This window comes from Electrona antarctica, assembly GCF_951216825.1.
Source record: "Electrona antarctica genome assembly, chromosome: 13".
NCBI classification, from domain to species: Eukaryota; Metazoa; Chordata; class Actinopteri; order Myctophiformes; family Myctophidae; genus Electrona; species Electrona antarctica.
Genome location: NC_136794.1, coordinates 20,669,272 through 20,740,119, shown reverse-complemented (window position 1 = coordinate 20,740,119; position 70,848 = coordinate 20,669,272). Strand labels below are relative to the sequence as shown.

The following is a 70,848-nucleotide window of genomic DNA, read 5'->3' as shown; positions in this document are numbered from 1 at the left end:
CATCATCATACATCATCTCATTTCAGCCAATCACAATTTGCGTCCTCACTTTTGTCTTTAATGTTTGTGTTTACGCAATGTTTGTGTTTATACAAACACTCAAAACTCAGCATACTGCATTTGTTTTATTCATGTGACGCAGTGTCATAGACCGTGGTGAGATTGGAGACAGGGCTGATTTCAGACAATTCCGGTGAATTCCTTTGCATGCGTGCGTCAGTTTCAGTTATTGTTAACTAATATTACTAACCTGCCTGTTAGTCCTTTTAACATTTACTTCAGTATAAACAGGTTCCTCTCTTTTGGTTGAATCTAACAATTGAAACTTGGAAAATATACTGTATATAATTGTAATTGAATATTACAATTAGCCTGATGGCTAATAAGTATGTCATTATTTTCTTGTTACTATTTTTAAAAGGTGTCACAATTTTAGGAAAACCCCACACACACACACACACACACACACACACACACACACACACACACACACACACACACACACACACACACACACACACACACACACACACACACACACACACACACACACACACACACACACACACACACACACACACACACACACACACACACACACACACACACACTTCCCAGAACATCATTTTACTGTATGTACATACAGTAAAATGATAAATTGCACCCTCATCACTGAGGCAACCTTATCTATGTCTCTGTTTGGCTTTCGGGGAAGCCAAGCTCTGCTCTGTGTAAACAGTGTGCTCTCTGCAGTGAGCCGAAGTGTGTGAAACGTTAAAAGACATCACTGGCTAATGACTGTTTCAAGTTAATTATTATTACAAATGACAAACTATAGAAAAACAGAGTACTAAAAACAAAACAAAGTCAGAAAGCCCCATCTGGAAAGACTGGGGATTTCCATCAGTTAAGTTAAAGAGTTAAGGGACATGTTTTATGGGATGGGGGCGACCCCAGTGTATACAATGCCTTATTAATCGTGTCCCTGCCGGTTGGATTCCCGTCTGCCATTCCCCTGCTCTCTGTCTGTCTTCATGTCTCTCTATAACTGTCGCTATCAAAATATTACCGTAAAAAAGGGAAGCTTTTTGACACATATGATACAGTACCTGACAGTGACACCACAGGATGTTCAATGTGTACAGCTGCCTGTAAAACACCTACTCCCTAATACTATGATCTTAATGAAACTGTCGGTACTTCTTCGCAGTGGTTGCTTAACTAAAACCAAGCTGTTCAAGCTACTGAATGGATTTCATATATAGTTTCTAATCTGCAGTGCAATGAAGATATACATAATAACTGAAATAAAACAGATCATAAACTAGCTCCCTACTGTAGGCTACTTTCCAAGATGACACATTAATAAGCAAGTACGTATACAGTCGTTATCAGTGCTCAGCTTGTCTAACTATCTTTTACAATGAATTTAAACAGAAGGAACTTCATCTACTTGGCCATAATATTCCTTATATCATTTCACAGTGCTGTATCTTTAGGACTTTGCGCCAAACGGGCGGCGGTTTGAAGGCGGTTTGACAGGAGATACTAAAAAACTTGTTTTACTACTAAAGTAAGTAAAAACAAATAAACAGCACACGGAAATCAAAGTTATGCCACCGAAAAAGACACGTCAGGACAACTCACCCCGAACGTCCGGACAACTCACCAGGGGTGAGATGTCTTCACTTTCGGGGGTGAGATGTCTTCACTTTCGGCCACTTTCGGGGTGAGTTGTCTTCACTTTCGGGGTGAGTTGTCTGACTGAATATGTAGCCTTGAGCTCTTTTATATACTTTACTGAACTAATGGTGACATAGTTCCTATTGGTCTATTTTCAGAACTTTACAACAACAACAACAATTTCTACAATAATATATAAGTATAATTAAGTCAAGGCATGATAGCACAATCACAATATAGGCTACAGATGTACATATATTTATGACACAGTAAAATGTCGAAAATGAGTGCTATTCCCCTTTAAGTATGTCAAGGTCAAATTCATACATTTAATAAACCTTACAAATACAAACATTATTGTTTGTATGTAGGCTACCCAGTAGCCTACCCATATGATTAGATTTATTTACATTATCCACAAACGACCCCCCCCCCCCCCCCTCAATGCTGCATAGAGAGTGAGAGAGAGAGACGCTCTACTCCTTACTTACAAGTGTTTCACCGGATTTTACTGTTAAATAAATAAATAATTAGCCGTGACTGCGCACGTCTGTAGGAACCGATAGTTAGATCCGAAATTGCATTAGGCCTACTGTATTGGGTGCCACGGAAAGTATAGACAACTCACCCCACAATGTCAGAAAGTGAAGACAACTCACCGGGGTGAGTTGTCTGGACTTTCGGGGTGAGCTGTCCGTACTTTCTCGCCCAACTCGCCCCAGCGGAAAGTACAGACAACTCACCCCGACATGTCAGAAAGTGAAGACAACTCACCGGGGTGAGTTGTCCAGTATTCAGGTAGACATCACACTTCTCAAGATCTGAAGATAACTCCTGCACTTCACGGAAACTGCAGGTTTCAGCTGAACTTTAAATGCATTTAGATGAGTGACAAAACATCCTGTGGTTTAGACAGTTTTCAGTTAGTTCACCCAAAAAAAAGGACTTATTTTACATCAATTAAAAATTAGCATTTTAAATAGCTGACCCTAACCTAACCTCCGTAAAAACTATACAACTAACCTTAACCTTATCCCTAACCTCAGTAAAAGTATGTTTAACCTAACCTTAACCCATGTTTTATTTATTTTCATCCGTGGCTTCCACGTGCGGTAAGGGTTTGGACCAAAGTTATGCACCCTGCTGATAGGTTTTTTGGGACTTATTTGTAGATTTGTTGTTTTGCGGATGTCGTATTACATGTGCCCACATTGTGCCCTGCTTAATTATAAATCTTATGCCCCATGCCCTGCAATAATTATGAATCGGTACATGTGCCCTATGCCTTTGTATCTTCATGCCCTGTGTCCTACTGATTCCCCCAGTCAGCGAGTAAGATATAGAATTGTTGTTTCCCGTTTATCTGCTCCTCTCTGTGGAAAACATGTTATTTTGGCCTTGGTGCTTTGCCAACGCAGACAGCCGTCTCCAACTAACTAGCCTTAACTAGTCCCTGTGTTCAGTTATGGACTACAAAGTCACCCTTAAACTACATATCCCATGCATTATGCTTCCTGGTTTTGGATGTGATTGTATACTTCCCTGGTTATTTGACACGTTGCTCTGTGTGCCTTCTCAAATCTTGATTAAAATGATATACCGTCTCCATTTTGCGAGACATTTTGTAATTGGCTGTATGTGGATCTGTTCTGTGCTCTCCGAACTAAAATTAATTGGCGAAAATCATATATGCTCATGACTGGACCTCACTTCTTTTTTGTGGACTCATCTATTCTATTGGGTATTTAAAAGGTATTTTTCTAAGTATTTCCTACTTAAGGTAACATTTGGATATTGATCAGTCTCCTTAAAAGTATTCTTGTTAAAGCTAATTATTAACTTTATAATCTAAAATGTTTAAAACCATTTTTGTAAATTGTTAGAGGCTCTCTGCCTATGTTTTTGGTGCCGAGTATTTATTTGTACTCTGATTACTTTCCAAAGTATTTTTTACAGTTCCAGCTCTGCTATCGAAGTAGTAATACAGTAATACAGTCCTTATTATCATTATTAAATATGTAATCCTTAAATGTATCCATTACCTGCTGCCAGAGCCTACTATCCGTCTCTCAATAGAGGGTATGCGCATGCTTAAAGTGAATGGCACATCGAGTGGCAAATCGAGTGGCAAAGCAACATGCAAAATGAGTTTAACATTGTTTAACGTTGTTTAATGCAATCAGATAGGACATTTCTGTTTGGATGTATGAGCTGTCAAGGCCAGAAAGTAGTTTTTTGCCACTCAGTAGGCATTCCTGCATAACTTCCGGGTTTGATGATGATGTCACGCGCATACCCTCAATATAAAGACGAGTACAGCACAGCACACTACCAATTCCTCTTGAAGAAGACATTCTGAACGATGCATGGAGATTTGATTTAACCCGTTAAAACCTGAGGCCGACACACAAATCTTCAAAAAGCAGATGTACTGTAAGCTCACAACTAGTGGTGTGACGCATTGTGAACTTGTAGTTCGGTTATTTTCGTCACATCAGTAGGCTATAGGTTATTTTCACGAATATCCGCCAATGTTACCTTCTATCCAGTGTTTTTAATATATTCCTTTCACCATGTGGTAAAGAAAATAATAATCAGGGGGGGAGAGTCTACTACGATTTAGGTAGAGCCTGTTTAATTAGCACATGGTTTTCCAAAATTGCAATATCTGTAAACAGATGTGATTTTGTCAGTAGCCTATCATTTAAGAATGTAGCCTACTAAGCGGTCCATGGCCATGACCAGAAAAAAGGTTCCATCTAAATAAAAACTATACTAAAACGGAGCATTATTACAAAATACAAACTGAACTAGCAAACATACAATAACTAATTAAAGCAACATGAAGTGAAAATGAAATGAAAATAACACCTGTGTGAAGTGAGTGGTGCAACTCCGTGTGGGGGTCTCTGGGGGGTCCCCCACACCCCCGTGTGCATTCCAGACCCACATGAACGCGCCCAGGGGGCCGGTCCGGTTCCGGCAAGCCGCCACGCATCCGAAATGGTTGAGAAATGACAGAGTTAATGTGTGGGGTCCCCAGGGGTCCCCAGGGGTCCCTCTACTGTACTGTACTGTCACACCCGAAATCATCATATTATATACATGCAGTTAATTGTGTGTGTGTGTGTGTGTGTGTGTGTGTGTGTGTGTGTGTGTGTGTGTGTGTGTGTGTGTGTGTGTGTGTGTGTGTGTGTGTGTGTGTGTGTGTGTGTGTGTGAATGTGAATGCATGTGTGTTAGGCTGCGCAACAGTGACACTTGGTGGTGACAAGCAACCAAACGCTATTTTCGTGCTCGGACACAGGGACCCAGGCAGAGACACACATAGCTGTCTATAGGAGTGGTTGCACCACTCAAAAAATCAAAACTATATAACCTTGCGGTGGACATGATGTTTGTGGTCGATATAACAAATCATTTCTGAGAATAAAATGCAATGCCTGGCCGTTAACATTCAAAACACAGATTTAGATGTTTATTTTAGTAGTTTATTTTAGCCAATGACCGCTCGTTTTGCTGGGTGAAAATCCACCCTCTCAATTTTCATGATTGGTTGTTGGTACAAAGGAAGTGACCATATTTGGATCAAACCACAGTCAGCTCGAGGTCCAGACCTTTCCAATGATATATGGCATTATATGTTGTTGCCAAGATTTGGATGAGATATTTTGTCTCAAAATAGTGGCTTCAAATAAAACGTTTTGGAATACAATTCTTTAAAGGCCGTTTACTCAAAATGAGTTTTCCTCATACCTGGGACAAAGAATCTCCACTTCAGTTGCACTCACATACACCAAACTGTCCAGTCTTATTCATAACTATATTCTGCAGATATTTACAGATGGGTTTGTTGATATATCATTCACAGCCTGATTTACATCACATTTTATACCTAAAAACATGCCGAAAATTGGTTTTTTTATGCCTGTTGACACTATTTTCTGATTTGTGGAGTGATACTTAGAGATATCTAAAATCCCTTCTCTAATATGTCAACAAAATGAAACAATCATTTTGAACCTGGCTTTATCCGATCTTCAGATTTATCGTCCCGAAATGTATGCAAATTAGCGCATATAATGCCTAATTTGCATATTTAAACATATAATTTCAGAAAACTTGTAATACAAAAAATCTTAGTTTTAATATAAGTAATCAATTGGAGAAGTTTCATTGTGATAGCTATTAGTTACGTTTTTTTTATCATCTTGAAAACAGTACATCCCTACTTCTGTATTCACTACGTTGTCACTGCCAGTAATAGAGAACATAGCCTGAGCTATGACCAACGTTTTTTCAAAAACAGAGGATCTATCAGTTTGAAGTAGTATGCTTTTATGTACAGGTATAGGCTCAATTTGAAATGTGTGTTTTGCCATGGTGTTATGAATGTATTTATAACACATAGGAAGCTACCATCACTCCAATATTATCAAATTTTCGAGGACTAGGGGTGTAAACTATTCCCAAAAATCACTGAATTATTCCATCTAGATGGTAAATTTGTGAGTTTATAGTTTACGGAGTAAATTAACTGGGGGTGGAACCTGCATGATGCTTGATTTGTCCCACTTACTCTAGGTATATATATATATATATATATATATATATATATATATATATATATACATATATATATACACACACACACACACACACACACACACACACACACACACACACTACTAAAACAATGAATGAATTAGCAATTCTGCAAGACATAGAGGTGCTTTGCTTTTAAACGGTTGCAGAGGTGATAATTATTGATGTATGTACTGTAATGGTAAAGTAAAAGTTATCCTATGCATTACACACACTAAATGTTGTTTATTGAATTCCATAGTACATTTATTTAGAATCTTGTGTATCTATAGGCTATTCAGTGGAAACATATTGTGGCAGCGGTGGCCGAACGGATAGCGGCGCGGTCTAGATACCGGAAGGTTCCCAGTTCGAATCAGCCGTCCGACACGTTAAAATTACCACCGCTGAAATGCCCTTGAACAAGGCATCAACCACTACGATGAAATGTGTTCTATGAGCAGGGCCTGGCTGGAAACAAGTTCTTGAGCTTAGCCCAGATACCCTGGGTAAATATAGATTTCATTTCATTTCATTTCATTTCATTTCATTTCATTTCAAGGCCATGCAGTCCACCTCAATGTTTCGCAACACCAACTGGTTGCAACTGCAATGCTTAAAAAAATCCATTTCCTTAAACAAAGGTCTGCAACTAGTCAGTCAGTCAGTCACTTTAGAAATCTTCAAAAAGCAGATGTACAAGCTCACAACTAGCATTGTGAACTTGTAGTTCGGTTATTTTCGTCACATCAGTATAGGTTTACTTATTTTCACAAATATTTGTCAATGTTACCTTCTTCTATCCAGTGTTTAACACATTATTCTTTCACCATGTGGTAAGAACATGTAATCAGGGGAGGAGAAGCTACTGACTGTATATTACTAGAATCAATAATCAAGGAGGATTTAAGAATACAGTTAAGGATTTAAGACTGTACGGTCCACGGCCATGACCAGAATAAAGGTTTAATCTAAATTAAAAACTATACTAAAACAAAGCATTATTACAAAATACAAACTAAACTAGCACAAAAACTAATTAAAGCTATAACATGAAGTGAAAATGAAATTCAAAATTCAAAACGATAACCTTGCGGTGGACATGATGTTTGTGGTCCATATAACAAATAGTTTGATGCCTGCCCGTCTGTAAGTTGTGCTTATTTTCAGTTATTGGTGTGTTTACAAAACAGAATATTCTTACAACATACACTAAGCAGCACATTTAGGCTCTGCCATTTGAACCACCATAACTGTACAGGTATAAGTGACCGTATACAGGCTAGAATAGATGACGCAGATTGCAGTGTCGTATCTGATGGAACCACATTTCATTAATATCGCTTAATAATGTTAAACTAGACATAGACTAAATTCACATCTACATTTGTAGGCCTGATTAATACTAGCTATAGAACTGACCAACAGGGCAGACATTTAGGCACCAGGTCACAGCTTGTACTCTATGCTAAATAGCTATAGGCCTACTTTGATCTAGCAGCATCTAGAGAGGTCTCCTGTTGTTCTTAGCTGTGACCACACCTAGTGACCTGGGACCATTTGGTGACTGTCTGTTTCAAACGTGTATTGGGCTTGTATAAGACCCTACTGAAATATCTCTGTGTAGTAGGAGTGTGTCCTGCCGTCAGGCTGGGATGCATGGCTCCGGCCATGAAGCTATTTTGTACTTTGCAATAAATCTGGACTCGGGAAACCCTCATTCATTTGCCTGTCTGCCTCCGACTTTATTCTGAGTACTTTTGCCTAAGTATTTAAGTCAAGTTTGTTCATGGGCTTTATAGAGAGGAAAAGCAGTCTCTCTTTGTAGTACATATTCTTCAGCAGTAAATGCAGTTGTTACTACATACTGTGGGTTCTGTATGGAGTCAGAACAGTATCAAAAGTGTCACGGTAAATCTTACATATGTGTAACTCACAAGTTCAGATTTGCAACTCACGTGAGTGAACTCACAGGTTCACATTTGTGTTTTGTATCCACAAGTTCAGATTTGTGTTTTGTATCTGTATTTCGCATCTGTGTTTTGTATCCGTGTTTCGCATCTGTGTTTTGTATTTGTGTTTTGTATTTGTGTTTTGTATCTGTAATTTGCATCTGTGTTTTGTATCCGTGTTTCGCATCTGTGTTTTGTATTTGTGTTTTGTATCTGTAATTTGCATCTGTGTTTTGTATCCGTGTTTCGCATCTGTGTTTGAAACACAAATACAAAACACAGTTGTGAAACACAGATACAAAACACAGATGCAAATTACAGATACAAAACACAAATACAAAACACAGATGCGAAACACGGATACAAAACACAAATCTGAACTTGTGGATACAAAACACAAATGTGAACCTGTGAGTTGCAAATCTGAACTTGTGAGTTACAAATCTGTGAGACCTTTGAGACTGTGCTAAAACTCTGCTGCTCTACTTTTGAGACTCTTCTGACATTGGGCGTTAACAAATGTCATCATTGGCTGAGGGAATCTGTCAATCATTCTGATTGACAGATTCCTCGGCCAATCAGATCGGTCCGCCTTCAGCCAATCCTATGGCTCTAACGCCCTGGGGGCACGCTGGCCCATAACTCTAATGCCCTATGGTGGGGGGCACGCTGGTCCATAGCTCTAACGCCCGGGGGGCACGCTGGTCCATAGCTCTAATGCCCTATGGCGGGGGGCACGCTGGTCCATAGCTCTAATGCCCTATGGTGGGGGGCACGCTGGTCCATAGCCCTAACGCCTGGGGGGCACGCTGTTCCTTAGCTCTAATCCCCTATGGCGGGGGCACGCCGGTCCATAGCTCTAATGCCCTATGGCGGGGGGCACGCTGGTCCATAGCTCTAACGCCTGGGGGGCACGCTGGTCCATAGCTCTAACGCCCTATGGCGGGGGCATGCTGGTCCATAGCTCTAACGCCCTATGGCGGGGGGCACGCTGGTCCATAGCTCTAATGCCCTATGGCGGGGGGCACGCTGGTCCATAGCTCTAATGCCCTATGGTGGGGGGCACGCTGGTCCATAGCTCTAATGCCCTATGGTGGGGGGCACGCTGGTCCATAGCCCTAACGCCCTATGGCGGGGGGCACGCTGGTCCATAGCTCTAATGCCCAATGGCGGGGGCACGCTGTTCCTTAGCTCTAATGCCCTATGGCGGGGGCACGCTGGTCCATAGCTCTAATGCCCTATGGCGGGGGGCACGCTGGTCCATAGCTCTAACGCCCTATGGCGGGGGCACGCTGTTCCTTAGCTCTAATGCCCTATGGCGGGGGCACGCTGGTCCATAGCTCTAATGCCCTATGGCGGGGGGCACGCTGGTCCATAGCTCTAATGCCCTATGGCGGGGGCACGCTGGTCCATAGCTCTAATGCCCTATATGGCGGGGGGCACGCTGGTCCATAGCTCTAACGCCTGGGGGGCACGCTGGTCCATAGCTCTAACGCCCTATGGCGGGGGCACGCTGGTCCATAGCTCTAACGCCCTATGGCGGGTGGCACACTGGTCCATAGCTCTAACGCCCGGGGGGCACGCTGGTCCATAGCTCTAATGGACCAGCGTGCCCCCCGCCATAGGGCGTTAGGGCTATGGACCAGCATGCCCCCCACCATAGGGCATTAGAGCTATGGACCAGCGTGCCCCCCAGGCGTTAGAGCTATGGACCAGCGTGCCCCCCGCCATAGGGCATTAGAGCTATGGACCAGTGTGCCCCCCACCATAGGGCATTAGAGCTATGGACCAGCATGCCCCCCACCACAGGGCATTAGAGCTATGGACCAGCGTGCCCCCGCCATTAGTCCATGAGCCAGACAAGTTTTCATTACGAAATGAGTGGGCAAAACCATACATATATTAAATTGTTTAGAAGGTCAATATAAGTAAATGAATATATGATAACACTTCCACAGGAGCAGCTTTTTCATATTTATCACACATTTTGTTATTTTCACCTATATACATGATGGGTGAATAGGATGAAAAAACTTAAGAACTAGTGATCACCATGAAACTTCCCTAGTAGGCCACATTGAAATGCTCTGATGTATGATTACATCTATCTAGAACACTCTAATATACACATTCATATTGATACAGATAGGAGTATTAAATAATTAATGCACAAAATCTCTGTACGTGCATACACACGTCCATCTAGTAGACCATGGGTTTTCAACAGGTGGTCCGTGGACCACTGGTGGTCCGTGGAGGTATTGCATGTGGTCCCTGACCATGCATTTAGTAATGTAGGATTTGTTGATTTGTTTTAAATGTTCTTTCCACTAGTTGAGAAACCGTGAACTGAATGACCTGGTGACCTATGATGAGTCCATCCATGTAGTCATTTACTGACAAGTTGGAGTTCAAGAAATTCAACAGGAAAAGGGAGTTAGAATCTCAAGAAAGGGGAAGTGCACCGGATTGTCTGGTTGAGTCATTATTATTAGGACATTTTACCAGTAGTAGTCAACGGTTGAGAAACAGTGGGATGTTGTATACACATGGGATGCATAGCAAGTGTTAAGTTACAAAAGCACTAATCTTAGCCCATATCCCCACCCAACACAATAGTGGTCCCCAGGTTGATTTGAAAAAATGCATTGAATGAGTAGTGCCCATGACGCGGGAACGAAATTCATTTTCTAGGCACTTTTTCTGGGGTCCCAACACGGCCTATAGTTGATTAATTACATGAAAACAATGATTTATTGTATTAAGTTTTCTGAAATTGTATATTTAAATATGCAAATTAGGCATTATATAGGAAAATATGCCTGATTTTGCATGACTGTCAATTGAATATTGTATTGACAGAGTCAACATTCTTATTTCATTTTGTTAACATGTCAAAATCAAAGGTTTTAAATGAGGGAATATAGTAGCCAATGTATCATCTAACTATAAATGCAAAGTCTCTGTGTCTGTACAGCTGTACGTCTGTAATACCAAAACCGTTCGCCCCACCTACTTCAAATTCGACACACACGTTCTACACCCCCACAGGGAGTGCAGTGCCCGGTGTCGAGTTGGTCGGACCCATGGTTGTCCAGAACCGCCACAAAAGGCCTCTGCCCGGGCCACAGCTGACATCACAAGGCCTCTGTCTCTGCAACTCCATATTTGGGCATGCCTAAATAGTTTCACAACTGTGTTTTGTATTTGTGTTTCAAACACAGATGCGAAACACGGATGCAAAACAGATGCAAATTACAGATACAAAACACAAATACAAAACACAAATACAAAACACAGATGCGAAACACAGATGCGAAACACGGATACAAAACACAGATGCAAATTACAGATACAAAACACAAATACAAAACACAAATACAAAACACAAATCTGAACTTGTGGATACAAAACACAAATGTGAACCTGTGAGTTCACTCACGTGAGTTGCAAATCTGAACTTGTGAGTTACAAATGTGTAAGATTTACCATGACACTTTTGATACTGTTCTGACCCCATAGTTCTGTGTTCAACTTCCGAGAAGTTGAAACAACCTCACCCCATCCCATCTAGACACCACCCCATTTGTAGACAGTTATAAAAGCTGTACGGTTGCCCAGTTTTTCAGTTGGAGCTGTTGGACGGACAACAAGATGCATCTAGTCATAGTGATCCTTGGGGTTCTGCTTTTCCCAAAAGGTAAGTCTTTTTAAATGATATGTTGGGGTTTAATGCAATGATTGGATTTCTCCATAATAAATAATCGATCATTTCAGTAGCAAGAGATTCAAAATGTCTTCTAAATGTAGTCAACGAGGCCTGCAGGCCATGCACTGCAGGAAACAATGTGCATGACATTATTTAAATATGCGAGGAATGCGAGGAAATGTTACAGATACACAAAACAGTATCGAACTTATAACTTTAACGACAGTGCGTCTGCTCCTATAGCTGCACTGCATCTATGAGGTGTCAAAAGCTCGCCATCAGTTACAGTTGCTAAACTATTTGTATTGGCATTGGACAATCTTTTTTGGGGTGGGTTTTAGTGAAGATTATGATTGATTGTTCAAGGTTCAAGGTTATTTATTAGTGTCCCCGAAGGGCAATTGGTTTTACAGCAGGTCATAAGGCTTGAAACACATATACAATACATCAATCAAACCAAACGTATTGCTGCTGGTCGCTGCATGAGCTGCGCCCGGCCTACTTGCATCTTCAGAAGAAAAAAGAAAGAGGTGGGGGGATAGGGGGGGTGGGGGGTAGGAAGTAGGAAGACATCACATCACATTACAATTATCATTGTATAGTGCAGGCACAAAATGTACTTGGGTGGGGGGATGGGGGGGGGGGGGGGGGGGGGGGGGTGGTTTGGCTCGCGGGGGCTTGGGCCAGGCACCAAAAAGCTCTCCTCCTACGCATACCATCGAAAGGGATGAGCTGCGTGGGGGGAGGAAAAAAAGATAACCTAGCTGGAGCGCGCGGGGGGGGGGGGGGGGGGGGGGGTAGAAGGCGGCTGTATTCAGAAAGTCATGCTTCCAAATCCAATAGATATGCAAGGTGGACTGTGTGTAAAGTTTACATTAGTGTTCAGTTGTAACCTCTGTATCGCCCCCCTCTTGTCTTAGATCTCTCTGCCTTGAAATGTTACAAGTGCACTGAGGTTGGAGCCACAGGAACAGGAACCTGCAATAACTCAGTGTACTGTTCTGATGCTGAACCTGCTTCCTGTGGTGCATTAAGAACCAGGGCATATATGGGTATGTGATAAGCTGTGGTGGGAAAAGTACTCACATTTTTACTCACAAGTATTGAATACTGCAATGTAAAAATACTCTGTTAAGTAAATGGCCGGGATTCAACATTTTGCTCGAGTATAAAAGTACAAAAGTATTGGCATCAAAATGTACTTAAAATACCAAAATTAAAAGTACTCTTTATGCAGAATGTCCCATTTCAAATTCTCAAATGTATAATAATCTTTTGAAAATAGCAGATCTACAAGCTCACAAGCTTTTAGATCTGCTATTTTCAAACTTTCCACCACAGGTGATAAGAAGTATAATATACTGCAACCTCTGTATTTCATTATTGTAACACTTTCTAGTATGATTATTTAAGACATTGTTTGACAGTGGGAAATATCTTTGTTTTTAGGTGAGATTACCATGGATTTGAATATCAAGACTTGCCTGCTATCTGCTGGGTGCGGCAATAGTGGCTCAATAAACTTTGGAATCAGCAGGTCAGTTGTTAGCAGCAAGTGCTGCTCCACTGACCTCTGCAATGTCCAATATCCCACATGTAAGTACCTATAGCATGTGTAATAATAATAATAATAATGAATTGTATTTGTATTGCACTTTTCATTCACAGGGAATCTCAGAGTGCTTGTGTGTGTGTGTGTGTGTGTGTGTGCACTGCACACGCTCGTGCGCACATGCGCGCGTGTGTAGTGTCAAATGCTTATGAGGAGCATTGAGAGTTGCATTTGTGCCAGAGGCCAACTGTAATAAATGTGTGGTTTAACTTGTTTATGCAAATATTAGCCACAATTTGCAACACTAGATTTTTTTATTGAATCTAGAGTTGCCACAACCTCCATTGACAGCCCATTGATCAAAATAGAAATTTCCGATCTGCTTGTATTAAACAACGTTAAACTCACCAACATTGCAGCTGTAAGGTAAGCTTGAATTATCCTCTTTCAATCTGCAAAGCGTTTGTTTCATAAAAATCCACCGTAGACATGTTATGAGCTACTTTCTGTCAAGCAATTTTTGTTTGGAAGCGCTCGTCGGAAGTCACTCAACGGCCTGCGTACTACCCGTTTCGAATTTGCATATACTGCAGTAAGCAGCAGCACGATGCGTTAATGAAAACGAGTGCTTCCGAACTCCAACACTCAACAAAATAATCACCTGCACGGAATATCTTGACAGAAAGTAGCTCAGGTCTATGATGGATTTTTATGAAACAAACACTTTGCAGATTGAAAGAGGATAATTCAAGCTTGCCTTACAGCTGCTTGTTATTGAGTTTAACGTTGTTTAATACAAGCAGATCAGACTTTTCTATTTGGATCATATTGCTGTCAACGGAGGGTGTTGCAACTCTAGATTCAACCCATTATAAAAAATCTAGTATTGCAAATTGAGGCTATGCAAATATGTGAATGTTATTTTGTTGTACATGAGGTTCAGGGTTGAATAAATCAACAATATAATATGACCATTTAAAAATGTAAAACCTACAGCTCCTGCCAGACCTTCAGATTTTCCCAACGGTAATAAGTGCTACACCTGCAACGGCAACGACTGTTCAGACATCCTGTCATGTGCTGGTGATGAGGATCGATGCATCACACAGCGAGGTAACAAGTCTATGGCTTCAGACCACAGCCTCTCCTTTACCCAAATATGTCACATTCTTCAGCTCAGAAGAACGGTCAATTAAAGGGATATTTATACAGACAATAACATGTTTTATGTCTGTTCACAGTGGAAGTCAAAGGCAATGCGATGACCTACAAGGGCTGCGTCTCAAAGAGCCTGTGCGTTTCATTGGACACTCACACTCACGCTCACCCTTCCTCCATTTTAGGTCTGACAGTAACAGCAATTGGCTGCTGTGAGGGTGACTTGTGCAACAGCGCTACCAGCACCGCTGTTAGCCTCTTATTGCTCCTGGCAGCACCAGTGGTCTCTGTTGTTCTGTTCAACTGAAGGTTTTGCTGCTTCTGTACGCCTTAGTGGGTTGGTACTCTTTAACGTCTCGCAGGTTGCTACATTGGTATATTCTTACTTATAAAGCCATTCTTGGTAAACTCCCACTTTACATTTGTTCTAAATTTGAACTTGTCCAAAACTCTCTCAAACTCAGATCAAATGCTTGGCTGCGTCGTGCCCCCAACAAAATCGGAGTCTGGGAAAAACAGCCTTGCTTTTTTTGGACCCTGGTCTAGGAATGGCCTATAGGCTACAGACCAGACTCAAACTTAGCCTGGCTAATAAGCCAGACTAATATCACACTGTCGTGGTAGGCATTTTTTTTTGCCAACGGCTGATTCGGTCTGGCTTATTAGCCAGGCTAACTCAAACCATGGCTTCTGTGATGCCCCTAGTGAGTTTTAAAAGGATTGCCATGGGCACACTTCCCAAACATTGCTCCTGCTTTGACGTATAGCAAATGTTGGTTCTCTTTTCTTTTTAGTTTATTAGCAAATACGTTTTTATATATTAGCCTTTATTGTTGCGTTATAGAGCGTCGCAGTCCCGCCCCCTACCATGGACCAAGAAATTAATCCCAATGCATTTTTCCCATAGACATTTCTATTAGTATTTATTTAAAGATACTAATAGTATCTAGTATCTAGATACTATTAGTTACGCCGCGGACAAAGCCAACTCGAGTCGTGACAACTCATGACAACACAACCAATATTTTGGACCAAACAAATGATTACAAAGAAGAAAAACAACAAAAAAGTGTTGTAACCTGCCGTTTTTTTCTTCTTTCTAATTATTTGTTCGGCCCAAAAATTGTGTTTGTTGTCATGATTTGTCACGACTCGAGTTGGCTTTGTCTGCGGCGTAAACGTCTTTAAATAAATACTTTCTGAAATGTCTATGAGGAAAATGAACGGAGAATCATTTCCTGGTCCAGGGTAGGGGGCGGGACTGCGACGCTCTATAGACATTCCTGTTCTCCCTTTGAGCTTCTTCGGTAGTGGGTAGGCCTACTGTGTTTATGAACGTTGCATGTCTGTCCTGTTATTGTCTTGTATTTATTGTTACTGGCAGAGCTGTGTTACTTATTTCGCCTCTTCTCTTGGCCAGTTCACACTAAAAGATACTTTAGTCTCAATGTGGTTTTAACTTCCTATTGTAGGCCTACTCCTGAAAAGATTGTATAGGCCAATAATGTAAGGAGGAACCCAGCAACATTATGAGAAACTATGGAGTTCCTTTATGTCTTTGTTATCATCATTGCGTCCTGTTAACTAAACGGGATATTGTATCATGTTTTCATTCATGCAAATGTAAAGATGCAACTACCTGGGGTGTGTGTGTGGGGGTGTGTGTGTGTGGGTGGGTGGGTGGAATGTTTTTTTGTTGTGGTTGCTTTTGTTGTTGTCCTTTTTGTATCATTATGGAAAAGAAAGAAAAGACTCGTATGGCATGTTTGTCTAAATAAAAATATCTTTAAAAAAAAAATGTTTGGAATCACCACCAGAAGGCGCATCACACCGAGATGGCGGCACATGCACATCATTCTATTCTGAATCTGAATTAATGTTAATGTAACACCACAAACACGCACATAAACATGCACTGGTGCGCACACATGCACCCTGACATTCAGAAATCAGATCAGTTAACCCTAACCCATAACACATTAAAATAATCTCATCTGCTAATTCAACACAGTCAGTGATGAATATTCCACCAGTCGATGCGATGGCTAATCAGCTTCATTACTAGAAAAAGTGCCCTTCTGGGCACAGGTCTCCACCAGGAGGATGTTGTGTGTGTGTGTGTGTGTGTGTGTGTGTGTGTGTGTGTGTGTGTGTGTGTGTGTGTGTGTGTGTGTGTGTGTGTGCGCGCAATCGGACGCTGCGTTGAGTAATTGTGGCAATTTGTACAAAACGGGTACAAAGCAGGCTACTCCTGAAAGGTTTAGAAGCCAATCGTAGGCAATGAAGGTGGATTATGAGAAATCAAACAAACGCGTCTTGATCACATGACCATGGAGAGCATGTGTACCGATTTGCGTGAAATTTGGATAAAATCTGAAGGAGTAATATTAGAAAATGTGTTTTACATGTCGGCCTCCTGGTGGCGCTATAAAGAGCAGATGTGAAAAATTCCAGGCAAAGGTTTTTCCTTGGCCTCTAGGGAGTTGGCATACAAAGTTATCCACAGATCCGTGCAGTTAGAGGTAAAAACACTTTTCGGCGAGTTATAGCGCCACCATGAGGCTGAGTTGAAAATGTTCATGTGGGATTTCTTCCTCGGCCTAGTGGGAATGTGCGTGCACAATTTCACGGAAATCACACGATGTGTCCATGATTTGCAGCATTTTGTTTGAAACTGAGCACTCCTGCAAACTTTGGAAGCCAATCTTAGCCAATCAGGATAGAGTCTGAGAAATCTGAAAAACCCGTTTCGTTCAATGGCTCTAGAGAGACTGTGTACCAATTTGTGTGATGTTTGGACAAAATCTGTAGGTGTACTGTCCAAAAACTTGTTTTGCACAAAGTGGCCTCCTGGTGGCGCTATAACAGGCCGTTCTGGAATTTGACATCGACCAGGTTAACGGTGCCGGAGATTAGCTGTTCACAGACGGACGGACACACACACACGGACGGACGGACGGACGGAGTGCAAAACATACTCTCTCCCCATGCCTTCGGCCTGGTGGAGACAATAATAAAGCAAGTTTGGACAGTTGTCGAGGTTTATGTGGCTGCTGTTGAAGGTACGGGAATGGCCCTTTAAGTAAAGCTGTGTCCAGTCAGTGGCATGCTTTCTGGTGAGAATGAATAGATTATAGAAGCAACAGTTGGAAAGAAGCTGGAGAGACGCATACATCATCCATGCTACAGCCTTGAAATATACACAAAGCTGGAGTAGACACACAGCTCACTCCATGTAAGGGAATGAAGCCGTCTGGAGGCTGATCTGTAGACACAATCTTAGGACTGACAGACCGCTGAGGAATGCAAATTAGGCCTACGTAATTTTTAGAATATTAACAAAGTGGTGCACACTGCGCTCACATAGGCGAATAGTAGTAGGCATTTTAGAGGAACATCCTACATTAGGCTAGGGGTATAGGACTATAGGCTAGCTAGATACTACTCTGAAACATTACATTACCTATACGAAATAGCTTAATTGTTTACTCCTCTTGGCAAATCAGCTAGATGTGCTCTTACTTTAATAAACGTCCGAGAAGTTGGGAGTCAAACAGCGCCGCGGAATATTCTATTCTATATTCTATTGAACAAACGGCCGGGCAGACTTTGGAGTGGACTACAGCCAGCCCGTGATTACAGCAAGTGATTTCAAACGATGCCGAGTAGCCATTTGAAACAGGGGTGAGCAGCGCTAACTCACTGTGCTCAGTGTGCTGTTTCGGAGTTGGACAGATACGCGCCTCATGAAGCGCGGCGCGCCTGTGCGTGCACGCAGATGAAGAAGGCGCTACTCGACCAAGAGCTGACCCCGAATGCTCGATCCACTTAACTGATATGGGTACTTTCCGATGAAGATGGCAATCTGATGTTTATAGTCCATGGAATTTGCTTCAATTAGACCGACTTTTCGCAAACGGCTCTCTTTGTTGTGTTTTGGTTTTTCATCCTTAATTAGTAGGCCTACTAACAACACGGCTATATAGCAGGCTAGACTAAACTTCATTTTTCCAACAATGCAGTGTGGAGTGGAGTCGGCACATGAAGTTGGCAAAGGTAGTGTAAGCTCTTATAGGCTTCTTAAGTTAATTGTTTCACATAATGATTAAGAACTTATTTGGGTCACTTGATTCTATAGAAACCCATATATGCATATCTTTTTGAAGATAATATGGCTGAATAGCCAGTTATCCTGGAACGTTGTAGTAATTGATTGATGATTGATCGATTTAATACTTAATTAACAGTTTGTAGGACAGAGGTACGGTTTTCAAAGATTGTTAAAAGGATAACACAAAAACCCATAGGTTTCCATTGTGGTCCCATGCATTCAATTCATTAAAGCAGCGGTTCCCAAACTTGTCCCTTTTTTGTCCCTTTAATGATTAAAGGGACACTTCACCCCCTTTGCAACCAGATCTTATTTTAATGATGTTTGAGAGACAAGACTTTCCTGGCGATTGTATGTGGGTAATATGTGTTTTTACATATTTTAGTATTTCAAAGTGTCCATGATGTCATAGTCATGGACACTGCATGGGCTCACTTCCTTCCTGGACTACAATTCCCATAATCCTTTGGTGCACTGCTCCTCCTGTCTTACTGACTGAGACAACATGTAGTCCAGGAAGTAAGTGAGCCCAGTGTCCAAGACATCATGGACACTTTGAAATACTAAAATATCTAAAAAGTAAAAACACATATTACCCACATAAAAACGCCAGGAAAGTGTTTCTCTCCCAAACATCATTAAAACTAGAAAAAGTGCTCTTCCGGGCACAGGTCTCCACCAGGAGGATAGGAGTGTGTGTGATGTTTGGCAAAATGTTTAGGAGGATGTTTTTTTTTATTTGTTTTTGCAACAATGTTCTTCATTTTGTTGAGGAAATTCAGAGCCAGATCACTCATAGCATCTCTGAGGATAGAATTCTGGATGAGCAGGACATGTGCAGCATTTTGTACAAAACGGGCCACTCCTGAAAACTTTGGAAGGCAATCTTAGCCAATCAGTGTACAATCTGAGAAATCCAACAGACTCGTCTTGATCACAAGACGAGTACCGATTGGCATTTCTTCATACGCCTTTGATGGCAATTGGATGATTTGAGGCATTTTGTTCCAAAAATGTGTTTTGCAAAAATCAACCTGTTGGTGGCGCTATAACAGGCCAATGTGAAAAGGGTGGGATATATTCCTTAGCCTAGTAAGAAAATGTGTGAAAGATTTCATGTAAATTGCATGCTGCGTTCATGATTTGAGGCTTTTGTTCAAAACGGGGCAATCTTGCAAACTGTGAAAGCCAATTATAGCCAATTAGGATGGAATATGAAATATCGGACAGATCCAACTTGAGCACATGACCATAGAGATACTGTGTAACGATGTGAGATTTTTGGACAGAATCTGGAGGAGTAATATAAAAAATTGTGTTTTACAAAAGTCGGCCTCCTGGTGGCGCTATAAAAGGCAGATGCGGAAAATGCAGGTCAAAGGTTTGTCCTTGGCCTCTAGGGAGTGTGCATGCAACGTTTCACGCAGATCGGTGCAGTTTTAGGTAAAACAATTGAAAAGCTGCCTCATGGTGGCGCTATAACAGGCCGTTCTGGAAAATGTGGGGCAGAGGTTCATCGTTGGCATCCAGGGAGTGCGTGTGCAAAGTTTGGCATCGACCGGGTTAACGGTGCCGGAGATTAGCGGTACACAGACGGACGGAAGGACGGACACACACACACACACACGGACGGAGTGCAAAACATACACTCTCCCCATGCCTTCGGCCTGGTGGAGACAATAAGATCTGGTTGCAAAAGGGGTGAAGTGTGCCTTATACAATAATAAACAATCAACACTAGTTGCAATGAATGTAAAACACTGTACAAGTAGGATACAGTAAGAATAAGTAAGTAAATTGGTTGGAATACACACTACATTAAATGTAGATGTAGGTAGCCCATCTGAATTTAAAGTAGCCTATAGCCAGTATGTGATGTGGCAGCCAAGTGTTCCATTTCACCATTTTATGTAATACTGTGTGGTTAAGGCTACTTGTCTCCAAGTGTGGCTATTCCTTGACATTGTTTAAAACAACTCTAAACATTCCAAAGCCCTCTGGAGATGCCTTCTGGGACGACTCACTTGTTTGACAGCCATTTCCTGCTGTAAAGGGAGCTTCAAAAAGCCGCTTCAAACACTATCCTATCCACCACCTATCCTTTCTCTTCAGGGTTGAGCACCAGGTACACCATGATGTTGGTCTTCCTTTTTCTGTGCATTCTCCAAGCGGCAACCCCCCAAAGGGATTTCAGCCCTCGTGGACCAAGGCCAATACCAGGAAGAAGTGACCAACCCAGACCGACCCAACCCCCCATCAAACCGCCATCACCTACACCTACAGGTTGTGAGAGTGAGTTAAGTAGCCTACACAAAGTCTGGATTCAGGGTTTCAGGTCATTTTAGTGGGACTTAAAGGGCCATTTCACCGCTGAGCCTTTTTTGCTGATCCTAGGAGTCGATGGGCGCTGATGGGGCGCTTCTTTATATAGACCGCAATGGAGGCCCGCCGTCTCAAGCGAACTTGAGCGAACTAAAGCGAGCGAGTTGTGTTGAATGTTGCAAAGTTTGCTTAGCCGACTCAGGGCCATTCGAGTTGCGACCCGATAGGCAGAGAATAGTAAATAATGTTCTGGCGAGAGCAAATAAAGTGAGTCCCAGTCGACAGCATGTATATAGTCCAGGAAGGAAGTGAGACCACATTTTCATGACACATTTTAGTCATGAAGATGGTGTCATGACTAAAATCTGAAAACTCATTACACACAAAACAAAAAACAGGAAAGTGTTTGTGTCCTAAACATCATTAAAATAAGATCTGGTTGCAAAAGGGGTGAAGTGGCCCTTTAAGTGAAATTGCAAAAATGTAATCAAATATAACTTAAGGGTCCATTTGGCTACATTTGTACACTCAGAAATGTTTAGGTCACTTTAGTGAGAATTTAGTGAAGAATGGATAAATGATTAGGCCTATGATTGTTTTACTGTGCACCAAGTTGCATCAACTTCTACATGTGTTTACTTTAATATATTGTGCTCTCTCAGAGGTTATTGATTGTCCGGTCCGGCTATATTTCACCATCGATACGTCTGAGACCATCGCCCTACAAGAGTCTCCCCCTGGTATACTAGTGGACAATGTCAAGGAGTTCACCAAGATCTTTGCCCAGAAGCTCGCTGATGAAGAGTACAGGGGCCAAGTCAGGATCACCTGGTCCATAGGAGGACTCCACTTTTCCCAGAAGCAAGTGGTCTTCAGCCAGTTCAACACCAGAGAGAGCTTCATCAGGAGCTTGAGTGGGATTAAATACCTGGGCAAAGGCACCTACACTGACTGTGCCTTAACCAACATGACTCATGAGATGACCCACCACAACCCTGCAACAAAGACTGTCCTGTTCTCCGTGGTGATCACTGATGGTCATGTAACAGGAAGCCCATGTGGAGGGATCAAGGTGTCAGCTGAGAGGGCCAGGGAGAAAGGGATCCACATCTTTTCAGTGGCAGCCTCCAGGAACATTGATGAAATAGGAATGAGGGAGATCGCCAACTCCCCCTCTGAAGTGTATAGAGAGGACTATATAGCTGTGGACATCATTGACGGGCGACCAAAAATAATGACAGATTCCATTGACCGTATCATAAAAGCCATGGTGATTCCAGCCTAAAATAAGTGTATACTGTGTGTGTGTGTGTGTGTGTGTGTGCACGCGCTCGTGCGTGTGCATGCGTGCATATACAGTACAGTATAAGATGAAATGGTGTGTGTGTGTGTGTGTGTGTGTGTGTGTGTGTATTTATATGCAGTAATATATGCAAGTGTGTGTATACAATGTACATGCTTATATAATATATAACATAAGTACTTACTTTTATTTGCTTTACAGAAATATCAAGCCTATTTACAGGTAAGACTATTACAGACGACTTAAAAATCTTTAGCTTTTCTATTGCTTTAGCAATATTAGTGTTAATTAGTGTTAATTTCAGAGCTTTCCACAACTTAACTATTTTGTATGTACCATTTCACAGTGTTACCAACATACATGCCTGGAAACTCCAGGTCTCTCTGGGCCAAAAGGTTATCGAGGTGCAAAGGTGAGGATGTTGCACATGTTGGACGTGCACAGGCCCAGTCAATTGAGATCTTGACCAGTCTAGCTTCTGAAAGACGAAAAACCATCAAAGATACATTGCAGCCCCCCGCGATTCTAATTGTCCCAGTCAAATCCACGCTACGCACCTGGTGAAATCATTAAGAAATGTACGTTTTTGCACTCTTAAAACAAATATTTTTTAAATTTCATTCCAGGGTGCAAAAGGAGGTAGTGGTCTTTCAGGACTGAAAGGTGAAAAGGGTCATCAAGTAAGTATGCGAATGAAAATAAAAGCCTGGGAACCGAGGCTAAGTAAGTAAGGACTCGGACCACTGGAATTTGCAGCAGTCTACAATATTGTATTGTTCAGTCATACAAAGAATTCATACCAAAAAGCTGCACTGTGTGAAATGTCTATATCTCATGTCACAGGGTGATCCTGGTATTGAAGGCCCAATTGGACGACCTGGTCCAAAGGTTTGTTGAGCAATGATCCAGCATGTTGCAGATCCATTAACATTCTGTAGTATATCTGTCTCTTAAACATGTCTTTATGTGCTGCCATACAGGGAGAGATTGGTGGTCTGGGTGAAAAGGTAAGATCTAAAATGCCATGTTCAATCCTTTGCATTTCAATCTTATTATTATTATTTATTATAATTATAATTTTTTATTGTATTTCTTCATTTTTGTCTACCTGTGGCTTATTTTTGGACAGGGTGACATTGGAGCCAGTGGCGCAAAGGTGAATACCATTGTCTTTGATGTCTACATTTGTATGTTCACCTCTTCTCAGTTTAAGATTTTCTATGCTGACTGACTTGTTACTACTTAGGGTATTGCTGGATTGCATGGTAGGAATGGAACAGATGGACAAAAGGTGAGACTCAGCCCTTTACTACATATTATTACTGGAACAGAATTGCGGGTGACACTTACGTATGGAAACTGATATGATTGTCGGTGTCTTCAGGGTAAAATTGGGCGAATTGGAGCTCCTGGCTGCAAAGGTGATCCAGGAGACATGGTGAGTCCAACATTCATACAGTATATCTGTTCATACAGTATATACACTGTGAAAATGTGCATCTCTTGCTAAATTCTATGTATTACAGTGCATTTTATGTATTGTTCATTAATACATCTCTCCCAAATAAACATATCTAAACATGTACGGTAGAGCTTGATAACAATATTTCCCTCAGGAAGGTTCATCCCATTATTATGCATGCCAGGGGCAAAAAAACTATCACATTATAACATCACATGTTTTTCACAAAAACAAGATGTTTTTCACCTTATAACAAGATATTGCTAAGTTTGTTCATGTTTGTTACGACCCTATAAAAAACAAGGAACAAAACATAAAACACAGACAAACATGAGGGAGGTAGTAGGTCAGTTCAGAATAAATCACTAAAAGAATCAGTAACAAAGTTTAGCTGAAATGTTAAACCAAAACCAAAATATAGTGTCCTCAAAAATTTACAGTGTCCTGTAAATCAATTAGTGTCCTGGCACTGTCCAAAAACTAAACTCAAATGTCCAAAAGAAAGCAAATTGCAAAAGTGTAAAGATTAAAGAGTAGGTAAGGCTCCTCTTACCACCCCTTAAATCTTCTGCAAAGTCCGATCACAATCAAAGCCTTAATCCTGGAATTTTACTCCACAATGGAAATAAAAGTAATCTTCATCCAGTGGTATTCGTACATCCAATAAGATCCAAAAGAAACGAATTAAGCAAGACTTGGGAAAGAATCCTCCTGCTCCTCCAGTTCTGCGCTCACATTCAACCTGGACTGACAGAGCCACACTCAGGTGCCACAAACATTGTGAGTGCCAATCACTCAATCAGTGTAGCCTGATAGGTCAAACTGAAGACTCATGTGCGCTCACACGGGCAGATTAAACGATGCAGTCTACCATTCATTGTCAAAGGTAGCCAGCGACATGGCGTTTAGCTGCTCCATTTAGCTGCTCCAAATCAACTTCAGTCTTTGCATTGTTTCATCTGCCCATGTGAACGCACCATCACAGCAATAACCTGCACCACAGCCATGTCATGAACATGAAATGATAACTGAATGGCTTATTATAGAACATAGATCAGCAGATTAATAGAAAATAAGAAAGCACATACAAATTGAAACAAAAACACATAGAAACACATGTGACTCTGGGCACAGAGGTTACAAACTTATCCCATAGGCCTACAAGATAAAAGGTTATGTTATAACGTGAAACATGAATCGCTATAGTGTGATAACTTATTTTGTTACATTTCACGTTATGCATGGCTAGGTGGTCATTGTTGATGCGTGTGTGTGTGATATTTTTATAACGAACATTTGTTTTTTAATAAAAAATGCAATTCAGAGGGAAACGCCTTTTCTGTTTTGTTCCAAAAGGGACCAGATGGCTATGCTGGAGAAGCTGGTGACATTGGGCCACTTGGACTTGAGGGAGAGAAGGTTTGTACAGCACATGACCTAAATTGAATTGTCCAGATTTAAACAAAACTTCCCACAACTTTGAATGCCACAAAGATTCTGTAACTGCACCTCGCAAAAGTTTTGACAGGAAACAGTCATCTGTTTGTCATAATCATTAATGAAAATATCTATCTATAAATGCAACATGTCTCTGTACGGCTGTCTGTACATCTGTCTGTATAGTACGTGTGTACTGTGTAGTGTGTAGTGTACGGCTATAATGCACATAACTCGAGGACCGTTAGCCCCACCAACTTCAAATTCGACACACGCGTAACATTCCACACCCCCACAGGGAGTGGGGTGCCCGGTGTCGGTCGGACCCACGGTTGTCCAGAACCACCACAAAAGGCCTCTGCCTGCGCTCTGGACAGGCACATGCTCCATATATGGAGCTGGCCTGTTCTGACATCACAACACTCCATATTTGGGGATGCCTGACACAGAATTCCATTTATAAGAATAAAGGGATACAGAGAGACAGATACAGAAATCTCCATATATGGGCATAAAAGGGACACAGACAGATAGGTTGAACGGGTACTCTGACACGGGTGGATCTCCAACCTCCATCGTTACCGACTCGGTGCTCTACAGCCGGGCACCGGTCTAGTTTAATGAATTCTAAATTTGCTAAACAGCAAGCTAGATAGGCTTCGGCAAATTTAAACAATTCCAGTCTGACTTATTTATGCAACTGTAAAGGCAAGGCAGAAGTGTGTGTGTGGGTGGGGGGGATATTCATTTTCTATGTATTTTCAGTGCTTCCGATGTACAGCTTGTTAACATGGAAGCATTTTTATATTGTGTGAGTCAACAGTCTGTCTCGAGAGAATACTCTTTTGCAAATGTAAACCGTTAAAACAAGCTGTTTTATGACCATGGTTATTCTATTTTCTATGTTCGATTTTTAGGGCCATCCAGGTCACCACGGGAAACATGGGCCCCCTGGCCCCGATGGTGATCCTGGGCTAAAGGTATAAAAACATTACATACAATATTCTGTGCAAATGTAGACTCTCCTGTACCTTGACTCCAATCAACGAGCAAAATGTTCTTCTCATACAGAGTGAAATAGGGAATCCTGGCTATGCAGGCCTGCCAGGAACAAAGGGATTACAGGTTATTATTATTTTGGTTATTTGTTAGTATACAATAACTTATTAAGTTATGAAGTGTATTGTAAATTACATTTTGTTTCCTTCTTGTAGGGTATTGGAGGGACACCTGGCCCAAATGGCGAACCTGTAATCCAATACTTTATTTTCTTAAACATTTTTATTTATTTATTTATTTTGTATATATTGTATTTGTAAGTCTATTATGAATAATTGTAACATAAATGTCACCAGGGTAGGAGAGGAGATTCTGGACCTAAGGGAAAACTAGGACGTGTTGGTCCAAATGGCGAAAAGGTACTTTTAACACATACAGATGTCTATGGTACGTATGATGTGAATGATATGATGCCAAGAAGTCAGCAGCATAAAATTATACAAACAACACTGAAACAACATTTAGCATGGAAAACTTCAAACATTAAAACAATGAAAGTGGGAAGATTTAATGATTTTTTTTTGGCAGAGAAGGCAATAGTCTAGTGGGGACAAAGATAGAGATAGAGATAAAAGGGTGAAGAAACAATATTATTTCCCAGCGGAAAGAATATTGTCTTTGTTCATACTGTTGCAAGCTCACTTTCCCTGTACAACTCAGTGCTGCAGTAGAATGTCTCACAGTTTCTCCCAGACTCCCACATACAGATTATCTACATGGTTTGATAACAGCATGAAGGCTTAGAATTATGCTCTGTATATATTGTTGTTGTTATTATTATTATTATTATTATTATTATTATTATTATTATTGTTATATATACAGAGCATAATAGCCAATGATTAATGCTGCCTGGTGAAACTTGATATGTTAATTTATTTTCAGGGCGAACGAGGGCCAGAGGGACTCAGAGGTCATCCAGGGGAAGATGGACTAAAGGGCACGAAGGTGAGAGGACAGCTAGGAGTGCTTTTGACGAGATGACTCAGCAACTGTAAAACATTTTTCACATTTTCCATTTCTACTAATGTTACTCCCTCTTGAAATTCTGCCAAGACAGCCTGATCCAAGGCTTTTATATGTTAAAAAAAAAAGAAAAAAGTTCACTGGACACTTTTTTTTTTACTTTCTTTTTTATCCCACGATTTTGCAACCCATTTTTCACCCAGTGTCAATTATCTAATGTAATCCTGGGCGCTACACTTCCTCTGCCAACCTGGGGGGCATACTTTTCTAATTTTCCCTGAGAAACCTATGCAAATTGAATGATTGTATTTTGATTAGCAGCAAAAGCAATGGTCAGTAATTGTGTTTTGTCTGTGGTACTGTCCTGCTCTTTCAGGGGGACCTTGGCCTACCAGGGCCACGGGGACAACCAGGAGCCCAAGGCAGCCCTGGGGGAAATGTATGTTGTTTTCTAAGTTTACTGGGTGCTCATGTGGATCAAACAACAATAGTGTATTTATTACAGCTTTTCAAATAAAAAATAGAAGGCACTCTTCAGTAACTACAGGAATAGCAACATGAATTTAAAGCCTTTATTAACTTAGCATTTCTGGAAACAGACAGACAATAAAAATGACTGGAAGGCCTTCATCAGGGTGTGTGATAAAAGACCTTCTGGTCAAAACATGCTGGAATTTTTAATGTCTGTATTAAAAACGTTACTGCAATAATAAAGGCTTAAAGAATTATATTCCTCTATTATTCTTTGTGTTTGCTAAAACGTCTTATTGGAAAAGCTGGAATACTTACCTTTGCTAATGTTATACCAGTATTGCTAAAGATTGCTCAAACATATTTAGCTCCCGTAGTTTGACCTGTATGATGAATGTAGATGTGTACACTGTAACAGTACTGTAGAATACAAGGCTGATGATGACAGTGCATTGTAATGGGAGATCCTATTCCTTGTTACAGGGAACTAGAGGAAACCCTGGCGATGTTGGACCGAGAGGAGAGCACGGACTGCGTGGACCGAAGGTGTGCCAAAGAGGAATTCATCTTCGATACACACTACATTTGTGAAGAACGCCAAAATGTTAAACATTAAACAAATGTTTCATCTTATTTAACTTGGTAAAGAACATGGCAACTCTTTACATATCACATTGTTCCCTTACTTCCCAAAGGGAGACAATGGAAGAGATGGATTCAGCTATCCAGGATCAAGAGGACCCTCAGTAAGTTTACCTGTCTTGTGAGAGCGTTCACTTATTGTCATTTGTCAATATTGTGATTGTCATTTCAGAATTTCAATCAAGTGATGCAGCTGTGCAACAAAGTAAAAATGAGGCTTTATTCACAGGGAGACAGAGGTGATCCAGGTCGTAAAGGACCCAGGGGGGGCAGAGGTGATTGTGGCCACAAAGGAGAATCTGGAGACAAGGGACCATCAGGAGAACCTGTAAGTTAATCAGTTCAAACAAAGTACAGTGGAAAGTTATGACATTGTTTTGGAGAAGTGTTATTATCTGAAATAACGTACAGTAGGACTAAATAAATGTACGAACCAAAGAACCAAAACAACATACAAAGTGAGAAGCCTCAGTCAGTTATCTTCAAAATATTAGGCTTATGTCTGCACTCTACAAAAATGTAATATGCATCACAGTTACTGTACTGTGTGGATCAACAATTACGGAAAGTGGCTTTATGGCACACACCCATCCAAATATTTATTTTAGTCTTAGCCACGCTTTCGGCCTGGCCGAGACAATTATTAAAGGACCACTTCACCACTTTTCAACTTCATATAATAGGTATTAGGTCCTCACTAATAATCATGAAAAAATGGTGCAATGTTTTTCTACTGGTTGAAAAGTGATGAAGTGGTCCTTTAAATAACAATCAAGACAAGAATAGAATAGATTAACTCACCAAATCTGTAGAGCTGCAGGTAAATCTCCATGGACTTGTCCTTTAATGACTCCCTGGAATCTGCTTGGCTTGGATATTGTGAGTTACTGCAGCTGTCACTGCAACATAATGTTGTCACTTTTACACTTAGAACTGTATGCCACCCAAAGTTGTGTGAGGGAAGTATATACTTGCTTATGATCATGATGTGACGATGACTCCATTATTTGGACAAATAAGAAGTTACACACACACCTGGCCAATCGCTGTGGAAAGTCGGAAGTATAGACTTTTGGATTGCAGGTTTTGAAAAGTAATGTTTGGACGCACTTGCACATCACTGTCCATTTGCATAGCATGACATTGAGAATAGGGGACTGACAGTTGTACAGTTATGCGCATGCATAAAGTGAGTGTTAACTCGAGTGGCAAAGTGAGTTTAACATTGTTTAATGCAATCAGACAGGACTTTTCTGTTTTTTTGCCACTCAATAGGCGTTCCTGCATAACCTCCGGGTATGATGATGATGTGATGCGCATACCCTCTATACTATTCTATTATAGGATGGCCCCATGGGTCTGGCTCAGATGTTAATGACACTTAATGGCTGATAAGAATGATAAAGGGGAACCACATCGAATTATGAACTCATTTACCAGTGTCCAGTATCGCATTTGGTTGAATCACATCCCAAATGTAACAAAAATAGTTATTTTCCAGAGAAATGACTCATTTCTACCGAAAAATGTCTACTTCGTACTCTTCAGGGTGAGCCAGGCATACAAGGTGAAGGAGGAAAGAGAGGTCCGAAAGGAGAACCTGGAACTGATGTAAGAAATTTGAATCTGTCAAGCAGAACTGTTTATATCCAAAACCCAACCATTACTTTTCAGGAAATGGAAAAAATAACCTGTGTTCCAATATGGATCCAATGTAGTTATTGAGTCAGACTCTATTGTTAATACTTTTCATTGGTTACATTTTTAACCAAATACATAAGCTTTTTGCCATCTCTATTTTGGACATTTCATTATAGATGAAAATCTTCAAAATGGTTCAAAAATAGTGAAAATGGCAGATGGCTCAATGCACATCGCAGCACATTGTGAGCTTGTAGATCGGCTATTTTCATTACTTTTGTGTGACCCAGCTGTCATACAACAAAGTATAAGGTATTCATTTATGAAAAACCACAACAATGATAATGATAACAATACGGAGATTTGTCGGCCTAACAGTGACATAAAAATGTAATTTCTCTCAGATATATCAAAAATGTTCCTTCTGTTCTATACCCACAGGGTGATATAGGACCAGCAGGAGATCCAGGCCTCTCTGTGAGTGATTTTTTATTTAATTACGATATTATTTGCTTTTAAATGAATATTGAACTACTTTTCTATAGCTGTGACAATGCTAATCTGTGTGCGGCTTAATGCAGGAATGTGATGTCATGTCATACATCAGGGAGTCATGTGGTTGTTGTGGTAAGTAACGGTTATCACGTGTGTACAGTATGTATAGTACATTGTGTGCAAATAAAATAATGTAGTAGCGGTTACAGCATGTTGTGTTTTTGCATCAACACACTGAACCGAATGTTGTCTTTCACCAGACTGCGAGAAGCTCTGTGGAGCTCTGGACATTGTGTTTGTCATTGACAGCTCAGAGAGTGTTGGGCTGACAAACTTCACCCTGGAGAAGAACTTTGTCATAAGCACCATCAACAGGCTTGGCAATATGGCAAATGACCCCTCATCACTTACTGGTACAGTTAAGAAACAGCTAAGAAAAATAAATTCAATAAAACAGGCACCAGTATAAATCCTTTTGCAGACATGTTTTTCAAAAGGATTGAAATTGAGACTGCCACATTAGACAACTGTTTCCACAGACATAATCAGTCCATTTGCTAAGATACACGGTGAACTCCAAAAGTACTTGGATAGTACTGTAATTGCTTTGGCCGTGAAATGACAACGGCGTGGCTGCGTGAGGTCGAAATGAGGACTGCCATCAGTTTAATTAAGTGTATTCTCTGCTTTCTAAATGAACAGATCACACCTGTTTCACCATCTCATGTGCAAAATAATTACATTAAAATATTTCTATAGCTTGTTATATGCCAACTATTGAAATACACACTGAAAGTCACTTATATGAAATTATTGAAATAATGCGATGCTTAACTAATGTACTGTACAGTAATATGGGAAGGCATAGTGTTGAATATTGTCTGTCATGTCTGTCTTGCCCAATAGGTGCCAGAGTTGGAGTGGTACAGTACAGTCACAATGGGACCTTTGAGGCCATTCATCTCAGTGACCCCAACATTAACTCCATGTCTGCCTTCAAGACAGCCGTGAAGAACCTGCAGTGGATAGCCGGGGGCACATTCACCCCCTCGGCTCTCAAGTTCACCTACGACAACCTCATCAGGGACAGCCGCAGAGCCAACGCCAAGGTGTCTGTGGTGGTGATCACGGACGGGCGTTTTGACCCAAAAGACGATGACACTCTTCTCTCCTACCTCTGCAATGACAATAGTGTGGTGGTCAACGCCATCGGAGTTGGGGATATGTTCGGACAGATCGAGGACGATGAGATCCTGGGGTCCATAGCGTGCCAGCAGAAGGACCGTGTCACAGGCATGAAGCGTTTTGCTGACCTGGTGGCGGAGGACTTCATTGACCAGATGGAGACTGTGCTCTGTCCAGGTGAGGTCCCATCACCACACACAGGATTCATATATCTAGATCTATTTTTAAGCTATGATTTGGTATAAACTTGAACTTGAATTTATGGCAGACTTTTATATATCCTTTTTTTCCCAGAACCTCTGATTGTGTGCCCCGATCTTCCCTGCAAAATGGGTAAGCTTTGCATTAATGGTCAGCTAATTATCTGTATTCTGTATATCTGCAATTCTGCATGCACGTTAAGTAGGGGCTAGTGTCAGTCACACATGAACACTATGTGAATTGAACTGCAGAAGTGGATAGAGTACTATTAAGACCCTCAGCACTGTTACTTGACAGCTTCGCGTAGACGCAAGATTTATTTGTGTTGACCGCTATTAGTAAAAGCAGTAGAAATGACTTAGTTGCATATGCGGGTCAATGTGACATGATCCTAAATGTAATTCTTTCAATATAAATATTCCCTACCACTCAATTCAATGATGCCCTCCAAACTGGTTTTACAGTAACTTGTACAGTAGCATTTATTACTTTCATGCCAGACGGAATTGTATATTGATATTGTCTCAGTTTAGATTTCATCACTTGAAAGATATAATGATGTATTGTGTGCGTCACTGCAGAGTCAGATGTGGCCAGTTGTGCAGATAGGCCCGTGGACGTTGTATTTCTGCTGGATGGCTCAGAGCGCCTCGGCATTGAGGGCTTCCGCCACGTCCATGGATTTTTGCAGAGGGTGGCAGATACTTTGACCTTGGCTCGGAGTAAGACTGACCGTATGCATGCCCGTCTGGCGCTGCTCGAGTACGGCAAAGAGAGCGAGAACCACGTGGCCTTTCCTCTTACGCACGACCCGGCCGTCATCGCCGACGGCTTGAGAAACATGACTTACTTGGATTCCTCCTCTAGTGTTGGGCCTGCCATCCTCTACGCAATCAACAATCTCTTGACTACTGGTGGCAAACGCCAAACGAGACGCAACGCAGAGATAAACTTTGTTTTCATCACCGACGGTGTAACCGATAATAAGAGCCTGGAAGAGGCTGTAAGCGCTATGCGCAGGGCACAGGCCGTCTCCACAGTGATCTCTGCAGGTAGCGATATCGACCAGGAGGTTTTAATCAAGCTGGCTATGGGTGACCAGGAGGCCATCTTCAAAGGACAAGACTTCTCTGACCTGTCCCAGTCGAGTTTCTTTCATCGTTTAATCCACTGGATATGTTGAGGGACCATTGTTAGGCTGACATGAACCTTGAATGTGCACTGTACATAATAGCAGTGCTAATGCTGTACTGTATCTATTATGTTAAACATAAAGAGATGGTTTACGATTAATTATACTGCACTGTAAGGGCTGTCCATGATGTCACTTATATACAGTACATTGTTTGTGCTTCACTGGATTTGGCACGAAAATGTATTAACTTTGGATATAATGTTTTACAGCAACATAATAAATATTCTGCACTTTTCATCCACCATAAAACTTTACAGATACATTTATGGTTATATTAAAAAAGATCGCCATGTTGTAAAATAGGAACGAGTCTAAATAAAGGGGTAAAAATAACACTTTTATTTAACATTAGTCCATTGTGAAAACATTTTAAAGATGAGACAAACAAAACCTATCAATGGCACTCTATTTACTTTTAATTGGTTACAATTAACATTCAAACATTACACTAATGCAAAATACAATAAAGTCTAATGACTTTAGCATCACACTGAGACAGAACAAAGGATGGCAGAATGGGTTTGGTCCTGAGTGAATGGATGCCTTCTTATCATTCCACTATGTGCGCTCGAGAGGCTTCCCATCACCTCCCTTCTTACATCATGTCCAGCTGCACAGGAACAGAAGAAAGGCAGAAACTAAGAGGTTATATCAAATGTCTCAATGGCCAGACGCACCGGGTTTCTCACAAGAGCATTTCCTGCAAATGGCCTTAACGTATTCCCACAGTGATTTCTGTGCACAATAATGAAGTAATACTGAAAGTTATTGTGAAAGAGAAGTCAGTTGGGGTCAACACATACCAAGTCATCCACATCTCCCTCATCCTCCACTGCAGGGGCTGCTGCATCCGTCTTCTGCTGTTCTGTAACCAGGAACTGAGGGACAAATTGAACATTCATGTCAGCCATTTTGGTGATGGGGGGGTTGGGGGGGGTATAGCTTCTTCAAGTAGGAGCTTTTTCAAGTTACCTGAGCTGCATCCTCTTTGGATGTAGTGCTTGCCTCGACCTCGTCCTTGCTGATGAGAGTTATGGCATCTGTCACAACAGGTCAAATGAAAGGTTCAGGACACACCGCATGTAATGACTTGTGCCAACAATTTCATTTCAGGCCAGGAACAGGAAAACAGCTGATTTAGCTCTAAAACAGCAGCAAGCTACCAATGCACAAACTATCTAAGAAGAAAGAAATGTACTTATTGTTCCCTGTCACAAGCAACTAATTTATATCTGTTAACATCTCAAAATAAAGTGTTTTGGTGTCCTGACAAAACAAACAGGTAAAATTACAACCATGTCTACAGTCTCGGTAGGGGTTTGTGTGATGGCATTCTTTACCCTGCAAATGGGAAATCTCACTGAATGACCCAAATAATAATCTATAATTACCGGTACAATATCACTCCCTAAAATGACTGAGGATGGAAAGGGGAGGCGTTTACTGTATGTGAAGTATGTGTAATTTGTGGCAAACTATTAATTAAAATAGCACTGGAACTGACAGAGAATGTGGGAGTTTGTTGAAAAACAGGTGTTATTTCTCCAAGAAATAACCTACCCCCGTTACTCCCATGGAAATATAATAAATATTAGCCCCATAATAATCACAAATATCAGTGAATCACGTTACTTCACCTTATCCAGTAAAACTAATCTCATCTGGGCAGGACGAGATTAGTTTGCAAACATGCACTCTGTTTTATCTCCCCAAATCTGGCATAAAACACACTGGAGGGAAATGTCAAGTCATATTCGTGGGTGTGTAGAGGAAATCCTATAATCTCTAATAACCAGGGCCTTATCGTACCTTGAACAAGGAGATCCCAGAAGTCCTGCAGGCCCCTGTCTGGAATGCTCCTCTTCAGGGACTGTAGGTAGCTATTGAACAAAGCATCATTCTCCAGCTGGAATTATAAAAATATACTAAATTCAGTGACCCATTTACGATTCTGCGCACACAACATTCTAAAAATGACGCACGCACGCACGCACGCACACACACACACACACACACACACACACACACACACACACACACACACACACACACACACACACACACACACACACACACACACACACACACACACACACACACACACACACACACACACACACACACACACACACACACACACACACACACACACACACACACACACACACACACACACACACACACACACACACATTAGATTCGCAATGCTTCTCCAAACAGACAAGACAGTTTATTTATTTACCTTAATAGACTGCTCTCTAAAGGTCTGGATACAGTTGATGCATTTCATGTAGTAGTGAGTGTTCTTGTTGCTAAGCAACTGCTCTATCCTTTGAGTTAGTTGCTGACAGACTGGGAAGGACACAGTCATGGGTTATCACAGATGAAACAAAGAGAAAATAAAAGCAGTATTGATGGGGCTGAACATGACTTATAGTATTTCAAAAGGCAAACAAAATATTAAGTAAGATAAGATACTTGCTTAACACACACACACAAAACTAACCTTCTCCAAAAGGAAGTGTCTTCTGCTTAATTAAAGAACGGAAGTCTCTGACTGGATCCACGCTACCCACCTAGTGTAGCATTGAGTAATGGTTCAGACTCAAGTCATAAAAGATGAAAGCATTCTCCTTTACAACATGTAAATTATAGAGGAAATCTTTCTGTTATCTTAGAGCTAGCTCTGGTCCATAGCCTTAAGAATCTTGTCAATGGGATTTTCTATTGACAATATCTGTAGAGGGCACAGTGGTGTAACTAAGACATTTTTTCTTCCGGTGAAAAAGAAAATGTCTGGTCAAAAAGTCCATTTTTTGTGGTGAAAGTAGGGAAAGTAGGCTTTTGCCACCACAAAACCGTCTTTGTATTGGTGAGCAGCAAAATCGTTCTATTTCTGCAGAAGTCGACAGGCTGTGCAGTCTTCATGTGGTGGCAGGAAGTCGAGAGCAACATAGCCTGACAAGTCCTTAAAGCTATGGAACGGCCAAACCACACCTAAGGGTTGGGTCGGGACTTTTTTTTAAAGGTAAACCACACCAATGCAACTCATTGAGTTGCAAGGAGTTGCATTGGTGTGGTTGACCTTAAAAAACGTTTGGTCCTGACCCGACCCTTTGGTGTGGTTTGGGCTTTAGAGCGGTCCTCTTTAATCAGAAACATAATTCACACTGTTATGCAATGATGTTTTGATTGTTTTCCAATACATTTTATACTATACACTATACAGTATAGTGCATCTATTTAGGACTATTCATATATGACCATATGTATCTCACCGAAGTGGCAGTGCCTTCACTGATGTCAGCCAAATTGAATTCCCCCTCTTCCTCGTCCAACTTTGCCTTCTTGGAGTCAGGCTCTTCAGAGCTATAGAGAGAAAGGATCAGTGTACACTTCAGAAACTCCAGACCCTTTACTATATACATACAGTATAGAAGATTCTTGTTCATAAATGATTTTGTAAACCAACTCCGCTTGTACTGTAAACATAAACATAGTTGCATGTTCAAGATGTAAGGAATATGACAAAATGTCATTACTATTATTGTGATTTAAGTTATTAATTACAGGTACAGTAGACCTTTGAGATATTTTGAGATACTGTATTTTTGAATTTCATGAAAATTAAATAAAAAAGGCTTGAGATATTTCACTGTATGTGTCATGAATCTACTATAAATTAAAGTAACTTTTTTTTAAATTAGATTATGGAAAAGGATTTGAACGTTTGGGTAACAGTAGCTGATGCATTCATGAACTAAATTTACAGAGCTCTGCAAGGTAAATACATAATCAGGGGTTGACACTAAGGTCTCAGAGGCACTTGCCCATCGGGCAAGTACAGGTCATGTTCTACTTGCCCAAAGGTCATGCCCACTTGCCCGAAAAGTAAATCGTCCATTAAAAAATTATAGGTAACATTTGAATTCAATTTAACACTTTATACTTTTTGAGGCTGTGCGATTAAAAATGGTCATACCCCAATTTTAGATCACTATGGGTTCACACCATTTCTAAGAGTAGCAACAGTGAAAACAACACATTATAGGTAAACAGTCTTCTTTTACATTCACAGACAAGAAGAGTGCTCTGGCCACTTTCAGGTGTTTATATCTCATGTTGTGTTTATAGATGGTTGTGTCCCCTTTCAAATGAGCACTTGCCCGGTCGGGCAACCAGAAAGCAAACTCCACTAGCCTGGAAGTTTGATTTACCTGCCAGGGGCAGGTGTGCAACCCTTAGTGTCAACGCCTGATAATGACAATGTAATAAGTATAAAGTATCCTCATTATGCAAGTAAAAAGAATACAATTCAATATATATTGTAGGTTAATAATTAATACTTAATACATATTTAAGGTTATAAAAATCTGTGTATGGGCGAGCCTGTGCAAGTGCGCGTGACGTGATGTAGTGCCCCACTAGTTTAAAAAAATCCCCACAGCCTCTCTGTAAAACAAATAGATTACAATGAATTACTACTGTAAATACACAAAAAACAATCTAAAAAAAAAGCTACTAAAAAGGGGCCCTTTTGCCTTAAGAATTTTTCTTCAAAACAATCATTCACTTTTAAGCTTTTGTTGCTTTTGGCCACAAAATGTACATATTTCTTACATGACCTACTGATGGCCTCCCAGCCCACCCACTTCCTGTTTGGATTCAGGCCAGACTTACCCTTGGCCAAAAATCTGAGCGCTGGTCTTCAACTGCTTCTTCTTCTCTACCTCCTTCAGAGGGAACAGCTTTTTCATCTCCTCCAGTGGAGCCTTGCAGCACGCACTGATCGCCTTGGGTGGCTCCAGAATGGCCTTTAGCCATGGCTCTATGGGGGGCAAAGGCGTGCTAGGGTTCACTGCCCGATGGTGCAGACACTGAGGGACAGAGATGGAAGGGTTGGGGAGATCATTTGCAGAAATTGCAGTCATGGGCAAAGTACCAGAATAAGATTTATAAAGATAAGAAATTCGACATTTCATAAATGGTTGACTTTCTGGGATTATTCAAGAAGAAATAAATCTTGTGGGTGTCAAACAATTTTTACATTTAGGTATTTCACAACATGCTTATCTAGAGAGAATTACAAATTGCAAAGTATAATAATAAGCTATATATAATATAATATTATATTTATATATTATAATATATAATATAATAAGTTGCACGAATGATAGTCAACCAAGAAAAAGCTAAGTGGTCAAGTAATTATATTCCAAGAAACAATATAAGAAAAGTGTGCTATTTTCTGCATAATTGCAATACCAGAGAAATTACAGTACATGAAATATTTTAGTTCTGTCTGATATCAAGTGATTTACTGTTTGGTGATGAATGAAAACATCAGTGGACGTCAATAAACTAAACAAAAACGTTTTTTTTTTTAAACTTAAAAAGATTTAAAGAATCATAAACATTTACAATTTCCGGGTGGACTGATACTGACCACATTCCCAAACAAAGCACTACAGTACAGTGCTGCATCCTCCTCACACCGTTCCCATACCAGCTATGTTGTAGTACCTGGAAGAGCCTCTGGTGGGCAGGGTTGGGAATATGGTTGACTTTGAACAAATCCTCCTTCTTTCCGAACTCATCATCTTCTACCAGCATCATGGAGTCAATCAGAGAGTCCACTGCAGACAGCTGAGCCTCTGGCAGCATCACAAAGCACACAAAAGTCAATGTTTCTGTCCCTCAAACAAGATGTACAACTTTGAAGCACAGCTTACTAGTATATATTGTAGTGTTACTTAAAGCAATATTAATACCTGACGGGTTGAACTTCTTGTTTTTTTCCAAAGAAGGAAATGTGAACTGCCTGAGATCTTCCATGAAGGGCAGCTGAACGTAAAGGAGACACTGTGAAACACAAAAGAACAAGAGTTATTTCTCCATAACTCTGTAAGCGCATACAAATTATTTTGCTTCATATTCTTCTGAAAACTGAATATAAAAAGGCATTACATTTTGTAGTCACCTCACCTCGTACTTCTCCTTGATGCAAGGGAAGGCTGCTCCTACTTGAGGGTTAGTGTTCCGGGCATAGGCGTAACGGACAATAGCCACCATCTGGAGTTCATCCAGCGCCCGGATAAGAGCCGACAGAGCCACTCCTGCATGCTGCTCAACACAGAGAATATGTTTGGTTGTTGATCCATGTTGACCTGCTGTTAAATTAGTATTTTGAAGTGTATATCAGTTCCTTTGTTCAGACCTCATCATCAGCGACGGCAAATACTTTGAGAACCTGGTTTCCCATAAACTGATGCCGTTGGACCTGCAGATACAGATCAAAGTGTCAGCACAGCAGAGGAGTTATATGTACATGTAAACAATAATTCACATCTAATGGAGCGAACTACAAAGCTGTGCACCGTAGAGCACAAATCTCTGCCGGGAGGTATCCCTTAACAATAATAATAATAATAAGTGATGTGTGCAGTTCAATTTCTACCTAGATCCATGAGAGAGTAGTTTGATTATGACTTGTACATTGTACAACTTCGAGCTCTCTACACAGAGGGAGAAAAAAACCTTTCAAGCTGAAATCGTTCTGATGCAAGTTGATGAATAATACAGGGTAGCAAAAGAAATGTCTCTTCATTGTATTTCTCTGTGAAATGTTGCAAAACGATGTCAAACATCTTTTCATGTCATCAAACTACGGTTTCAGCACAACAGGTGCCATATTGACTGGTTGCGATCCGTAGTCTCACAGCATGCGTATCCAATAGCCCTTAGGGACGATTAGACTGCGTTTATTTTTATTTTGTATGGCAATATTGTTGTTGAACGATCTGAAAAGATATTAAAGAAATATACTAGTAGTATGAGGCAAATGTATGATATTCTGGCAGAGATAACACATCAGTGTCTTTCAAATGACATTAATATTCTTAAATGGTCATACAGAATGACAGAAACAGAGGAAGTATAATACCAGGTTCTGCTTGGCAAATCCCAAGACAGAAAAACATTTCCCATCATGCTTGTATTTCATCTGATCCTGGTCTACTTTGGAGAAGGGAACAATGTCGCTCCCATAGCGGAATCCTGAATACAGGGAATAAAAGAGAAAATGTCACTAGATCATGCGTTTGGAACTGATATGTGTGTGATATGCTTGAGTGAAGTCTGTGTGTGGGTACGAAAATTGTGCAAATCTTTGAATATATATATATTTTTAAAGCGAACATCCTTGACATGAAAATGTTTGGGAACCACTGATATAGCAACATACTTTTTCAGAAAACGTTTAGGATTTAGAAGGTGTTTGTAGAATTGGCTTATTGGTTAAGCAAGCACATTCTCACCTTGAATGGTGTCTTCGCTCGCCACCTCAGTCTCATTGTCGTCGTCCCGACAGTACACGGTTTCTCTCCTCACATCTTCTTTGCTGTGAGACTGAGCATCCACTACAGTCCATGACTTCTTGGGCTTCTCACTTGTTACCTTCAGGAGACACAGTGGCTCTTCATAAGATAACCTTGGATCTTGTCAAAAAAGAGTATTCTTTTGCTATTACTGTACTATTACTTCACCACTTTGAATGGATCTTGTCAAAAGAGCATTATTTTTCACTATTGACTATCCCTGCTTTCTGATGGACATCGATCCCAACCATGTCTCTCTCTCTCTCAAAGTATGTAAAAAAATATTTTGCCATTACATTTCTACAAGCTCACGTGAGCTTGTAGATCCAACATGATGAAGTACAGTATATAGGGCTTAGGAGGTTAAGAGTGCTACTACTAATGTGCCATTATGCATGTGTTAAGCGCACAATAATTACAATATGCTAAAAAACTAAAGGCCATGTTGAAATATATTTCATAGTGTAGCACAGTGTACATAATTACCATACAAGTTCAGATACACAGAAATTATTCCATATACTTCAGTCAACTTACTGCTTTGTATCCCACAATGCGGATAGACAGTGAGCCGCCGATGGTGAGCATACAGGGCCAGGCCATAGGTTTCTTCTCAATACACTTGAACATGGACAGCTTCTCAATCGCACCGCTGCAACAAGTCAGTCACATGGATAACATGTATAAGATAGAAGAATAACGTTATAAGATAACAATACCATACTGTAAAAATCAATACTGTCCTTCCATGATAACTCTGTTTTATTTGATGTTTTGGCATGTTTGACTTGAGATAAGAGATTGAGAGGCTGAATAAATGCATTCTGGAAGACATATAGCTGGATTAAGAGTCGTGACTGGCTCCCAACCTGAAGGAGTAAACTTCATCCAAGCCGTCTACGTCATCCAGACCCAGCATGATCTCTTTGACCAACTGCAGGCCGCGCTGCTGTTCGATGGACAACCCTTTGCCTCTGCCTGGCGTGCCTGCATGACTGGATCCACTACTGTCCCCATCACCTTCCATACCATCATTGCCTTCCACTGGGAAAGGTAAACTGAAAAAGGAAATGTTAAGGGTGACATCATCTGATTTGAGGATTTAAAAGATTTGTATTTAGAATTTAATCTGGTGATATAGACCACTTACATAGTTTATGTTTATTTAAATCTTTTTGTAGTATTCAGTTCACTACAAAAAGTATAGACTCATTTGTGCAACTGTGCTGAATATAGTTCACACAAAATAATTGATCTGGGTCAATATCTAAATAATACTTCTGTTATATAAATAACAACAATAATACCGGTAGTTTTCATGAATCAACCATGGTGGGTTGGAATAGAGTATGTTGACTAAAAGATGTTTGCTTCAAGATAAGTGTCTGTCTGAGTCTTACAAGAACTGCAGGTTGATGTCATCTTTTGACAGATTTTGAACGATAACCTCCAGCTGGTCCTGGTTGGCATGGGTGCTGAGGTCTGTCAGAAGGGCGATGTTGAGTCGGTCCAACTTTTTCACTCTGAAAGGAAAAGAAATGTAATGACTTCACTCAATTTGACGGTAACCAGAATGTTGGCCCCAAAACACACTCGTCCCCATTTTTTTCCGCTGACTGCTCTTCCCCAGGAGTTCTTGTATTCGTTTTACTGAGGTTAAGGTGCAGAGGGTTGTGCGGACAGCCTAACTTTAACACATCAGTGATTGATCTCCCCCCCATTTTGCTGTTGTTGTTGTTATTATCTATGCTGCTGCATTGTCTGAAGGAAGCCAAACTAAAATAAGTCTTACACTTATGTACCTGTACATAAGAGGCAACTTTACAACCTTGAACCTTGAGGTTAGGAATAAGTTTAGGGGTAGCCATAGTTTTACTGAGGTTAGGAACAAGGTTAGGTTTAGGCATACAGTAATTTAACTGAGGTTAGGAACAAGGTTAGGTTTAGGCATACAGTAGTTTAACTGAGGTTATGTTACATTTAGGAATACGGTTAGGTTTAGGCATAGTTTTACTGAGGTTACGTTTAGGAATACCAGGTGGCGACTATTCTGAGGGCGCATGTTAGGGAGCGAGCATTCTTGTATAGAATTTGACAAAGTGGGTGCTCAATCTTCCCATGCAAGTTCTTGATCAGTGATTTCAGAATCTTACTGTGATTCTCCCTGAAGAAGATCCATGCAAACAACAAGAGCATCGATCCCTGGTGAACAACATTTAAGGGATGTGTACACATTTGGAATTTCTCAAGTCTGCAATAGAATTCAGAGTTCTACTTTAATTACACAACACACATCCGAGCGTATAACAAAAATAACATAAGAATGAGGGTGAGTGATTTCAATGTTAATTCCAGACCCATTCTACATTTAACACCCTAGAAATGTTTTTGTGTGAATGTCCATTAGCTCAGTCTACTGAAAGTGAGTGATTTGAGAAAGGATACAATCACTTTGTTGACTTTCAGGCTGGATCTGATTCTGAATTTCCTCCAGAAGCTCAAAATCAGGTATCGTCAGGTTGCGATGTACACTGATATTTTGGTACTGGCCAGTAGCTGCTAGTTTGTTATTGGTAGCATCGGTACCAAAAAGAACCAGAGCCAATTCGTCCTTTGTCTCAGCAAAAACCTGGGGGGGAACAAAGTTTCATCTTCATTGTACAGTAACAGTATGCTGGGTAGAATAAATATAAAACAAAACAAATGTACGGTAGTACTTTTATTTATTTATTTTTTCAAAATAAATAGAATAGGTATGAAGACTACCTGACGCTGAACAAATTTCTGAATTATTTTTTTGGCTGCATCAAAAGGAGATTCTTGGCCTGGAGCAGAGTTGGACATGGAAAACCCCACATCCATGCACAGCACCAAAGCTGCCTGCAAGAGGGGAACAAATAATATTTCATTTCGATGGCTTTGTCAAGAATATTTCCTCCGAGGTGGAAAGCCTGGTGACGCGAGGTTAACAAGAATAACATATTGCATATGGTGCTCGTACATTTAATTCAAACGCATAGGGCTAAATGCCAATTAAATGGTGAGATTAGCCTACACCACTGCTTGTTTATGGTGCTCAATAGGGGGCGTGACAGTCTGTGTCCACTTCACCCGCTCCACCGTCCAGCTGAACATGTCGTTACATGCCCGAATATTATTTTTAGTCCATCGGCTAATCTTCCAAGAGTCCAGTCAGAAAAAAACAAAACATTACAGAATACATTTAAAATAGTAAATGCATTACAGAATACACTAATGATGATAAAAGCTACATGTAATGTATGCAACAATAATACAACTATCGTAAAACAGTTTAATCACGTCGGATACCAAATTAATAATTCAATAAAATATTGTGTTTACAGCGTAGCGTGATGTATAAAAATACCTTAGCTGCTCGTGCCATGGTTTCTCTTTCCCTCTTTCTTTCTTCTTTCTTCCTACTACCCGTGTCACTTTGTTATGACTCCGGAGAAATTATAACTAACAAAAAAAGGTTCCTAGTTGCGTTGTAATCTCGCGTCACCAGACAGTTTTCTTTCTGTACACATTTTATTGTTGTTTGATCAGAGTAGTAAACAGTCATGCATGCTGTACGAATGCGTTGCTGGTTTGTTTTTCAAAATACATTTCTACTGAAAGTAAAAAAGTAAAAGCAAAAAAGAGAAAGAAAGGTAGGTTAAAACGCCCTCCAGTGGTCACAATGAATTATGTGTGCAGACTCAGAGTATGCAGACTGCACTTAAATGCATGCTCATGTTTTCATGAATGATCACATGTCTGCAAATGGCAGTTCATTTTTCATAAACATATAAATTGATACAAAACAGTGCCTGTAGGACAAAACTGATACTGTAGGCAATTCTTATTTATGTTTTGCCCTTGATAGTTTTTTTTTATCAGGGGACAATGCAAATCAATCAACATTTCTGTTTTGACATCAATGTAAATGTACCAGTTAGCTATCTATATAAGATCATTTTCATCAGTAGTCTCTCGGCTTATCGATAAAATTGGTGGTCTACTCTAAATGTATGAATTAAAAACAATACAACTAAACATAAACAAAGTAGGCTACAAGACAAAACAGATCCAGTAGGCTATAAGATAAAAAGAAAAATACACAACAATGAAAATGTAGGTGGTGATTGTAGGTGATTGCAAGTTTGGTTTGGTTTGAGCCATCTCTTACATTTGAATAGTTGATTATAGCTGCTCTATGGTATTTGGCACAGTGCGTGTTGGTCAAATCACACCCGTGTGAAGTGAGGGGCGCTTTACCAACAATACATATGACATATGACATCAATTTAACATCACAAAAATAGCAGTTTATAAGAATCGTGGTCCCTTATTGGCCGAGGTTTTCCTCTGACATGCATATGCCAATTTGCTCGGTGACAGACAAAACAAATATTAAACTCTGTCCATTGTCAATGGCATTTTTAATGTTTATCTATACAAGACAAACATTAAACGTGTGTAATCAGATCTCAAAACTGAGGAGCAACCCCCAATTAACACCTAATTGGGTATGGCTATGACAGTTAACATTTGAGATATGCAAACAGCATCTTTTTCAAGGGGCTGAACAGTATAGTTGTCGTGTTTTTGTGTGATTATACATACAATATTTCTCTGAATAATGAAGCGTCAATGAAGACAGTACATCACACATCATTTCATGTGGAGAGTGTTTATTTCAATTTTATATGTATCTCTTTGCAATGCATCATCTAGAAGCAAAATACAAAGTACAAAAAGCATCCCATATGTACAAGTACTAAGTCATGCTTTGAATTGTCATACAGTATTTTAAAATATATAGAATTGCTTCACAAAGTTGTCCGAAATATGAAATACGGTATGTTAACTTTCAACCAATAAAATCCAGTTTTTATTTAACTCTGATAATCTCTTATTACCTAACATCAAACTTTTTTTGTCCTTTTTTGTCATGGTCTTTATCATGTCAGTTTATAGTATGTGAACACGTCTCTCAAATAAGAAGATATCAGTTGTTTAACATACATTTAATCAAGTCTCAAACTATACTAAACACCCATCTACAGTACACATTTGAGCTAGTTTACCCAACTGAAATGTATTCAAAAATAAATTAAAGTACATTAAAAGAACAACATGTCAAATGTATGTTCTGGTGCAAATACACAGATGTCTTGATTTCATTTGAGTTTGGACCATAATTGTGAGTGGTTCAATAATCCAAACCTGTTCTGCTGGTGTTAATATGTGAGAACACAGAAATTTGCCACCAAATCTCTGATTCATCAGCTTATCGTGACTATGGCTTAAAATACAACTTCAATGCATAATACCAATAATAATCACTTCACTTAGATGTTAAAACACTTGCAATTTCCATTAAAAAGTCATGATTACAGTGTACAATATAGACATCACACACAAAATAAGTATATTTACATACTGTAAGAGAGGTATGTTTCCATTTGTGTCCAAGATGCACCCAAATCCTAACACAGGAACTGGAGAAAAGACAAGGCCCATATGTTATCAATAATTTCTGAGTAGGATTGCTATTCTAGGAAAATCAATGACCATTGTGTATATAGAAACATGTGTAATAAACTATAACCTCAAAGTCAAACAAAAATGCCATACACAATTGACCCTGACTCAGAGAAGCCTGATACTCATACAGACCTGGCTCAGGTAGTACTTTTTATTTTTTTCCCCTGCTTTATTTTTGATAGCAACAGTGATAGACTGGAAAGGCTGGAGAGTGGAGAGAGATGGTACTTGCTAATCTTTGCTATTTTTTAAAATGCTTGGAACTTTAGGTAATTTGGTCGGTGTCAAGCAAGTTGTCCATCACAGTAAAGTGTGTTAAAGCAGCTTACAAATAATTTCCTGTACTGGTCTTGTCCTACGTGGCAGTCCACAAATGTAGGTACTGGAGGTAGCTTTAAACAAGTCTTTAAAGCAAATCAAAATACTATTTGACCCAGGTCTGGATCCATGTGTGCCATGTGTGCCCTGGACATAACAGCCTGTTTTTACACTGAGGAAGTCTGAGCGAATTCACTAGGGGCCTTGCTCTGCAGAGTCCCAGAGATAGTGTCAGAGTCCAGCAGCTCCACAATGCTATAGGGGGAGCAGTCCTCCAGGCCTATTTTCCCACACGCCCAGCCACAGAAGCCTTTCTCCAGGTCCCGTACAACCTGCCACCACTCACCGAATGCCCAGGACACCTGCACTACAGCAGAGTACAGAGCCAGTGATAGAGCCATGGGCATGATGAGCATGGGGTAGAAGATGATGAGGAAGGGACACACAGTGATCTTGTGCCAAAATGTCCGCTCCTCATTGTAAACCAAGAAGACGTTGTACCACGTGAGGGTCCCGTAGTAGAAGGAGGTGATGAAAGAGAGCAGAAAAACCAAGGGAGCACAGGAAAGGCTCCATATAACAACATGTGGGCCTTGGCACATGCCAAAGCCACACGTACACTTGTCCCCCGCCTCACATTCAGCATCAAGTCGTTCTTTTGACTTGGCCAGTTCCCTGAGTTCCTTTCCTGTCAGTGTGACATGGATGTCGACCATTTGACCTTTCTTCTTACCCCGGGTGATGGTACCTGTCAAGGTCACGTATCTACTGTCTGGAGGTAGATTCCACCCTGACCCTGTTAACAAATCAAATTCTGTTTATTATGCACAATAATTAATAATTTGCATGAATTGCAAAAATTTGAACACAAAAAAGAGACTGCATATCAACCCAATGGCCACAGCTATGTTTTTTGTGTTCAATTTTGCACAGAAGCAAATAAAAGTACAGAACATTCACAACTCTGCTCATAACATCAGAAAATAAATTTGTGCAGTGTCAGGTGTAGTATGTCAAAATGCATGAGAATTGTTAAATTGAATGACCCATTACACTGGCACTATCTTATTAACTGTTGTGTTTTTACCCGAGTTTCACTGAATCAGACGCAACAGTTGAAGTAAAAAAAAAACAGTGTCTTCTCACCTTCGCCTGTTGGTGTAGAAAGAAAATGTGAACCCTCTTCAGCATTTCTCTCTGCACCTTCCTCGCCCCCTTGTTCCTCTCCAGGTGCTCTTTCCATGTCGGAGCGGTAAACAATGATGGACTCCGGACGAGGCTCTTTCTTCTTCTTTCTCTTCCTCCTCATGGCAGGTCCCACCTCTCCTTCCTCTGCATGGCTTCCTGATATGTCAGACCTCAAGGAGGTCATCTGGGGGCTGATCGCTCCTTCAGTCTGTGGTTCCTCTACTTGGGCCATGGTCTCACCTAGCAGAGTGCGTGCCCTCTACTCTTTTACTGTTAGGGAATTATATGGAAACTAATGGTGATTTCTTGGACAGGACAGACTGCTGCCATCCATTGTAAGGAAATCTACAAGGAACACTATGCTGTTACTGTACATTGTGTGTGTGTGTGTGTGTGTGTGTGTGTGTGTGTGTGTGTGTGTGTGTGTGTGTGTGTGTGTGTGTGTGTGTGTGTGTGTGTGTGTGTGTGTGTGTGTGTGTTTAGAGAGAGAGAGAGAGAAGAGAGAGAGAGAGAGTAGAGTTAATCGTTTGAACAGGGCTATAGTATAGCAGTCTGATACTGAAAATAATTGTGTTCTCTCTGTAGTCCATGTCTGGATTTTGAATGAGCCATGCCCATAGCAGCATGTGATAGTCAAGCTAAACCGTTCTCTCTAGGCTAGCTTATAGCTGTAATGTATCTGTAATAAGGCAACTGAACTGAGGAAAAATGCTGTTAAAATATATAAACATACACAACTTAAATGTAGTTATCAGTTCTGAAAAAGAAAGAAGATATATATATATATACAGTATATAGGCCTATAGCTTATTAAATAAAGATCCTCCTGTCCTTGCACACTGCCAACACCCATATTATCAACCATCACGAAAATCTGGCTTGCCGCTTTAGGAATTAAATCATTATTACAGTAGACCTATAACTGCTCATTGTGGAGAAGGCTAGCTGCTTTTAGGCGGATTTTCCAAAGGCTAGGGGATATCCACAGTGTAGCCGGTCTACACACTACACAGCTGATCCCCCACCCTTTAAATCACACCCATGTCCACTCTTTTGTCTATTAGACCCCAGCGACGAATGCAAAAACTGGATCTAAAATCGCAAAACAGAATCTTACCTCAAATCAGCTGAGATTGGATACACAACTAGATCAGCACCTAAATCGTCGGCAGCGGCTGTATTATTGTTCTATTTGTTTGACACACATTCGGGGTGAGCAGCAGCCAGGCACAGCAGATACAGATGCGCTCCGCAAACTGTATTCCAGAATAGCACTAGTCTACCACCCCCCCTCCCCGGCCCCCCGGTCTAAACACGCCCCTAACCCACCTCATCTGTCAAACCATTTCCTCGCGCCATAGCAGGCTTCCCTCCTTTTCCATCAGACCACGGTACGGTTATTAGTGGCTGGTGTTTACGGTCAAAATGCCTATTAAACATTCATACTTTCAGACTTCAGAGATAGGGTTTGAGCTCAGCCTCAGGCAAACAAAATATTAAAATAACAAGACATAAGTAGCACGTAGCCTATATAATGTAGGCTACGGTAAGGGGAGAGAAGCAAAAATGAATGATATGAGACTGCAAATGGCACGTTAATAATTAGTTATGATTATCAAAGTTTTCCGTTCATTGTTTCCACGTATGGTAGAGCGTTTCCTTCACTGTTGACTTTGACTTCCCCGGCCTCAGGTCAAATAAGGTATCCTGGCGCCCTCTACTGATTAAGATCTAAACTAATTGACACATTGACAAATCAACCGTGTTTGTTAGTTGGCTGTTGTTATTAGCATGACAAGTTGACAACTGTTCACAAGCGTGGGTGGATGAATGTTGTACTGTATTACTAGTAAGTTAGTCCTGTTCTTTTATAGTTCATTGTCAACGTCAGTCGAAAAATGGATGACCAGAAGTCACTTGATAGCCTCATGTTTCAGTTAGGTAAGATATATCTTTTAGTTTTCCCCCCCATTGTTAGCTTTAGCCAACACAAACTAATAGCACTAGCGAATACAGATAACACATTTTTCTCATTTCATCTGTTGTTTCTCAATGGTCTAGCTCTTCAAACTAGAGGGCTTGCTCAAAAGAAGGATGAGATAAACCAACAAATTAAAAGTAAGTCAGATAGGCTACTCAATTGACGCCTCGTGACCCTGGTCAACAAGTTATGTTTATTATTCAGTTCAGTTGTTAAACCTTCAGTAACATTATCTGCATTCAATAACATGAACAGTTTGCAGAGCTGATATAGCAGAGAAGAAATCCCACATCGAAACAACCAAAATAAGTATCCAGAGACTTGAGGGAGAAATCACTCCAAAACAAAACACTGTGAAATATATCAAAGACAGTACAAAAAGGTATGGATGAGTAATTCAAATAATGTAGATTATGCAAGGACGGTTATTAAAAGTTATAACACATTCAGTACCGGTATACTGTAGTTGTTTGTTAATAAAAGTATATCACTTATCTGTCCAGCATGAAGAAAACGAACAGCCTACTTCTTCAGTATGAGAAGACACTCAAGGCAGAACTAGACACACGTCGGGACAACTATAACCAAGACATGTAAATTCAGTGGTGGCTGGGTGCCATGTTAAATGTGGACATGAAATTAAGAGAATTAAAGGACCACTTTTCAATTTACCTTCATATAATTGGTCATCATCACTAATGTTCATGATAAAATACCACACATTTTCAGTCTGTGTCTCATAGGAGGGCTGTGGGCAGTTCAGAAACCCGTCCACCAGTGACATCATCGTTAGGCAGATTTTTTTAAACAATATTTTTTTGGAAATAATAATAATACATTTTTATTATTATTCAGCAAACTGTTTTTAATTTTAATCAAAACAGGTGCGTGCACGAAGAACGATTTGCAAGCTACAAGAAAGTGTTCCAGCAACACAAGGAACATTACTGCCAGAACCCCCTTGCTAAAAAGCTCCTCACAATACAGGCTGAAAAAGAGGAAATTGAGTGTCGCATTAAGGATCTTGAAGATGAAATGACAATGAAACAGAAAGAGATGGCAAATATTGGTAATACACTTTCTTTTATACCATCCTAATAATTTGCATAATGTTATGTCAAGATTTATTGCACTTGGCTCATTTAATTTTTGACTGCAGGTCAATCAGTGAATTCTTCTTCCACTGGGAACACACCAGAGAGGTATACTTTTGAAAACACTTAGTAATGACATGATCAGTGCTGACTTGAGCAGTATTTCTCTGTAATTGACTGTTTTCTCTTTAGTGTCTCTGGCCAGCTGACCATGACAGAGACAGAGAAGCAGTTAGATAATCTGACAGAGGACATGAATTCTTCCATAGACATCTCCTCTATTCATCTCATCCACACAAAGGTATTCAGTCAGCATTCTGTTTGTATTGTATGCAGAAGATTTGTTATATCTCTAGCATTATGTTTAAGTGCCTTCTTTGGTTCACTTTGAACAGAATTTGCAGGATGTTCATACCTTGTCTGGGGAAGTAAACACAGGAGAGACCCAGGAGAGAAACATGGAAGAGGATGCTCCTTCTTACCCTCCTGCACCACAAGAAGAAAGCCACAAACTGTGGGTTAGACAAGAGTCAGCTGGTATGTACCATCTTAGTAAGTTGGACATGAATTTTACTGTGCAAGTTTCCCATAGTCTTTTTGATCTGGTGTGTTTTAAGTCTATTGTCCAGGAAACCTTACAGTAAGTCATGTTATTCCTTCAGAACAATTGCAGCACTCAAAGCAGACGCCAAGTGCCGATCAGGACCAGGGTTGTGGACCAGTGGATGAGGTCTTGTGCTTGTTTTTTTTAATTAACTGTATAAATTCAGATAGAGCTTAATTTAATTTGAAGTTGTTTCAGAGAGTCAGATAACTATAATGATTTTTTGACCATTACCATGACACTCCTTGTTTGTTGATACTGTTTTTTGGAGACATTTCCTCTCCCAGGTATGTTCTCTCAAGGTGTTTTCTTGACCAGGAGGAACATTCCGCCATGTCAGAGACAGTGGATGCAGGGGACAAAGGGAGAGACGAGAGATTCACTATGGAAGAGGAGCAGGTGGAGTTTTCTACAGACGAGGAAAAGGATGGCGCCACAGCTTTTCCTCCATCTTCACCTCCAAGTGTCAATTCTCAGACCCCGCCAACAAGAATGAAAGTTGTGCCCTCAACTCCGACCTTTTCACTCAAGTAAGGCCTTTGACGTGTTTGTGTTGCTTATTCAGTAAGCTAAAGTAATAGAACTCAGCTGAGGGGGTGAATGCCAGTCACTTGTCACTAACAGTGTGTGATAACTCAATTTAGCAGTAGCCCTGGCAGTTCCCCAAGTCAAGGGACCTCTGATTCCAAGTCTCCTGCTTTCTCCATGTTCTCCATGAACCCCGATACCAGCACCCCAAGCTTCTCTGGATTTGGGTTTGACATGGGTTCTGCACAGGAGGAGGTGAGGAAACTAACTGGATCAGCTTTCAATTTAATAACAAATGATGTACTAATTGAGTAGGTCATATTGTACTAATATATGTATACTGTTAACTCTTTCCTTACAGGACTCACCTTTCACTTTCACCAGCTCATATTTCAGCAACAAGGTACCAATACCATACATTTCTAACATTATAACTTGCTAAATGTCTTTCTTATTATTTTTCTTATTTTAATGTATATACATTTCTGAAGTCAGTGTTTATCTCTCTTTTCAGAAATCTTCTGAATCCAAATCCCCAAGTGGTAAATATACAAACATTAGAGCAATTTAATATAGAAAATAATGGATGTCATTTCTGTCAGGCAGAAACCTCTCATCTCCATATTTAAACTTGTTGTGGGTTTTCATAGATCAATGAGTGTCACACAAAACTTTCACTATTTGCATGTTTTTAAAAGAATAAAAAAGGAACGGTTTTGAACGGTTTCCACCCGACAGCGACGATATAACAAATGCTGTGTGTAAATGTTTCAGGGTTCCTATTCGACAAAACAGAGATATCTGAAGATGATTTCCAGTTCTCTTTTGCTTCCAAGAGTCCTGAGGCAACCGTAGGCAGCAAAGAAAAGCCTGCTGGAGATGCTTTCCCATTTTCATTCAACTTTTAGAAAAAATATCTGACAGAAAGAAATGCAAATCTTCTGCTTTTGTAAGATGTTAATTACCTGTTGCCACTATTAATATTCTTACTGGGAGGACACTGACAAATATTTCAATTGGAACTCGATGTGTTTTATTACTTTTTGGCATAAAATGAAGTTGAACCTCTACAAGTTGAACATTGGTATTCACTTTAAAGACCCAACTGGAAACGTTCTCATAAACTGTAGATAATTTGTGTTTGCCTTCACATATTAGTACCTTATTTGTTGTCTTTAAATGAAAAGTGTTCTATTCTATTTATATTGGTTTATAAAATACTTTTCTGAAACAATCTTTTGTACACGTTTTTATTTTATTTTAGACATACATGCAGTAGTAAAATGCACCTCAAGGACATAACATTCACATTACTTCTAAGACAACTCTACTCCAAGTTGTTGTAGGGACGGTGTCACAATATTAGAATTTAGAGGTGATTGCACGTAAAATGTAATAAACTGCATATTAGTGAAATGTACTGTTCAGTATCAATATATGGTCATTTGAAAATTTCAGAGAATAACTGGTTCCAAAACATGAGCTACAGTACTAGTACAAATTGAAGATGATCTATCAAGGATGTTCTGCATCAATTGACACCGACAGCTCCAACTAATACTAATACTCCAAGTAATACTCTCACTTTGTAGATGTATTGCCATTGAGACATTACTTAAAAACAACACAGTCCTACTCAAAGGTGTGATTCATAAAACACAAGAATGTGCTTGGGAAATTACTGTATTTAGATTCCAGATTCATCATCTTGGATTCCAGTTTACAGATTAATTTATACAATTTTAAAATACATATTCAAATTATAAATAATTACATTTGTTAAAGGTGGTGTTTGCAATATACTGTATAGGTGCACCGTGCAATTGTAATACATTTTCACATTTTAACCTTTCAGATTGTGCAAATAATACTCTTAATACGTATCATTTATAATGCATAGAAATGTATTACTGGGAACATTTTGTCAAACGTTTCTTTGGCTGACATTGCTTTGAGCCTCATGTGAAACATTCAGTGTTATACTGTTGGACAGTAGTAAATCTGATTAGTAGCTAAAACAAAGTGATTATTATCATCATTGAAAATATATACATTATACTGCTGTAGCAACAACAAAAATGATTTCTGTGTGGAGTTTTCATGTTCTCCCCGTGTCCCCTAGGGTAGGTACCCTCACAAAAAACATGCAGTAATCCTGGTCTCTAAACTGCCTCCCCCTGGCCATCCGGGGCACCTGAGGGAGGGGGAAGGAACTTGTTGGAATAACGTGTTCCTTCCAAGTTGGTTGGACGTAGTGCACGCACTACGTCCAACCAGGGAAAGGAGCAACTTGGACACTCATGCATGAAGGAAGCATGAGGTCAGTCCGTTGCTCTCCCCAGGTTGGCAGAGGGTGTGTAGAGCCCAGAATCACATTAGATAATTGACACAGGGGTGAAAAATGGGTTACACAATCGTGGGATAAAAATTTAGTGTAAAAAAAAAAAAAAGATTGAGTGCAGTGCTCCTTTAAAATGCCATTAATATCTCAGGTACACATACTGTATACTGTAAGATATGCACAAACCAAATACAACACAGTCAGTTATTATATAGAACCAGGCAGGAGGGGCTCATTGATAAGGTCTATTTAAGGAGAGAACGTAGTTCCTGAATCTCTAGAACCCAGGGTCGATGCTGATTGATCGACGAGTGACATGTTCGATCTCTCCCGGGATGTATTCAGTGAAGCTGGTTTGGTACTTCGCTAACATTTTAAGCATTGGCCGCATGTCAATCCACCACTGGACCTTGGGCATCCGATGCCTGCATAAACAAAGGCAGGAGTTATTTACCCATTGTGCTTACTTAATCTAAAATTAAAATACAGTACCTATATACTGAATTACTGATATGGTCATTTGATAGTGACAGTGGATGTAGCTTTTGATTTCTTACTCAAAATCTGTCTCGGCCTTCAGTTCAGTGACAGGGATAAACGAGACAACCTTCTTTTGAAGACCAAGCACACATGCCGTCGCTGGTGAATTGGTAAACACACGCCCTGATGAGAAAGAAACAAACATAACATTTAGAATTATTTAATAATGTCATTATTATTATTTTATTTTCCTATAAAGTTCAGAAATAATCTTTGCACCAAGCATACATTTACGAAAAGAAATATAATTCACCTACCTTTGCCGCGGTTTTCAGTCAAACGCTCAGAAAGCCACTTCACTGCCTTCACTCCCATCTTAGTGCCCAAATTTCGATCAAAAGGTGAAGGTGCTCCTCCCTAAAAAAAAAAAAACGGAAAACAAAAACACAGAGTCTATAGTACTATAGTATTAATACCAATGGCCAAGTATAAATATATGAGCAAGTATGTGCTTCCCTTTCACATAAACCAAACCAAACATAGCTCCATACCTGCTGAAGGTGTCCCAGCACATTGACTCTGCAGTCAAATATGCCTTTGCCCTCCGCTGAATACAGCTTGTGGATGAAGTCAGTAGTGTAGTGCTCATGGCATTTTTCATTCCTGATGATACATAGTGCCAATGACATTAACATATTATTATTATTATCATTATTGGGTTAACACTCAGCAGTTGATCTCTATGTATATGAATGAAGGCATCATGTACCTCAGTACCAGACCTCGCTGGATATCTTTCTTCATCTTCTCTGTTAAATGCTCCACATTGGTCTGGGAAAAGGGCATGGTAATTAAAGAGCAGTATCAACTGATGAAGAATGTCTTGCTGTTCTTAAACGTCACACAAATAGACTTACAGTTGCTGCATCCCACTTGTAATACTACTCATCACCATCAGCCATTATTGCACTAATGTCAGACTGCTTAGGAATTTATTTATTACTCATTGCTTAATTCACTCTTTGTTTTATCAAGAACTGGAAAACAATTATTGATTGTTTTAGCAACACTGTCTCCTTTACTGAGATCGCTGCTCAAATACTCAACATCCCTGATTTAAGCAGTGCTATATGTCATTGACAGTCATTCCTCTCTCTTAAAGGTGTGTTCAGAGACACAGGCAAAATATTTTGGTGCGATTACAGAGTCAATGCAAAGATGGGAATCGGGCAGCATGAATGAGGCGAAACGGGTGATGCAAATGAATGAATGAATAACTGAATGAATGAATGAATTTTGCATCTTCCTCCTATAAGTTGAAATAAATAATACCAACTTGAGTGAAGTTTGCTTCACCATTCGTGTCTCAACATCCATATTTTTACAGTATTGATTTTGGTGAAATGATGGCAAAAACACAGGGCTTCAACTCTGAGAACAGGTAAATGAATGTTGGTGCAGTCTTTGTGCACATTGTCTATATGTTTTACGTGCATGCAAACAAAACAAGTTTCCCAAAATGGTCTTTGAGTCGACAAACTGCTTCTATTTTGTCCCAATGTCAGTCTTATTCCATGCATGAGAATTGCCAGCCGCGGCCAAACTCACCACACAGGCCCCTTTTTCCATTGAACCGTTATTTTTTCCCCACCTAATATTGAACCAGTTCTGTGTTTCCACTGAAAATGTATTTATTCAGAAACCTAAAAGTTGGTTCGGAACTGGAACCAAAAAACGGCTGCCGGTTCAGTGAAAGGACCAAGGTTCCAAGAATCTAGAACGTAACCAGTTCTAAAACCAAAGTTATTTTGGTGTAAAAGGGGCCACTGTGTGGTGACAGAAAGCTAAAAACGTATTCTCACCTTAAGGTCGCGGATGCTGAAAGGCTCTTCGAAGATATAGGCTGCATCAGCACCTACTGCTATGCCAGTGCTAGTAGCCAAGTAGCCACAGTAGCCTCCCATGGTTTCTACTACGAACACACGCCTCTTGGTTCCACTGGCTGACTGCTTGATCTTGTCGCATCCCTGGAGAGGAAATCACAGTGACATGACGGTATTAACAGGATGCACACAAATTAACATTTTTAACTAGAATGAAAATGTCATGTGCTCTATAAGTTCCATCTTTGTGTCAATTTGACATCACCTCCATGGCAGAGTTGACGGCAGTGTCCGCTCCGATACTGAAGTAAGTCCCAGGTACGTTGTTGCTGATGGTAGCAGGAATGACACACATGGGGATGCAGAGCTCATCAAAACGACCCCGGGCTTCAGACAACTGTACCACACCCTCATAGGCCTGTCAACACACAGATGCAGACTGAAGACCAAATTCACATAAACTAATTTATACTTGGTTGCACGCCATTGTCGCACAGACAATAGCAGTTCCACAATGTGGCACAGCACAACACGCTTGGAGATCTGGTATCGTCAGTTCACGACACTGGTGCACAAACTAAGTATATAACATGAATAGTATGTTAGTGCCGACATTTTGAGCCTACCTCAAACCCTCCAATTATAAGCAAAGCTGAGATGCTGTACTTCTTGATTGTCTCCACAATATTTTCCATGAATTTACTTGGAAGGGTTCTAAGGGAAGATGCAGAAATAAAAGTCAACCTTATTTTAAGATGAAGCACAGCTGCATGGCGTATCTACCATTACAAAAAATTATTTAAAGAAAAGTAGATAGACAATAGTCAATCATGTAAGAGTACACAATCGAGAACAACTAGAAGAGGGAGATGCCCTAATAGTAGCTTCTGTATGTATGCAGTTAAATTTCACCCTACAGCCAAAATGACTTGCATGTCGTGTGATTTTCCTCTCTCTCATACACATTCATTGTCTACCTATATTCTTCTCTGCTTTGCTGATCATCCTCTCTCTAAACTCTGTAAAAGGGGCTAGACTCAGACCAAGGGACAGGAGCATAGTAACTGGCCAGTTAGTAACAGTATGCTAATCACATAGCCTGGAGGGATGATTACTCATTTGAGAATGATATGACATAATATGCTTTCCATGTACACACACACAGACAGACAGACAAGACAGACTGAGGATGTGCCTCACCGTTTCGTGCCTAGCTTGGAGCCTCCTTGTCCAGTCCATCCAGCCACAGTGTGCCATATCATTTCACTCATCTATAAAGAGCAACATGTCAATGCCATATAGTTAAATCCCAGTAGAAAAAAAAACTGTTGGTAGTCTCACGATACAGCAGAAGCATGGCAATCAGAAGTCCTTACTGTGCCATTGGCCAGTCCTTGAAAGCCATCGTTGACCCCATAGACCTTGTGTCCATAAGCCAGTGCCACTCTCACAGCAGACCTCACTGCTGCATTCATCCCTGCTGCAGGGGCTCCCACATTCAGAATGGCCAAGGTGTGGTTGGTCTGAGGGAGGGGAAAAAATAAGTTGTAATTTGTTCAGATGGTGTTTATACATGTAATGAGTATACAAGCGAGAACTAAGAGGGGGGGGGGGGGGGAGAGAGAGAGAGGACAGTGAATATTACCGCAGAAGATGGCTTCTGGAATGCAAGCATTCTGTAGATGTTCAAGTTGTTCTCAAAACTCCTATCAAGACATAATTATTTATAGTTCAGTTTTGGGTATATTTAGTAAATTGTAATATGATATGATGAGGTGCTATATCTGAATAAACAAAACTAGGTTGTGCTTCTCCAAGTTCCATGACAATCCACCCACTGGATTTTGACATACTGCATGCGTGCATGTGGCCTTTTTGCCTGTAGGTGGTGCTAGAGGAAAGGTCATGGGGTAATCAAAATCAAACTAGAAAAAGTGCCCTTCTGGGCACAGGTCTCCACCAGGAGGATAGGACTGTGTGAGATGTTTGGCAAAATGTTTAGGAGTAATATAAACATGTTTTTTTGTTTGTTTGTTTTTTGCAACAAATGTCTTCATTTTGTTGAGGAAATGCAGAGCCAGATCACTCATAGCATCTCTGAGGATATAATTCTGGATGAGCAGGACATTTTGAACGCAACGGGCCACTCCTGAAAACTTTGGAAGGCAATGTTAGCCAATCAGTGTAGAATCTGAGAAATCCAAGTCGTCTTGATCACATGACTACAGAGATCATGTGTACCGGAATATTTGGTTCGTCGTTGGCATCCAGGGAGTGTGTGTGCAAAGTTTGGCATGGATCGGGACAACGGTGCCGGAGATTAGCTGGTAACGAACGGACGGACGGACGGAAGGAAGGACGGACAGACGGACGGACGGACGGACGGACACACGCACAGACGGAGTGCAAAACATACTCTCTCCCCATGCCTTCGGCCTGGTGGAGACAATGATCAGAATTGTCCATATATTTCCTTTGAGGGCTGCCCCTGTTCTGCCAGAAAGGGAGTTCAAATAACATCTAAAAGGTGGTTGGAACAGTGATTTCCTCAGCTCACTGGGTAAAGACAGCACGTTCCCAAAATCATGGATTCAAATCCCACTGCAGGTGTGCTTATTTATTTTTTGAAATCATGTCCTGACAAGTTCTACATTAGTGTGAGGTTAAGGTTAGGCATCATTTTTGTGTGGTTAAAGTTAGGTTTGGGCATAGTACGTTTTATGAGATTATGGTTGCCGTTAAGGTTGGGTTTAGGTATAGTGGCAAATGTGCAATGAAGAAAAGTTGGGCCAAGGAAGAATGTGCCGTGGCCACGCCATGTGGGCGAGACCAAGTTTCTCTGGCAGAAAGCCTCGAGGTCAAACTTCTGCCCTGTGCATATATTTCATCCTCCAGTTACTGTAGCATGGTGCACAGCACAAGAAATAACAGAATGGAACAGAAGGGAAGTGACCCTCTTTCTTATGTGTATGCCTTCTTTTGCATATTTGATTTTTACACTGCTGCTATAGGATAAGATGTATTGTATCTTGTATTGTATCTTCCTTAAGCTACATCCAATATTGTATCCTTATTGTAAAGTTATTATGTAAGTACAATTCAGAGTCCCACTAACATTTAGCTGATTCCTGATTCTTGGACTGATCTTGGAATAAACAGTCAATCAATTCCAAAACCAGCAAAGTCTATCAAAGAAAACTATTTTGTACTTTAACTATCATGTAAAATATTTGGTAAGTCTCAATTATTCAAAATGTTTGTTATTTTGGAATGAATGGAATGAATCGTTGTACACAGTAACATTAGAAACCCCTCTGGGGAAATAGGCAATTGTTGTTTACTCCATGCATGAATGTAATTCTTTATAGACTACTTTGTAGTTACATTAGTCAATCCAAAACTGATGATAAAAATGTTTTACTGTATCAACAGAGTGGACTTGATTTCTTATAACGGCATTTATGCATACATGTGCTTCTTGAAAATGTACTGCATGTTTTATTACGTTAGCCAGGCAGTTCCATTATAAAGAGGACACAGCTCTCAGGCTCATCTTTCTCTCTGTATAAATAAAGTAACAAACCTAAAACCATCTATTGTACAGCACATCTATTCTCTCACCCGCCACGTAGTTTGACAGCCTCATCAAATCTCTTCTCATTCATGGCGGTTTGCACCAGTTTAGTCTGCAGATGGGGATACAGTGTATGTTTTTGTTTTTTAAGACACATTTGATGTTTAATGGCTACATCCAATAGAATTAAACAAGGTGAATGTACTAAAAGGACAATGTAAATAATCTACCATCTCTACACACTCCATCAGAGGCAGGCGCACAGCTTGGTTACCGGACAGGCCAATGACGCAGGCTGGAGTGTCAGGAGTGGCATCCATCAGAGCCACCACTGCCTCCACACCCTGCTTACTGCTCTGAAATCACACACACACACACACACACACACACACACACACACACACACACACACACACACACACACACACACACACACACACACACACACACACACACACACACACACACACACACACACACACACACACACACACACACACACACACACACACACACACACACACACACACACACACACACACACACACACACACACGCACACACACACACACACACACACACACAGCTAAATATAAACACAGAAACCAGATGTACCTCTCAAAGTTTACATACAACAATGTATGAATGCAGGAAGACTATCTGAAGTGCATGGGGCCCTATCTTGGGTACAGGCTTTATTTTAGACATACTATCGCTATCGGTCCGACTGTCATTAGGCTGACAACCTACCTCAAACCGTAATCTAACCCTAACCAGAAGCATTGGAGAAGCGCATGTTCGACCGCATGTCCGACCGTTGTTTCCACATGTCGGTCCGTTGGTGTGTCTAATCTGCGTGTGCATCCCCCTATCTTACGTCAGAGTCCTGAATTAATTAAACTGAACAGACAGAATGCAATTGCGCATGACGCACGGCACAAATATCGTCTTCTTTGGATAGACTATTTATTATATTATATAAACACAATTGACACGGTCTTCTGCTAACTATAGGAAAATTAGAATCACAGAGATTTGTGAATAATTAGGAGAGAACGAGACCTGTGAATGTTCTTCTGTTGTGTGTCCAAGAAGGTCCACTTCCGACGTGTTCATTACAGGTGCGCGTTCTATCAAACGGAATTGGCATAGCGGGTGGTCTCAATGGTCTGGTGACCCGTTATGCACTTTCCCAAATGTGTGTGGGCAAGATTGCAATTATAGGGAAAGCGAATCAACACGCCCATGGATACACCTCCATTCGCAAATAAAGGAGTTGGCATAATGTATAGTGGATAGCGTGGCCGCAAGACACCTTTTACGGATAGTGGAAGCTGCTAAATGCGTAGTTCACGGGTTTTGGGTAGTGCTAGCGGGTAACGCAAATAAGTAAGTAAAATAGGGCCCATGAGGTGGAAGAATGATAAAAGGTAAAGTGTCCTGCTCTGAGCCTATTCGAAATGTAGATGGTCGTGCCGAGGATCAAACCTGTGACCATCTGATTACAACACGGCCTCTATAAGCACTCAGATATTTCACGGAACCAATTCAAAGACAGGGGGGGGTGGGGTGGTAACAGGATTGGTTTCAAAGCAGTGGGCATGGGTTTGTTACCGCTGGTTTTCTCTGGTGACCAAGCCCATACATTGAATTTAGAATTGATGAATAGGCTCTGCCAACTGTTACAGATGTATTAGTAGCTGGAGATCTTTGATTGTCTGGCTACGCAAGACCATTCAATGTGTTCCACCTTTCAGCACCTTGCCAAAGTAGGCAAGGTGTCTTAGGTTCTCCAACTCACCAGTATTCTGTCAAAGGCAGAGGGAAGTCCTCCTCGCTGCACATGTCCCAGTACAGTCACCCTGGTGTCATAACCCAGCCTCTCTATCACCAGCTACAGACAGACATAGGGTTAGTTTATTACGCGAAATGTCAATGTATTAGAATAGACAGACATAACTTATCATGTGGATATGGTCCAAGGAGTCTGCCAATTCCAGGATCATCAATAATAAAATGCTTACATCCTTTACATAATCTGCAGAAATTGCTTCTCCTTTTATGTTGATTGCCCCTTCTGCAAGGATGATGATGTTAAGTCGGCGACCTTTACTGCGACTCTGAAAATAAATACACTATGGCATTAACATACTGTAGGGAAAAAAATCTGTTTAAACTATTCTTAACATACTTGTGGTATTGTTATTACCCAGTACTTTGTCTACAACTGGTCAAACTGTAGTACGTCTCTGGAACTAAATTTCAGTCCTGTCCTATCCTTACCTCTTCCAGACGGGCACACATAAGGTCCTCCCAGCCCTCCCTAGGAGGAGCCTCTGGAATGAAAATCCAGTCTGCCCCACAGGCCAGTGCAGACACCAACGCCAGGTACCTGAATACGGCATGGATTGGAGTGGGAGGAAAGGGAACATTTAGAATGACAAAGCACGTCTATTAATGGTAATAAATCAATGTTGCATGATGTAGTGAGTGGCATAATATGCCAAACAGATAGACGTACTTACCCACAGTGGCGTCCCATGACTTCTAGAACAAATGTACGCTGGTGGCTGTTGGGAGTAGCATTATTATTTTTTCATTGGTGTGTCATATTTACGATATACAGACCACAAGTTCCACAACACACGTTTCCTACAAGCATGAACAAATACGCTTGAATGTGAGAATGGATAACAGTTGGCCTGTGTTTGGTTGACTTCCACTGTAAATGTCTTAATTCCACGCCATTCTTTAAAATGTAGAGGCCTAATTACTTTGCGAGATTACAGTGTCACAATATTTAAAAAATAACAAGTGTTTGCATTGTACATGAAGCCATAATTGCATGAGTACTGTAACTAAATAAATGAAATGCTACTTCAGTCAGTGACTTCTTGGCATTTGGTTTCAATGGTACTGTAGGTGGTACAGTGACATCAATGTATGAATGAATAGACCATTGTAGGCACTTTGAGTATGCATGTAAGGCATAGAAAAGCGCTATAACAATGCAATTCATTATTATTACATCAGGGGTGTGCTAGGGACTTTTTAACTAGTGGAGCGCTACGTTAACGTGTATGCACACGTGCGCGAGCAATCACCGTTTTAAATAACCTCTGAAATATGTAGGCCTATTAATTAACCCACAATATATCACATTTCTTCATTTAATTTACTTGCTTCAGAACATCCAACAGCTATGCTACACCTACAGTACTTAACAGGTCATACAATGGACCATGGCATTGATTTGATATGCATCCAGCCAGGGTTAATTTGCGCTGTTGACACTCGCCAGCTTTTGTAGGCTTTGGTAAGACAAGGTAGATGTACTCTAGCCAGTATACACTTGCATGTCCATGCACGTGCATGTCCATGAATTTCCAGTATGCAGCTAAAACAATCCAAACTGATCCACCTCGATGTACGTGCACAGTATGTCCATGCATTCCAGGCGGGTATGCAGCTAAAACAATCCAAACTGACAGTGCTGTGTTACAGTGTAACATTAATGAATCTGACCTTTGAGCAGTGGTGGTGATGGCATCAATGATCTCCATGATGCGATGCAGGGCAGAATCTGCACCAATAGTCATGTCAGTGCCACAGAAGTCATTATCTATGGAGCCGACAAGGCCGACAATGTTCAGGTGGCTATGCTGCTTGGCTAGCGTGTCTGTGATCCTTCCTGTAAGTGAGACAAACACACATTAACACTGACAGACAGACATCTCTGTGAACATCAACACGTCGCAAGCGTGTTGTGAGTGAGTCGTGACTGAGCTTGTAGATCTGCTATTTCAGCAAATATTACCCTAGAAAATGGATGCTAACAACTTATGCCAAATTGTATACATTGTTGTACAACGGTGTTGCGCAAAACTTTACAAACTGACTTTTGAGCTTGCAGAACTGCCTTTTTGCTAATTTAGAAAATCTATTATTTTACCGATTAGCGATTATTGTTCAGAATAAATTAAATCGATTACTGGTAGTTTGATTAACTTTAGGATCAGAGAATCTTACCTTTCTCCACCAGCTCATCCAGCAGCCCGTTCCACTCACTGCGAAATATGTTGGCCCCGGTGAGACTGCCATCTCCACCACACACACACAGATTGGTGACTCCTCTCCTCACCAGGTTAAATGCTGCAGAGACACGACCCTCACGGGTCATGAAGGCCTTACATCGAGCACTGCCTATCACAGTGCCACCCTGTAGCAGAGATAAACAGTACCAACACAGATCACAATCCGAGCTAAAGGAGGTACATGTAGGAAATAGAAGACGCTGACTTGGCGTGTCTATCATTGGAAACGGTCATGCTGGCATGACAGATCACACAGACCCTTTAACTCTGTCCTCTATAAAGCAAATGAAGGATGGCAAATCAGAGGTTGCGTTAGGATTTTAAACTACCGGCCAACATGTCCAGCATAATTTAAGTTTACTAGATATTTGTCTATTTTAACATCCATATACATTTTCAATACATGCTGTAAACAACATATGGTGAGAGAATTGGATCCATAACCCATTGGAGCTTGATGTTACATCGCTTCACAACAAACATTAGCATGCCCGCATGCTTAACTGCGGGGCATACAAGCATTGACATAATGTAAAGGCAAGACACTTTCATCTGCACTGCATGGATGGACAGCTGTTGTGAAACTGTGTCTTTGGGAAACTGTGTTGGATGCTTTGTGTTCAAACGCATGCACATTGTTGTTGATTTGAAGTAGTAACTTGGCATTGCACAGCTTGCACTTGACCTTGTTTTCACTCACTATCAATGCCACTATCACCCTCCCGGGTGAAAGTCGGTATGTGATGTGTGTGTATGAGCGAGAGAGAGATTGAACAATTGTGGCAGTTGTTTTTTTTACAGGCCAGGATGTCCGGGGAGAATAATAGTTTCTGGCATTTGTCTTAAATAAGAACAGGCAAAACCGGTAATTGCCAGCCTAACATGACCTTTAAATTAGATTATGTCCAATAATAAAGTTGATCTATAAATGTGGATCTTACTGAATGGATTACAATGTCATTATAATGCCAAATAAGCCATTAAATAAGCCTGCAGAAAAACTCTATACCAAGCAAGCCCATAGGGCAGGTTTGCTTCAGGTTCACAAAGCATGCCCTTTCAAAAATATCAGATGCACAAATCCAAGTAAATGAATATCATCGCTTCACAACAAACGGAGAAAGAAAATGCTTCCAATATTCTATTCTATAAAAATAAGCAACTTGCTGCTTTTCTACTATTGAGGGCTACAGCACATGCAGCAAGATGCCTTACCGGTTTATAATCAGTACTAGACACGTAGGGAGTGAAGAGGTGTAGTGAAGAGAAGGGTGAGGAGGTAAACAAGAGTAAAGACCACAAAATAGGAGGAAAAGAGATACAGGGAGAGAAAGACAGTCGATATGAGACACGAAATATAAAATTACAAACAAAAAACATACAAATAGCTGTGCTGGTGCATTATAGTTAGTGAGGAACATTGGGTCAATAGTAAGCACAAGACTGTCAGTGTTGTCTGCCTACCTGCTGAATGATATTGGTCACACTGTGCCAGTCCGCAAGTTTGATGTTGTCGCCCCCATCTACAAGGCCTTGGTACCCCTAGTGAAAACCAACAGCATTGATTTAAAATGACAGAACTGTGCATGTGATTTGTGGGAAGTCTGTGAACATGGATTAATTTAGTAATGAAAATGTACAACAGAGGATAGCAATCGTTATTGGATAAAGACAAGTACAGTAAGTGCCTCACTATAAACGAGACAATAAACTGTTCACAGCAGAAGCAGGAACCATCCTACAGTATATAGCTCAGCATGTACTGTGTCTGTATGTTTGTTAATATATCATCGTGAAAGGGGGATGGAAGTACCTCATGAATAAGATAGACCTTGGCCCCAACATATATACCCATCCGAGTCACAGCTCTGACAGCAGCATTCATTCCTGTTCAAGAACAAATGATACAAATCAGATTTCATAGCTAGATTACAACTACTACTGCACTGAATTGCACAATGACACTACATGATTATTGCAACATCTCTATTCAGGAAAAACTCAATTTGTTCCAAGCCAACTCCCTTGGGAAACTTTGTGACAGCTGCTGAAAGTTGGTGTACCATTAAAGGGACACTTCACCTTTTTGCAAACAAAAGTTAATGACTATTGAAGCTTTAGAACACTTTCCTGGGGGTCTTTATGTGTGTAATATGTGGTTTTAGATATTTTTTATTTTAGCAGTGTCCATGATGTCACAGACAGTGGTCTCACTTCCTTCCTGGATTACATGTTGTCTCAGTAAGACAGCCCTCCCCACACTGAGGAGCACTGAGCAGTGCACCAAAGCATTATGTGAATTGTACAGGAAGGAAGTGAGCCCAGTGTCTGTGACATCATGGACAATGCTAAAATCTAAAATATCTAAAACCACATATTCACACTTTTTTTGCAACAAGGGTAAAGTGTCCCTTTAACAACCTATATGTTTTCATGCAAAACAAATGCTTGAAATGGATTCAGAATCATAAAAAACACCCTAGTTTAGTAGTTTGACAGAATGACATTGATGTTGCCTGCATATTAGGTTGCTAATGGTTTAGCAGCTCTCACAAAGAATTCCAAGGGGGTTGGACCGTTGGAACCTATGGTTGGAAGTTGGAATAAATTGAGAGTGATAGTAGACACCTTTTTAAACACATTTGTGAAGAAAGCTAGTGCATGGTAAGCATTTATTTTGCAGATTTGCCCAAATTTCGCTACATTTCTGACAAGCTGCTGCAACATTGACAGTCCTTTACAGTTGGGCACACCCATCCGCACCCACTGACCTTGTGAAGGCAGCATTCATTACATTCTTGTCATTTTGCATATGCTAAAACTCAAAATTGATAAATTACATCTATGATTGTCTTGACCTATTTCACAATCTAAGTAAACCGTAGCCTACTGTTCATCTTCTTCAAAGATGTTGACCTATTGAGAAACAGACACAATTCTCCTTTAACATTTACCCCTATAAACTACTGACAATATGGCAATTATTAACAAGCCAACGACATATTATGTCACATAATACATTTGACAGATGACAAGCGTGTGTCACAGCTAGTCTATACATGGCTACTGTACACAACAGTCGCGTTGTCATTTTACCTTGTGCATCTCCGCCACTGGTCAGAACTGCTATAGCTCTGCCAGCGCCCGTCATCTTCAGCTTCTCCAAATCCATCGAAGACATTTCGGCCACGCTGCTATAGATCTGTATCTGAACTAGTAAATTAGTTATTAGTAGTAGCTATAGCTTTTTAATTGAACAGAAGACTAGAGCGAATTACATTACAATTACAACGTTACAATTTACACAGCAGCACAGCTTCTTCCTTGTTGGGAGCAACAAATTGTCTGAAAATGGCTCCGCCCCCAGCCCAGCTCCAAAAGATCAGAGCCTTGCAAAAGAGCTTATGCAACACAGAGCCTTCCAAATAAAGCTTTATCAGCTACATTGTATCCATCGGATTAAAATGTGCTTTATACTTTCAAAAATAGTGATATAGATCTACAAGCTCACAGACTGTGAGCTTGTAGATCTATATCCTAGGCTTGTAAAACACTGATGGAGACGCCCAATTTTCTTGACCTGCTGACCTTGATTATCTCTTTTGCCCCAGGTAAAATAAAATGGTAAATGGTGCATTTATATAGCGCCTTTTATCCAAGGCGCTTTACATAGATTGTGCATTACATTCACCCATTCACACACACATTCATACACCGATTGCGGCGGAAGCCATGCAAGGTACCAACCAGCACATCGGGAGCAATTTGGGGTTCAGTGTCTTGCCCAAGGACACTTCGAGTTCGACATGTAGCCAGGAGGAGCCGGGATTCGAACCGCCGACCCATGGATCATTGGAAGACCTGCTCTATGACCTGCTCTACCTCTTGAGCCACAGTCGCCCACAGGTAACACATATTATAACTCTATGGTAATTAAACCTCAGTGATCAATACCAGTCTTTTATGGCTATGGGAGCAAGAGCCTCCAGAGGCTCCAGTACATACAAAACAGCGCAGCTAGGATCCTGATGAGAGTGCGGAAATATGACCATATTACACCCACCCTCCGTTCTCTCCACTGGCTCCCCATCACCTTCAGGACTGAATACAAGATCTCCCTACTTACACACCAGTGCATCTAGGGAAATGGCCCCCCTCATACCTCAAATAACTCATCGCCCCTAAACCCGCCACTCGAAGCCATGTCTGTGGAACTCTCTCCCTGTCCCCCACACCAACCTCCGCACCATGGGCGTCCGGGCCTTCTGCCACACAGCCCCATGTCTGTGGAACTCTCTCCCTGTCCCCCACACCAACCTCCGCACCATGGGCGACCGGGCCTTCTGCCACACAGCCCCATGTCTGTGGAACTCTCTCCCTGTCCCCCACACCAACCTCCGCACCATGGGCGACCGGGCCTTCTGCCACACAGCCCCATGTCTGTGGAACTCTCTCCCTGTCCCCCACACCAACCTCCGCACCATGGGCGACCGGGCCTTCTGCCACACAGCCCCATGTCTGTGGAACTCTCTCCCTACTCACCTGAGAGCACCACAGTCCACTGACTCTTTTAAGAATGGACTTAAGACCCACCTTTTTAAGAAAGCTTTTCCCTAACATGTTTTACTGATTATGATGTTGCTTACGCTTCTTTTATTGTATTTTATTTTATTTCTTTTGCCATGCTTTTAACCTTGTAGCATTCGTAAGAATGTAAAGCGCTTTATAAATAAAATGCATTATTATTATTATTATTATGGGAGACACTCACTTATGCTTCAGAAGCCAATCTGTCCCCAAAATGCATTTAAAAACATTAAGATTCAATACTTTATTGCCATGTCAACAGAGTTGATTGGAATTTGTTTCAGTGCTCTGAAATTAAATTCAGCGTTGTTTCTCTTTAAGAAGAAAACAGACAGACATGAGACCACAGGGTGTTTGGTACAGTACATCAGCGTTTATTCCATGCAGTTGTTTGCTCTGATTTTATTCTCCCGGATAACCATTGCACTGTACACAGAATAATACAGGACATTGTCAGGATTGGTTGATCATAATGCCATTCAAGAAGAGAAGGAATTGGAAATATGAGAAATGAGAGTGACAAAGAAACAGATGTTTGGTAGGCCTATAGGACAAAATACATTTTAAGTTCTATAGTTAGTCACTTGTACAGAAACTCAAGTAATTTGTATTTTGGTTAAGAATAGGGACAGATCACTGCGGAATTGACAGAACCTGTATTATACATGTCTCCGGGCATGAAGACTGCCTTATAGCCTATATCAAGACATAATCTTAAGGAAAACCTGATGTTGCTGTGCATAATTGTAAAGCCAGCAATATCCTAACCTGATGTCTAATGATATCAAAGAGAAGTTTTCAGTATGTTTTCAGTATGTAAGACAAGTAAAAGACAAAAGATACCTCCAAAAATATTTAAACGGTAAGATGACCAGATCAATGCTGTGATTAAATATGCCTTTTTATGCTTCACATACTGTCCACTTCCCATACCCACTTGTTGTGCTTTCTTTGCATAATACTTATCATGAAAACGAACCCGAGACATGACATTTCTAAAGCTGCCTGAAATTAAAAACAACACTAAACATGCCCAGTCATTCATAATAAATTAATTCCATAATCATGTAGACCAGCTACAAAAAAAAGAAAAGAAAAAAAGACTCAAAATAATTTAAAACTTTACAACAATCATACTCACGGGATATATGCCAGAAAGACAATGCTGTTAACAGCTTGGTCTAATTTCCCAGTAATAACATTAGGTTATAACATTTCCCTCGTAAACATGAGAAGGTTGAACATGGACAATCAGGTGTATTCAGTACCAGTGGGAAGCATCTCCATCCAGCTCTGAAGCTAAAAGTGTACTGCCCTCCCACAAACTTCAAAAATGAGCCCAGCTTTGAATCACACCCCAATGCAATGTTCAATACTGATGAAATAACAGATCAACGGATCATTTAAATAGCTTGCTACTTATTGACAGCCTTTTGGCCAGTCAGCAACAAGAGGCCCCAAGCTTGTTTTTAGATACGTTTGGAGAAGACAGAAAACAAGTCACATTACATTTACAGATGCTTATATACAGGAGAGGCTAACACTGAGATGAGGTCGTTGAAAACCAAGAGCGGACTGGTTGCTCTGTGGCCTTGTCTCTGGCTTATATTCCTTACACAGCCGACTCCACACACTTCAATTATGACATGTATACATTTGACATTAACTTATTAACTTCAACCCTGACTTGCAATCATAACTACAAAAATTATCTAGATGGATGACGAACACTGGGACAAGGGAAAAATACCTTATAGCTCCCAAAGATGCAGTATCCCCTTTCAAATAACAAATGACAAGATAAAAGGAATATTTCTAGGATTCCTCCATGAACACAGTGCTCACATCAACACGGTGCCCATGTCACTGGCTGAGGATTAGAAGGAATGAAAGCATTACATTTACACAAAACAAGGCAAAACAATTCACTGTAGCTGTCGCCATCTAGAGGAGATTGATATATTGCTCCTACACTCATTCAGCAACTTAAACCTGAGCATCAACTAGGAAAAGGCAAGTTCACAGAACATAGGACAGTTTAAAAATATAGGTTTTCATAAGCTAATAGCCATAAATTGTTGTCTTTTGTCACTCTGTGTTGTGTCCAGCCAGCTAGACAC

The 70,848-nt window shown here is 40.6% G+C and overlaps 7 protein-coding genes across 10 annotated transcripts in view; 3 read left to right on the top strand and 4 right to left on the bottom strand.

Annotated features, from left to right (window-relative positions):
• The first annotated feature begins 11,785 nt into the window (after positions 1-11,785).
• Positions 11,786-16,290, top strand: LOC306935500 (phospholipase A2 inhibitor NAI-like). The gene is made up of 5 exons (XM_079518599.1): positions 11,786-11,918; positions 12,848-12,979; positions 13,377-13,523; positions 14,476-14,592; positions 14,721-16,290. Exons 1-5 carry the CDS (start codon positions 11,873-11,875, stop codon positions 14,942-14,944), a joined length of 666 nt encoding a protein of 221 aa, XP_079374725.1. The 5' UTR covers positions 11,786-11,872; the 3' UTR covers positions 14,945-16,290.
• Positions 16,291-17,862: 1,572 nt separating this feature from the next.
• Positions 17,863-33,408, top strand: LOC306935482 (collagen alpha-2(VI) chain-like). The gene is made up of 28 exons (XM_079518566.1): positions 17,863-18,693; positions 20,861-21,040; positions 21,733-22,340; positions 22,575-22,595; positions 22,720-22,785; positions 23,000-23,053; positions 23,217-23,261; positions 23,354-23,380; positions 23,503-23,529; positions 23,620-23,664; positions 23,758-23,811; positions 25,192-25,254; positions 26,190-26,252; positions 26,344-26,397; positions 26,487-26,522; positions 26,628-26,690; positions 27,217-27,279; positions 27,674-27,736; positions 28,252-28,314; positions 28,464-28,514; positions 28,640-28,738; positions 29,959-30,021; positions 30,493-30,528; positions 30,633-30,678; positions 30,807-30,959; positions 31,453-31,908; positions 32,026-32,064; positions 32,514-33,408. The coding sequence occupies exons 1-28, from the start codon at positions 18,654-18,656 to the stop codon at positions 33,113-33,115; spliced, it is 3,180 nt and encodes a 1,059-aa protein (XP_079374692.1). The 5' UTR covers positions 17,863-18,653; the 3' UTR covers positions 33,116-33,408.
• Positions 33,409-33,443: 35 nt separating this feature from the next.
• On the bottom strand, positions 33,444-44,023 carry LOC306935483 (X-ray repair cross-complementing protein 5-like). Of its 2 annotated transcripts, none has more exons than XM_079518567.1 (21): positions 43,892-44,023; positions 43,270-43,383; positions 42,949-43,132; positions 42,657-42,705; positions 41,904-42,026; positions 41,373-41,561; positions 41,041-41,155; positions 40,444-40,582; positions 40,071-40,183; positions 39,345-39,407; positions 39,113-39,250; positions 38,899-38,989; positions 38,651-38,781; positions 37,808-38,004; positions 36,406-36,496; positions 35,634-35,703; positions 35,370-35,479; positions 34,937-35,033; positions 34,100-34,167; positions 33,931-34,005; positions 33,444-33,737 (listed from the first exon to the last, which is right to left on the bottom strand). In XM_079518567.1, exons 1-21 carry the CDS (start codon positions 43,907-43,909, stop codon positions 33,723-33,725), a joined length of 2,190 nt encoding a protein of 729 aa, XP_079374693.1. In that variant the 5' UTR covers positions 43,910-44,023; the 3' UTR covers positions 33,444-33,722. The 2 variants fall into 2 exon arrangements, with proteins under 2 accessions (XP_079374693.1, XP_079374694.1); XM_079518568.1 differs by lacking the exon at positions 43,892-44,023 and adding an exon at positions 43,559-43,657.
• A 1,174-nt stretch (positions 44,024-45,197) lies between these two features.
• Positions 45,198-48,787, bottom strand: tmem169b (transmembrane protein 169b). The gene is made up of 3 exons (XM_079518884.1): positions 48,680-48,787; positions 47,521-47,930; positions 45,198-47,170 (listed from the first exon to the last, which is right to left on the bottom strand). Exons 2-3 carry the CDS (start codon positions 47,792-47,794, stop codon positions 46,542-46,544), a joined length of 903 nt encoding a protein of 300 aa, XP_079375010.1. The 5' UTR covers positions 47,795-47,930; positions 48,680-48,787; the 3' UTR covers positions 45,198-46,541.
• A 531-nt stretch (positions 48,788-49,318) lies between these two features.
• LOC306935090 (uncharacterized protein) lies at positions 49,319-52,677 on the top strand (the record flags this gene model as incomplete). Of its 3 annotated transcripts, none has more annotated exons than XM_079517944.1 (14): positions 49,319-49,503; positions 49,624-49,680; positions 49,799-49,925; positions 50,047-50,136; positions 50,428-50,612; positions 50,703-50,745; positions 50,830-50,938; positions 51,033-51,174; positions 51,300-51,367; positions 51,560-51,771; positions 51,886-52,024; positions 52,131-52,172; positions 52,284-52,311; positions 52,544-52,677. In XM_079517944.1, exons 1-14 carry the CDS (start codon positions 49,461-49,463, stop codon positions 52,675-52,677), a joined length of 1,419 nt encoding a protein of 472 aa, XP_079374070.1. In that variant the 5' UTR covers positions 49,319-49,460. The 3 variants fall into 3 exon arrangements, with proteins under 3 accessions (XP_079374070.1, XP_079374069.1, XP_079374068.1); XM_079517943.1 differs by having other exon boundaries at positions 51,033-51,189; positions 51,889-52,024; XM_079517942.1 differs by having other exon boundaries at positions 51,033-51,189.
• Positions 52,678-54,386: 1,709 nt separating this feature from the next.
• pfkla (phosphofructokinase, liver a) lies at positions 54,387-67,458 on the bottom strand. Its single transcript, XM_079517941.1, has 22 exons — positions 67,238-67,458; positions 65,955-66,028; positions 65,606-65,683; positions 64,077-64,266; positions 63,573-63,738; positions 62,573-62,617; positions 62,331-62,439; positions 62,072-62,167; positions 61,849-61,941; positions 60,278-60,403; positions 60,095-60,159; positions 58,119-58,179; positions 57,850-57,996; positions 57,674-57,744; positions 57,100-57,187; positions 56,739-56,891; positions 56,453-56,617; positions 55,360-55,421; positions 55,142-55,253; positions 54,908-55,007; positions 54,668-54,773; positions 54,387-54,535 (listed from the first exon to the last, which is right to left on the bottom strand). Exons 1-22 carry the CDS (start codon positions 67,320-67,322, stop codon positions 54,388-54,390), a joined length of 2,340 nt encoding a protein of 779 aa, XP_079374067.1. The 5' UTR covers positions 67,323-67,458; the 3' UTR covers position 54,387.
• Positions 67,459-69,081: 1,623 nt separating this feature from the next.
• Positions 69,082-70,848, bottom strand: part of map3k13 (mitogen-activated protein kinase kinase kinase 13) — a 41,651-nt gene continuing 39,884 nt past the window's right edge. Inside the window, exon 15 of the mRNA XM_079518293.1 lies at positions 69,082-70,848. This exon is cut by the window's right edge and continues 1,712 nt beyond it. The gene's annotated coding sequence lies outside the window, so the exon portion shown is untranslated.

Excerpts from the sequence above, each read along its gene's own strand:
- tmem169b (XM_079518884.1), bottom strand. The coding sequence starts at position 47,794 with ATGGCCCAAGTAGAGGAACCACAGACTGAAGGAGCGATCAGCCCCCAG. Across the intron at positions 47,171-47,520 it reads TTCTACACCAACAGGCGAAG|GGTCAGGGTGGAATCTACCT; the intron begins GTGAGAAGACAC and ends ATTTGTTAACAG.
- LOC306935482 (XM_079518566.1), top strand. The coding sequence starts at position 18,654 with ATGCAGTGTGGAGTGGAGTCGGCACATGAAGTTGGCAAAG. Across the intron at positions 31,909-32,025 it reads GGAGACTGTGCTCTGTCCAG|AACCTCTGATTGTGTGCCCC; the intron begins GTGAGGTCCCAT and ends TTTTTTTCCCAG. Across the intron at positions 32,065-32,513 it reads CGATCTTCCCTGCAAAATGG|AGTCAGATGTGGCCAGTTGT; the intron begins GTAAGCTTTGCA and ends GCGTCACTGCAG.
- pfkla (XM_079517941.1), bottom strand. The coding sequence starts at position 67,322 with ATGTCTTCGATGGATTTGGAGAAGCTGAAGATGACGGGCGCTGGCAGA. Across the intron at positions 57,188-57,673 it reads TCCAAGCTAGGCACGAAACG|AACCCTTCCAAGTAAATTCA; the intron begins GTGAGGCACATC and ends ATCTTCCCTTAG. Across the intron at positions 54,536-54,667 it reads AAGGCCGAGACAGATTTTGA|GCATCGGATGCCCAAGGTCC; the intron begins GTAAGAAATCAA and ends TTGTTTATGCAG.
- LOC306935483 (XM_079518567.1), bottom strand. Across the intron at positions 38,990-39,112 it reads GCATCAAGGAGAAGTACGAG|TGTCTCCTTTACGTTCAGCT; the intron begins GTGAGGTGACTA and ends TGTGTTTCACAG. Across the intron at positions 35,704-36,405 it reads GTGAAGGCACTGCCACTTCG|GTGGGTAGCGTGGATCCAGT; the intron begins GTGAGATACATA and ends ATGCTACACTAG.
- LOC306935500 (XM_079518599.1), top strand. The coding sequence starts at position 11,873 with ATGCATCTAGTCATAGTGATCCTTGGGGTTCTGCTTTTCCCAAAAG. Across the intron at positions 11,919-12,847 it reads GGTTCTGCTTTTCCCAAAAG|ATCTCTCTGCCTTGAAATGT; the intron begins GTAAGTCTTTTT and ends CTCTTGTCTTAG. Across the intron at positions 14,593-14,720 it reads TCGATGCATCACACAGCGAG|TGGAAGTCAAAGGCAATGCG; the intron begins GTAACAAGTCTA and ends GTCTGTTCACAG.